This window comes from Arachis hypogaea, chromosome 7, assembly GCF_003086295.3.
Source record: "Arachis hypogaea cultivar Tifrunner chromosome 7, arahy.Tifrunner.gnm2.J5K5, whole genome shotgun sequence".
NCBI lineage: Eukaryota > Viridiplantae > Streptophyta > Magnoliopsida > Fabales > Fabaceae > Arachis > Arachis hypogaea.
Window position 1 is genome coordinate 59,625,284 of NC_092042.1, and position 72,089 is coordinate 59,697,372.

The window sequence follows — 72,089 nt, forward strand, 5'->3', positions numbered from 1 at the left end:
TAGGTAGTTTCTAGTATGTTTTAGTTACTTTTTAATATATTTTTATTAGTTTTATGCAAAAATCACATTTTTGGACTTTACTATGAGTTTGTATGTTTTTCTGTGATTTCAGGTATTTTCTGGCTGAAATTGAGGGACCTGAGCAAAAATCTGATTCAGAGGCTGAGAAAGGACTGCAGATGCTGTTGGATTATGACCTCCCTACACTCGAAGTAGATTTTTTGAAGCTACAGAAACCCAATTGCCGCGCTCTCAATTGCGTTGTAAAGTATACATCTTGGGCTTTCTAGCAATATTTAATAGTCCATACTTTGCTCGAGATTTGATGGCCCAAACTGGCGTCCAAACACCAATGAGAAACCCTTTTCTGGAGTAAAACGCCAGAACTGGCACCAAAGCTGGCATTTAACTCCAAGGATGGCCTATGCACGTGAAAGATTCAAGACTCAGCCCAAACACACACCAAGTGGGCCCCGGAAGTGGATTTCTACACTATCTACTCATTTTCTGTAAACCTAGTTTACTAGTTTAGTATAAATAGCACTTTTTACTATTGTATTCGAAGTCTTTGACCTTTTGGGAGTTCTTCGAACCCTTTTTGGAGGCTGGCCATTCGGCCATGCCTAGACCTTTTGTTTTTATGTATTTTCAATAGTAGAGTTTCTATACCTCATAGATTAAGGTGAAGGGCTCTGCTGTTCCTCATGAATTAATGCAAGTACTATTGTTTTTCTTTCAATTCACGCATACTTCTTCTCCAAGATATACTCTCGTACTTAATTCAGTTAAGTCAGACTGTAGGGGTGACCCTTGACAATCACCCACTATCTTCAATACTCGCTTAGCCATGATCCGCGTGCCTGACAACCACAAGCGGTCTATATGATGTTCAACGTAGTCATTGAATGCCAGCTGGAGTATATTCTCTTGGGTCTCTGATCATGCATTTGACTAGAATCTCCTGACAACAGAGCATTCAAATCAGTGAGATTAGAACCTTCGTGGTATAGGCTAGAAACGATTGGCAGCATTCTTGAGATCCGAAAAGTCTAAACCTTGTCTTTGGTATTCCGAGTAGGATTTGGGAGGGGATGATTGTGACGAGCTTCAAACTCGCGACTGTTGGGTGCAGTGACAGTGTACAAAGGATCAATGGATCTTATTCCGACACAAGTGAGAACTGACAGATGATTAGCTCTGCGGTGAGAATCGTAGCCGGACCATTTTCACTGAGAGGATGGATGGTAGCCATTGACAACGGTGATCCACCAACTTACAGCTTGCCATGGAAGGGACCTTATTCTCTTTCATTCTATTTTACATACTGCATTTGCATACTTTCCTTCATTGCATTTTAATATTATTCAGATTTTTATCTCCTTTTCTGATTTCCAATTTTACCATTGGTGTTACATGTTCTTATTCAACTGTGCATCTTTTCTTGCATTATTTTGGTACTTAATGACTTGTTTTATATTGTTGGGTGATATTATTTATAAGTCAATGCTAATCTTTTATAATACTTGTATTCCTTTTGCATTGATATGAACTTATACTGTCTTTCATTACCCACTCTCTCTTCTCCATTGTTTCAATTTTTGCACTATTGATATGTCATTTGCATGTTGTAGCTACCATGTAATTGAGACCCTCATTATTTGGCATTAACCCACCCATACTTTATTTGTTTTCTTATCTTTATTTCTGGGTTACTTTTCTTCTTTTTCCGCTTCTTTCAAGATGGCCATCAAGAAGGAAAATAGAAAACTCTAAATGGGGTGGACAGACAAGTCCATATGCACAATCCTTGGGGAAAAACATCAGTTGGAGCAATCCGTCCACTTGCACCTCTTTGCATGCACCGAGGACGGTGCAATTTTTAAGTGTGGAAAGGTCGATACCGATCTCCGTGGGTTAGTTACTTCCTTTTTCAACACCAATGTTTAATTTGTTAGTTGTTGCATTTGCACGTTTGATTGCATGTTTGTTTGATTTTGTGCATATTCTACCACTGCTTGGTTGAAGTAATATTTTTTTTTCAAGAAACCTTTTATAGCATTTCACTAATTTGAATTAAAGTTTTTGTTAAACTTGTTTGAAGAAATTTTATTTTGGAACATGGTTTAGAGATCGAACACACAAAACCAGTGAGATTTTGAGCCTATTCGATTGGTTGCATTTTATCAACGAATATTCTGTTTTGGTGTGTGTTGTTCTCTCTATAATTGTAATCTTTGTCTTGTTTAATTCTATATTTCCATTATTTGATGTATGCATGCACTTATATGATTGAGGCATTTCTTTCACTTAGCCTACATACCCATATGGCCTTAACATTTCCCTATCCTTTGCAAACCAATGTTGAGCCTATTTTACCCATTTGTTCTTTACTTTAGCACATCATTAACTCTAAGCGAAAAACAATAATGTCCTTAATTTGAATCCTTGGTTAGCTTAGACTAGTGAGAGTGCTCATGATTTAAGTGTGGGGAAATCGGTTTGGGAGAATTTGGTTTGAAGATTGGGTATATTGTATATTTTTGGTGAAAATGTGAAAAAACAATAGTAGATCATATATTCTTGCATTCAATACCTTAATCATATGCATTGAGAAAAATAAAAAGAAAAAGAAAAAAAAGGAAAAAGGAAAGAAAAAGATAAAATAATAAAAAGGGGATAAAATGCCCCAAAGTATATGGTGATAGCAATGCATATGTACTGTACTGTACTCAAAATTGGAATGCATGAATATGTGGAAAATATAGTTAATGGGTAGTTAGATTTTATATTGTGATTACATGGACTGTCGCAAGTTAGGTGGAAAGTTTGGGTTAATCAATGATTCAGATTTTAGTCCACTTAACCAAATACATTCCTACCTTGACCCTAACCCCATTACAACCCTTGAAAAGACCTCTTGATATGTGTATTTGTGAATTAAATTTTTGTTAATTGGTAGAAGAAAAGCAAGTCTTAGAAAGAAAGATTACTAGAGAATTGAGAGAATTGAATCTTAAACACCTGAGCGATTAAAGTGTATACACTTCTGGTGAGGGTTCGATGCTCGATTCTTTGTTTCCGGCTTTCATGAGCTATTTTCTTCTGCAAGTCTATTTGTACTTCATTTTTATGATTTGAATTAGTGAAATCCAGTTCATATTTGTTCTTGAAAGGTTTATTTACTTTACACCAAGTAAGTAAAAGCATTTGCATTTAGCTGCATTCATACAGATAGGTTGCATTTCATACATCCTACCATTTTGCCTTCACTCTTCTAATTTCGTTGAGCTTAGCATGAGGACATGCTAATGTTTAAGTGTGGGAAGATTGATAAACCGCTATTTTACGGTTTTTCTTGTGCTTAATTCAGTAGATTTTACCCTTATTCTCACACTTATTCATAGAATTCGCATGTTTTACATTTTCCTTCCTAATTTTGTGCTTGATGAGCGGATATTTTATACGCTTTTTGGGGGTAATTTCATGTAGATTTTAGTATGTTTTAATTAGTTTTTAGTAGAATATTATTAGTTTTTAGGCAAAAATCATATTTCTGGACTTTACTATGAGTTTGTGTGTTTTTCTGTGATTTCAGGTATTTTCTGGCTGAAATTGAGGGAGCTGGGAAAAATCTGAGTTTGGTTGAAAAAGGACTGCTGATGTTGTTGGATTCTGACCTCCCTGCACTTGGAATGGATTTTTTGGAGCTACAGGAGTCCAATTGGCGCACTCTCAATTGGGTTGGAAAGTAGACATCCAGGGCTTTCCAGCAATATATAATAATAGTCCATACTTTGCGCGAAGATAGATGATGTAAACTGGCGTTCAACGCCAGTTCCATGTTGCAGTCTGGCGTTCAGCGCCAGAAACAGGTTACAAGTTGGAGTTCAACGCCCAAAACACGTTACAACCTGGCGTTCAACTCCAGAAACAGCCCAGGCACGTGAGAAGCTTAAGTCTCAGCCCCAGCACACACCAAGTGGGCCCCAGAAGTGGATTTCTGCACCAATTATCTTAGTTTACTCATTTTCTGTAAACCTAGGTTACTAGTTTAGTATTTAAACAACTTTTAGAAACTTATTTTATATCTCATGACATTTTAGATCTAAAATTTGTACCTTTTGGCATCATGAGTCTCTAAACTCCATTGTTGGAGGTGAGGAGCTCTGCAGCGTCTTGATGAATTAATGCAATTATTTCTGTTTTCCTTTCAAACACGCGTGTTCCTATCTAAGATGTTCATTCGCGCTTAATTATGGAGAAGGTGATGATCCGTGACACTCATCACCTTCCTCAATCCATGAACGTGTGCCTGACAACCACTTCCGTTCTACATTAGATTGAATGAGTATCTCTTAGATTCCTTAATCAGAATCTTCGTGGTATAAGCTAGATTGATGGCGGCATTCATGAGAATCCGGAAAGTCTAAACCTTGTCTGTGGTATTCCGAGTAGGATTCTGGGATTGGATGGCTGTGACGAGCTTCAAACTCGCGAGTGTTGGGCATGATGGCAAACGCAAAGGGATCAATGGATCTTATTCCGACATGATCGAGAACCAACAGATGATTAGCCGTGCTGTGACAGAGCATTTGGACCATTTTCACTGAGAGGATGGGAAGTAGCCATTGACAACGGTGATTCCCTACATACAGCTTGCCATGGAAGGAGCCTTGTATTTATGAAAGTGAGTAAGCATTATGTTGCAAGGATTCAGAGGACAAAGCATCTCCAAAACCCCAACATATTCTCCATTACTGCACAACAAGTAATTATTTCATGCTCTTCTACTTTTTACAGTTAAAACTAAGAATTATTATTAATATTATATCCTGACTAAGAGTTACAAGATAACCATAGCTTGCTTCAAACCAACAATCTCCGTGGGATCGACCCTTACTCACGTAAGGTATTACTTGGATGACCCAGTGCACTTGCTGGTTAGTGGTACGAGTTATGAAAAGTGTGATTTACAATTTCGTGCACCAGTGCTACGAGTGAAAACATGCTTCTTTGGCCTTAAATTTGATATTTTTAATCCTCTCTTATTACCATTCGATGCCGTGATATGTGTGTTCAGTATTTTCAGAGATCACATGGCAGGACTGGCATAGAGGATGCAAAGGAAGCATGCAAAAGTAGAAGGAATACAAGAAAATGAAGGAATTGCAAAGCTGTCAAGCCTGACCTCTTCGTACTGAATTAGACCTAACTTGAGCTACAAAAGTCCAAATGAGGCGGTTCTAATTGCGTTAGAAAGCTAACATCCGAGGCTTCAAAATGATATGTAATTTGTCATAGTTTCCTTGCTGTTAGGCGATGAGTACTCGTGGATGACACGTAGGCGTGGATAGTGCGGCAGAAAAGCGATGCGTACGCATGGGCGACGCGTACGCATGACGGAGCCCATGCTGTACGTATCAGAAATCGCTGGGGGCAATTTTTGGGCTGTTTTTTTGCCTAGTTTCAAGCCTGAAAACATAGATTAGAGGCTGGGAGTGGAGCAGAATCAAGGATACACTTATCATTTATTCACTTTTGACATTAGTTAGGGTTTTAGATTTAGTTTTCTAGAGAGAGAGGCTCTCTCATCTCTCTAGGTTTTAAGGTTTTTCTTAGTTTTAGGTCTCATCAAATTCAGGTTTTCATATTGCTTTAATTTAGTTTCTCTTCTTCATTTTATTATTCTAGCATCTTAGTTTATCTTCTCTTGTTGGTTTGTTTATTTCCCCAATTTAGTTTATGAACTCTTCATGTTAGATTCAATTTCTTATTATTGCAAGTTGAGGTATTTTATGTTTATTGCTTCTTCCTGGGCATTTTTAAAGCTGTTCCAACTTTTGTGCCAGTTTTTGGGTGTCCCTCCCTCTATTTCTCTTTTTTCCTATTTGTTTGTGTTGACGAAGCCGGGTTCGGGTGGGGGGAAGGTGTCTTGGGTCTCTTTTAGGGCAAACCAGGGGAGGAAGTTCTGTACCCTGTATGATGAGTCTTTTCACGATTTTAAGAACTATTATTTCAAGGTCCGGGCTACTGGGGACGTCCGACCTTTCTTTCTAGATGAGAGTGGGGAGCCTTCTTTTCCTCTTTATTGGCAGGAGAGTGTAGTGTCTGTTAAGTATACGTTTGAGAGTCTAGATGAGGTGGAGCAGGCTTTTGTGGGTGTGGTAAGCAGTTTATGGGGTCGGGCACCTCACTTGGACACGAAGAAAATGTTGGGAGATCCAAGCCTTCTCCGTTCCGAGTTAGGTAGTTCCCGACCTCTTTGAGATTCCGACCTTTCCTTTGCGTTTTGCTTTATTTTTGGTGGAATTTCTGTTGTGGTAATCCCTTTTATTTCTTGCAGAGATGTCTTCTCAGGCGGATTCCATGAAATTTCTTCGTCGGACGAAGAAGTCGGTGGCTGCTCGAAATCTCGAGGCCGGGGATGCTTCTGTCCGATCCTCTCCGCAGAAGACTACCGTGGGTGTTCAGACTCGGTCGAAGACTATTCCGACTCCTCAGTTCCGAGCTGTAAGCCAGGATCCTCCGACCTCTGCTACTTCTTCTCCTCCTCCGTTCTCGGGTCCTCCTCCTAAGAAGCAGAAGACCTCTCAGGAGCTTGCCAGTTTCAATGATAAGGACTTTGATGCTCTAGGTTGGATTGAGCAGCATATCCTTCCTCAGACCTTTATTTCTACTGATGATGCGTCTATGGAGCATCATTTTCAGTATATGGCGCGGAGCTGTGTCCGGATGGCCAGTCTTCATGCCGCTATTGCCCGGGAGTTCAAGAAGTCCCCCATTGGTGCGACCAGCTCCCGACTTGAGAAGGCTCAGTCCGAGCTTGATAAGATTAGTCAACTGAAGGCTGCCCGGATTGCTGAGCTGGAGGCCTCCTTGGAGAAAGAGAAAACTAAAGCTACCGCGGCTATGGCGACAGCGAAGACATCTGAGGAGATGGCGAAGGTGGCTACGGAGAATTATACCAAGCTATATACCGAGCTTGTGGAGACAAGGGAGGAGTTGCAATCCGCGCAGGACAAGTTTTACGAGCTGGAAGGTCATGTGGCCAAGGGCATGGATGCCATGTTCGAGAATTTGAAGGCTCAGGTCCGAGTTCTTGCTCCCGACCTAGATTTGAGCTTGTTCAGTACGGATAACGTCGTTGTGGGTGGCCAGATTGTTCCTGCTCCTACTGAGGATGAGGTCCCGATGTCCGACCCCAAAGTTCCGGTTGAGAACCCGACTTCCCCTTTGGTCGGGAATAGATCTGGTGTGGAAGCTTCATATCGGGATGACGTTGCTGTCGATGCGGTCCCGATATCTATGTTTCCTCCGGAGCCTGCTGTTGATGTGGAGTCTGGAAAGGACCTTGATCCCCTGTAGTCTTTTTAGTGGTTTGCCCGGCCTGTGGGCTTTTTGTTGGATGATTTCTGTGAACGCTTTTTGGACACCTTTCGCTTTGCAGTAACTTTATTATGCGGTGTTTTTGTTTTTTTTTTTTTTTTTTTTTGTTTCTGCATTTGTGCTTTTTAGTTGTTTTCGGGTAACAACTTTTTAGCCAGCGTTTTGACCTTTTGTTTCCGCTTTTGTGCTTTTTAGTTGTTTTCGGGTAACAACTTTTTAGCCAGCGTTTTGACCTTTTGTTTCCGCTTTTGTGCTTTTTAGTTGTTTTCGGGTAACAACTTTTTAGCCAGCGTTTTGACCTTTTGTTTCCGCTTTTGTGCTTTTTAGTTGTTTTCGGGTAACAACTTTTTAGCCAGCGTTTTCCTTCGATTTCGTTCTTTCGCTTTGTACTTTTTAGTTGCTTTTGTAAAGCAACTTTTTAGTAAGCGTTTTTCGAAATCTTGGTTCTTGCCGTTTTAAGGCTTCTTTCTTGGGTCCGAGCTTCTTCTCGGGCGTCGGGTGCTCGAGTACCTCCTTTTTGTTAGGTCCGACTTTGTCGTTGGTCGGTTCTTTTGAGTTATTTCTGTAATCTCTTTGGCTTTTCGAGCCATTTCAGAGTTACTTTATAACTTTCCCTTTGTTGGGTCCGACTTCGTCGTTTGGTCGGCCTTTTTAAGTTATTTTTGTAACCTCTTTTTTATTTGGCCTTTCGAGCCATTTCAGAGTTACTTTATAACTTCTCACATTAATTTGAACCTCGTCGCTTTATCTTTGCCGACCTTGTATGCTCTCTTGGCAAATGATTTTTTGCGTTTTGCCGAGCATAAATTAATGCGCCTTGGTGGGGTACTTTCTAGGATTTGCTTCATCATGAGGAAGAGAAAATAGAGAAATTTGATTAGTATTAAAAAAGAAAGAATATTTACAAAGTGTTTACCCTTTAGGTCGGGTATCCTACTTAACCGGGTGTCTCATTAAAAAACCCTTGTAGGGAAAAAGAGTACACCTCGGGTTAAGTTTTTCTAGCTGTAGTACCGTCTTAGATTACAGGTGTGCCAGGCCCTAGGCAGTTCATTGCCTTCTAGGTCGGATATTTTGTAGTAGCCTGTCCCTAAGACTTCTGTTACCTTGTAGGGCCCTTTCCAATTTGCGGCTAGCTTTCCTTCTCCTGACTTTTGTGTTCCGATGTCATTTCGGATTAGAATCAGGTCGTGAATGGAGAAACTTCGCTTTATTACCTTTTGATTGTATCTGAGGGCCGTTCGCCGTTTTAAGGCTTCCTCGCGGATTCGGGCTCTTTCTCGGACCTCGGGGAGGAGGTCGAGTTCTTCCCTTTGTGCCTGAGGGTTGCCTCCTTCGTTGTAGAAGATGACTCTGGGCGACCCTTCATCTATTTCGATAGGAATCATTGCCTCCATCCCGTAAGCTAGTCGGAATGGGGATTCTCCCGTTGTGGAGTGCGGGGTTGTCCGATATGCCCATAGTACCTGGGGGAGTTCTTCGGCCCATGCCCCTTTGGCCTCTTGGAGTCTTCTTTTTAACCCGGCCAAGATGACTTTATTTGCAGCCTCTGCTTGTCCATTGGCTTGTGGGTGCTCGACCGATGTGAATTGCTGTTTGATTTTTAGTTCGGCCACCAAGTTCTGAAAACTTGTGTCCGTGAACTGTGTTCCATTGTCTGTTGTGATGGAGTAGGGGACTCCGAACCTCATGACAATGTTTTTGTATAGGAATTTACGGCTTTTCTGAGCCGTAATAGTGGCTAAGGGTTCAGCTTCGATCCACTTTGTGAAGTAGTCGACCCCTATAATGAGGTATTTGACTTGCCCCGGCCCTTGTGGAAACGGGCCGAGTAGGTCGAGTCCCCATTTTGCGAAGGGCCATGGCGCAGTGATGCTGATAAGGTCTTCGGGCGGTGCCTTGTGAAAATTGGCGTGTTTTTGGCAGGGGGGCATATTTTCACAAACTCCGCTGCGTCTCTTTGCAAGGTCGGCCAGTAGAACCCGGCTCTGACTACTTTTTTGGATAGTGCCCGAGCTTCGAGATGGTTCCCACACATGCCTTCGTGGACTTCTTCGAGGACGCTCTTTGTTTCTGAGGTCGGAACGCTCCTAAGGAGGGGGTTTGAGAATCCTCTTCTGTATAATACGTCGTGGATTAATGTATAATTCTGGGCGTCCTTTGTAAGCCTTTTAGCTTCTTTTCTTTCGGCGGGGAGAGTTCCCGACTTCAGGTAGTTGAGTATGGAGGTCATCCATCCTTGTTGTTGGTCGGATATATTTAGTATTTCTTCCTCTCTTAACACGGAGGGAGATTGTAAGGTTTCTTGGAGGAGACTTCTGTTGTTGCCTCCGGGCTTGGTGCTAGCAAGTTTTGAGAGGGCGTCAGCCCGGGCATTTTGCTCCCGAGGTATGTGCTGGATTTGTATTTCTGAAAAGTGGCGTAATTGTGCCTGTGTTTGATCCAGGTATTTTTTCATAGTTGGGTCTTTGGCCTGGTAGCTTCCATTTACTTGAGATGTGACGACCTGGGAGTCGCTGAAGATCGTGATTCTCTGGGCTCCGACCTCTTCGGCTAGCTTTAGACCTGCTAGTAGGGCCTCGTATTCGGCTTGGTTGTTCGAGGCCTGGAACTCGAATTTTAGGGATAGTTCTATCCGTGTTCCTTGGTCGCTTTCGAGTATAACCCCGGCTCCGCTTCCTGTTTTGTTTGAGGACCCGTCGACATACAGACTCCACGAGAGTGGGGTTCCAGGGGTCTCAGTATATTCTGCGATGAAGTCGGCTAGGTACTGAGATTTTATGGCAGTCCGGGCTTCATAGTGGAGGTCGAACTCGGACAGTTCCACCGCCCATTGTAGTATTCGTCCTGCCAGGTCTGTTTTTTGCAGGATGTGTCTCATGGGTTGGTTTGTCCGGACTTTGATGGTGTGGGCTTGAAAGTAGGGACGGAGCCTCCGAGCTGTGAATATTAGGGCGTAGGCGAATTTTTCTATTTTCTGATAGTTTAATTCGGCCCCTTGCAGTGCCTTGCTCACAAAGTATACGGGGTGTTGTCCTTGGTCATTTTCCCGTATTAATGCTGAAGCGACTGCCCGATGTCCGACCGAGAGGTATAATACGAGCTCTTCCCCTTTTAAAGGTCGGGTTAGGATTGGTGGCTGCCCGAGGAATTCCTTGAATTCTTGAAAGGCTTTTTCGCACTCCGGGGTCCATGAGAAGGGTTTCCCTTTCTTTAGGAGTGAGTAGAGAGGTAGTGATTTTATCGCTGATCCTGCCAAAAATCTTGATAGGGCGGCCAGCCTTCCATTCAGCTGTTGTACTTCTTTGACACAGGTCGGGCTTTTCATATTGAGTATCGCTTGGCATTTGTCCGGGTTTGCTTCGATGCCCCTTTGAGTCAACATGAAGCCTAAGAATTTTCCGGCTTCTGCGGCGAAGGTGCACTTTGTCGGGTTGAGTCTCATGTTGTGTTTTCTGAGGGTGCCGAAGACACTGGTGAGGTCGGTCAGCACGTTTCCGTCTTCTTGTGTCTTTACCAGCATGTCGTCGACGTACACCTCTAGTTGTAGTCCGATGTGCTCTGAGAACACTTTGTTCATTAGCCTCTGGTAGGTTGCCCCTGCGTTCTTCAGCCCGAAGGGCATTACTACGTAGCAGTAGTTTGCCCTTGGGGTTATGAACGAGGTCTTTTCTTGGTCGGGTCCGTACATCGGGATTTGATTGTATCCCGAGTATGCGTCCATGAAGGAGAGATATCTATAGCCTGAGGCTGCGTCTACTAAGGCGTTGATGTTTGGTAGTGGATATGGGTCCTTGGGGCAGGCTTTGTTGAGATCCGTGTAATCGACGCACATCCTCCATTTTCCGTTGGGCTTTTTTACCAGGACCACGTTTGCGAGCCATAGGGGGTATTTTACTTCTCGAATGAACCCTGCATCTAGTAATGCTTGTACTTGTTCTTCTATTGCTTGCATGCGCTCAGGCCCGAGTTTCCGGCGTCTTTGTTGGACAGGTCTGGACCCCGGGTATACTGATAGCTTATGGCACATCAGGTCGGGGCTTATGCCTGGCATGTCGGAGGCTTTCCAGGCGAAGAGGTCGGAATTCTCTTTTAAGAGGGTTATGAGTTCCTCTTTTAGGCCTGCTTCGAGGTTCGCTCCTACGTTTGTTATTTTTTCAGGTGTGTTCCCGATTTGGATTTTTTCGGTTTCTCCCTCTGGTTGTGGCCGGAGGTCTTCTCGGGTTTGAACTCGTCCGAGTTCTATTGTATTGACCTCTTTCCCTTTTAGGCTCAGGTTTTCGTTGTAGCATCGCCGTGCTAGTTTTTGGTCGCCTTTTAGGGTAGCGATTCCCTTTGTGGTAGGGAACTTCATACAGAGGTGTGGGGTTGAGACTATAGCTGCTAGTCTGTTTAGGGTTGGTCGCCCAATGAGGGCATTGTATGCTGAAGTGACGTCGACTATAATGTAGTCGATGCTTAATGTTCTAGACTGTTCGCCTCTTCCAAAGGTAGTATGTAGCGAGATGTATCCTAAGGGATGGATCGGGGTGTCCCCTAGTCCAAATAAGTCGGTGGGATAGGCCTTTAGCTCTTTTTCTTCAAGTCCGAGTTTGTCGAAGGCTATTTTGAACAGGATATCTGCTGAGCTTCCCTGGTCAACCAGGGTTCGATGTAGGTTGGCGTTTGCTAGGATGATGGTGATCACCATTGGATCGTCGTGCCCGGGTATTATTCCAAGAGCATCTTCTCGGGTAAATGAGATAGTAGGTAACTCGGGCAAGGGACTGTCTTCTCGGACATGGTAGACTTCTTTGAGGTGTCTTTTTCGTGAGGATCTGGATGTCCCTCCGCCTGCAAAACCTCCGTTTATCATGTGTACGTGCCTTTCAGGGGTTCGCGGGGTTTGTTCGGCCCGATCTTCGTTATCTCCCCGCCTTCTCTTCCTGGTCTCTTCTCCTTTCTCTGCTATGTATCTGTCGAGTTTTCCTTCTCTGGCTAGCTTTTCTATAACATTCTTTAGGTCGTGGCAGTCGTTAGTAGAATGACCGTAGAGTTTGTGATATTCACAGTATTCGGACCGATCTCTTCCTGCTCTTTTGTGTTTTAGAGGTCGGGGTGGTGGGATCTTTTCGGTGTGGCATACTTCTCTGTAGACGTCTACCAGGGAGACTCGGAGGGGGGTGTAGCTGTGGTACTTCCGTGGCTTGTCCGAGTTGGATTCTTCTTTCTTTTTCTGTTCCCGATCTCGATCTCGGAGTGGGTAGGTTGATTCCTTCCTAGAAGAGTCTCTTAGCTGGGAGGTTTCCTCCATGTTAATGTATTTTTCTGCTCGCTCCTGCACCTCGTATAGGGAGGTCGGGTATCGTTTGGATAGGGATTGGCTAAATGGTCCTTCTTTTAGGCCGTTTGCCAGTCCCATGATGGCCGCTTCTGTGGGCAAGTGTTGTATGTCCAGGCAGGCTTTGTTGAATCGCTCCATGTATTCTCGGAGAGTTTCTTGGTTGCCTTGTTTGATCCCGAGTAGACTGGGGGCATGTTTTGCCTTATCCTTTTGAATAGAGAACCTTGTTAGGAATTTTTTGGTTAGGTCCTCAAAGCTGGAGATTGATCCTGGTGGCAGGTTGTCGAACCACTTCATGGCTGATTTGGTGAGAGTGGTGGGGAAGGCTTTGCACCGAATTGCGTCGGAGGCGTCAACTAGGTACATTCTGCTTCTGAAGTTGCTGAGGTGGTGACTTGGATCGGTGGTGCCGTCGTAGAGATCCATATCTGGTGGTTTGAAGTTTCGCGGTACCCTTTCCTTCATGATCTCTTGTGTGAAGGGATCATGATTGTTTTCGGAGGTGGTGCCGTGTTCCGTCCGGTCTTTCAGGTTGGCCTCTATTTTCCGCAGTTTTTCTTCTAATTCTCTGCGCTTGCGAGCCTCCCTTCTCAGATCTTGTTCAGTTTCCTTCTGTTTTTTTATGTCCTCTTCGAGTTGTTTCAGCCGGTTTTGCTGTGCCCGAACTGCTTCTAGAATTTCCGAGTTCTTTTCCTTCTCGGGATTTGGTGGATCTTTGTTTGGGAGTGATGTCTTTGGGCGATTCTGTTTGTTTCCTCCTGGAGTGCGTGGTGATAGAGGGCTGTCCGGTCGTTCGCCGGTGTCAACTTCCTCTTCTTGTTCTGATGTAGCGTGGTTATTGTTGGGAGGGTCGTCCGCCATGGCAAAGGGATGACTTCCAGGTCCCCGGCAACGGCGCCAATGTTCCGGGGGTTACCTGAAACGAGTAGCTCGGACGTCTTGGTGAGGCCCGAGGTGGGGGTCAGGGACCCGAGCTTGATATGTGGAGTGGTTGGTAGTTGTACCTGCAATGACACTCCGATGCTTAAGTTAGCATGGGTCCAAGCAGATATTGAGTAGAATTAGAGTATGAGTTATACCTGGGTGCTCCAGTGTATTTATAGTAGTCGGTCGTGATCTTCCCTGGATAAGATATTCTTATCTTATCTTATCTTTTGGGAGTTTTATCCCTATCTTTGTGGAACCGCCTTTCCTAGGCCTTTTCGGCCTTTAGGTTTTGGGCTTCGTTCCTTTTTGATGGGCCTTCTTAGCTTATTTGTCCGAGGTCCGACCTCAGGCGTGGGCCTTGGGACGAGGTCGGACCTTCTATGATCTTACCGAGTTTGGGGAGCTCGGTCAGGGTATGAACAAGATTTTTCATTCTTTTATTACTTTTCTATGCTTTTATTTTATGCCTTCCAAGTGTTTGATTAAATGCTTGGAAGGATGCTAGAATAGATTTCTCTCCTCTTGGCTTTGGTTGAGTAATTAGTGACACTTGAGTTATCAAACTCTTTTGTTGATTAACAATTAGAAGTTGCTAGTCGATTTGAATTCCACTAAAGCTAGTCTTTCCTTAGGAGTTGACTAGGACTTGAGGAATTAAATTGATTCATCCACTTGACTTTCCTCCATGGTTAGAGGTTGACTAAGTGGGAGCAATGAACAATTGTTGTCACAATTGAGGAAGATAATCAGGATGAGACTTCTAGTTCTCATACCTAGTTAAGGGGTTTCTTAGTTATTAATTTAATTTCTTGCCATTTTATTTCCTTGTTCCTTATTTCAAAAACCCAAAAAGATACTTTTCCATAACCAATAGTAAAAACACTTCCCTGCATATCCTTGAGACACAACCCGAGGTTTGAATACTTTGGTTTATTTTTATAGGGTTTGTTACTTGTGATAACCAAACGTTTGTATGAAAGGATTCTTGTTGGATTAGAAGCTATACTTTCAATGAGAACTTATTATGAAATTCTTTACCACACAAAAATCCAATCATCAGATATCCTCAAGGATGCTAGGGACACCATAGCTACTACCGAGGAAGTGATCCATGCCCATGTCTCTTTTCTTGCTCCTGACTTCGATACTTCTATTGTTGCTGCCTTTAAGATTATTCATGATTGCAAGATCGTAGATCCGCCGAGGAAATGACATGTTTTTGAATTATAATTTCTAATCGATTCACTTTTGTTATCGGGCTTATGTGATGCCCTTTTGAATCCCCAGTTTCAGTGTTTTAAAACTTGTGAATTTTGTATTCTTGAAAATTCTAGTATGATTGCTTGCTATTACATTGTTCCTTTATTTGGCCGTTTAGCCGTATTATAATGGATATCCATGTTTTTTTGTGTAAAGGCTCCCAGGGTGATCAATCCCGAGAAGCTAATTAGATGACGGTAGCACGAATCCCCACACCTTTGTATTGTTGTACCAGCAAGTGCACTGGGTCGTCCAAGTAATACCTGAGCGAGTCAGGGTCGATCCGATGAGGATTGTGGTATGAAGCAACCTATGGTCATCTTGCAGGTCTTAGTTAGGCAGATCAAAAGGTTATTGGTTTGAATTTGGTTAAACCATAAAAGGAATAAAGCAAAAGGGGTAGAAAATATTAATAGGAATAGGGTTAAGGATTGGAGTTGCTTTATCTTTGTGAATTAACTCTGGTATTACTGTCTTCTTTGCTTGTGAATGATCTTCTTCTATGGCAGGCTGTATGTGATCAAAGCCATTGCCCGTGGTCATTGATCTCCTCTGCTATAGATCAAACGCCATTGCCTGTGGTCATTCAATTTGACGGAGGGTGAAGCTCTAGCAGTTCATTCTCTTGGTGATCCTACTCAAAATGCCACAGATAAGGTCGAATCTTCCAAATTAGAGAATGCTACTTCTTATGGATTCTAGCCTATACCACGGAGGCCCTAATCTCCCTGGAAATCAGCTGAACTAGTATCTGGAGAAGTCCCTAACGAAGTCATGAATTTACCGTCTGAGAGATGTATAAATATAGCTATTGGCTCGTGCTTTTCGGCCATGTATTCACACGAACCCAAGTAGACACGGGTGTTTTTCAGGCACGTTCGTCTTAATGTGATGAATAGAGCTAATTTCTCATATCATCCTATTCACCACGATGAAGATCGGATATACATCTTACAAGTAAATCAAACACTGATCGAAGAAGAAACAGTAATACTTTTATTAATTCATAGGACTCAGCAGGGCTTCTCCCCTCAACCTAGGAGGTTTAGAAACTCATATTGAAGTAAAACAAAGTGATACACAAAAATATACTAAATAATGGTAAAAAAGTGTCTAAATAACATGGATCTAATCCCTTAAATACTAAACAAATAACTAGTAAGGGTAAAACAGTCTATTTAGGGCTAAAATTCACTTCTGGGACCCACTTGGTGAGTGTTTGGGATGAGCTTTGATGAGATCCACGTGCTATGAAGTCTCTTGGGCATGGAATGCCAGCTAGGGGGTCCTCATTGGGAGTTTGGATGCTAGTCTCTGCTTTATGGCACTGGACGCCTGGAAGGGGGCAGGAAGCTGGCGTTGGACGCCAGTTTTAGGTCTTCTAATCCGAAGCAAAGTATGGAATATTATATATTGCTAGAAAGCTCTAGAAGTCTATTTCCATATCCTTTGAGATCGCTTTATTTGGACCTCTGTAGCTCTAGAAAAGCTCTTCCAAATGCAAGGAGGTAAGATCCGGAGAGTATCTGCAGTGCTTTCTCTGTCTCTTAATCAAACTTCTGCTTCAGCTCCTTAATTTTAGCCAGAAATTACCTGAAATTGTACAAAAACACAAAAAAAATCATAGTAGAATCCAAAAATGTGAATTTAACACTAAAACCTATAAACACTTAATAAAAACTAAATAAAAACTACTAAAAACTATATGAAAATGATGTCAAAAAATGTATAAAATATCCGCTCATCAGATGACTTGGTAACAATTAATAAATCTCAAAACAGAACACAAATGTTTTTAAAAAATAGGCCACGTGAAATCCCTTTGCTGCTGTCATGTTCTGACGACAAGGGGAAAGAGTACTCCTTCTTTTACAAAGTCATTACAATACAAGTAGACTTTGCGAAAAGTAAAACAAGGTAAATAAAAATGGAAACATCTAAACAAACTTATGAGAAAGAAAAAGATAATCGTGCAGATGGGAGATTGTCAGACCACTAGGAGTAAAATCTCCTAAGGTTCATTGCATACCAGGTTCTCAATACCTCCATCCCGTCTAACCGCTCCATCTTGTAAGTGCCTTTTCCATGCACTTCCTTTACTCTGAAGCGTCTTTCCTAGTTGGGGGAGAGCTTCCCTTCTCCCGGAGTTGGTGGGCGGATATCGTTGCGTCGTAACACTAAGTCTGCCTCTTCAAACCTTCTGTTAAGAACTTTGCAGTTGTACCTTAGTGCTACCCTTTGCTTTAATGTTGCTTCCGAAAAGTTGGCCATCGCCTTGGTTTCATCTGTCAACTCTTTTTCAGTTGCCTCGCTGCCACCTCCCAACAACATTCTTGGAATTGGATCCCCTATTTCAATGGAAATCACAGCATCCACTCCATAGGTAAGCTGGAAGGGCGTCTCCCCAGTGGAGGATTACAATGTCGTTCTATAAGACCACAAAACTAAGGCTAACTCATCTACCCAGGAACCCTTCCTTTGATCCAAGTGCTTCTTTAGTCCATTCAGAAGAGAACTTTTGCTTGATGCCAAGGAATGACAAGAACTCTTCAAACTTTTTGTCGGAGAATTGTGTTTCGTTATCCAACACTATGACCTTGGAAATTCCAAATCTTGCGATCACCTGTCTCTGTAGGAATTTTTGGGAATTCACGACTGACATGCTTGGTAAGGGCTCTGCTTCTACCCACTTGGTATAATAATCTATGGCCATAATTAAATACTTGACTTGTCCTTAAAGAACGAAACTCTCGCGCAATCTAGAATTTCCACAAATAAATTCCCGTTGTAAGTATAGCTTCTAGACCGACAAGAATTCCTTTCTTACAAACGTTTTGTTTGTCACTTAAGCAAACCCAATAAAATTGATAACCGAAGTATTCAAACCTTGGGTCGTCTTCTCAAGGAATTACAGGGAGGTGTGTTTTATTATTGGTTATTGATGAGCGGATATTTTATACGCTTTTTGGGGGTAATTTCATGTAGATTTTAGTATGTTTTAATTAGTTTTTAGTAGAATATTATTAGTTTTTAGGCAAAAATCATATTTCTAGACGTTACTATGAGTTTGTGTGTTTTTCTGTGATTTCAGGTATTTTCTGGCTGAAATTGAGGGAGCTGAGCAAAAATCTGAGTTAGGCTGAAAAAGGACTGCTGATGTTGTTGGATCCTGAACTCCCTGCACTCGGAATAAATTTTCTGGAGATACAAGAGTTCAATTGACGCGCTCTCAATTGGGTTGGAAAGTAGACATCCAGGGCTTTCCAGCAATATATAATAGTCCATACTTTGCGCAAAGATAGACGATGTAAACTGGCGTTCAACGCCAGTTTCATGCTGCTGTCTGGCGTCCAGCGCCAGAAACAGGTTACAAGTTGGAGTTCAGCGCCCAAAACACGTCACAACCTGGCGTTCAACTCCAGAAACAGCCCAAGCATGTGAGAAGCTTTAGTCTCAGCCCCAGCACACACCAAGTGGGCCTCAGAAGTGGATTTCTGCACCAATTATCTTAGTTTACTCATATTCTGTAAACCTAGGTTACTAGTTTACTATTTAAACAACTTTTAGAGATTAACTCTGTACCTCATGACATTTTTCAGATCTGAATTTTATACACCTTGACGGCATGAGTCTCTAAACTCCATTGTTGGGGGTGAGGAGCTCTGCAGCGTCTCGATGAATTAATACAATTATTTCTGTTTCTCCTTTCAAACATGCGTGTTCCTATCTAAGATATTCATTTATGCTTAATTATGGAGAAGGTGATGATCCGTGACACTCATCACCTTCCTCAATCCATGAACGTGTGCCTGACAAACACCTCCGTTCTACATCAGATTGAATGAGTATCTCTTAGCTTCCTTAATCAGAATCTTCGTGGTATAAGCTAGAACTGATGGCGGCCACTCTTGAAGATCTGGAAAGTCTAAACCTTGTCTGTGGTATTCCGAGTAGGATTCAAGGATTGAATGGCTGTGACGAGCTTCAAACTCGCGATTGCTGGGCGTGATGACAAACGCAAAAGGATCAATGGATCCTATTCCAACATGATCGAGAACCAACAGCTGATTAGTCGTGCTGTGACAGAGCATCTGGACCGTTTTCACTGAGAGGATGGGAGGTAGCCACTGACAATGGTGATTCCCTACATACAGCTTGCCATGGAAGGAGCCTTGCATTTATGAAAGTGAGTAAGCATTATGTTGCAGGGATTCAGAGGATAAAGCATCTCCAAAAACCCCAACATATTCTCCATTACTGCACAACAAGTAACTATTTCACACTCTTTTATTTTTCTAATAATTCCAACTGATAATTTTAATTAATATCCTGACTAAGAATAATAAAATAAACATAGCTTGCTTCAAACCAATAATCTCCGTGGGATCGACCCTTACTCACGTAAGGTATTACTTGGATGACCCAGTGCACTTGCTGGTTAGTTGTACGGATTACAAATTCGTGCACCAGTTATGGAAAACAGTGTTTTTGGGTTTTAAGAAGGTTTGAGCAAGAGAAATAAATTGCAGGAATTAATAAATCAATAACTGTAAATCTCTTGGCAAGGTATGAAAATTGGAATTCCTATCCTAGTTATCCTTATCAGGTGTGCTGAGAATTGGGTTTTAATCACACTTAATTATCCCTTATTAAATAAAGAAAAGTTAAGTAGACTAATTAAATTGATCATCGAGTTTCAGTCAACTTTTAGAGCGATCCAAATTAATTAGCAATTGCCAATTTCAACCACTACTGAGTTTGATAACTCAAGTATTACCAATTAATTAACCAAAGCCAAAAAGGAAGAAAATCTACTCGAATGAAAATAATTTAGATAAAGCAAAAGCATCAATAACATAAATTAGAGAAAGCAATCATAAGTCTGAAATACCTCACTGTGTATTAATTAAGAAAATCAATCCCAACATGGAAAAGTTCATAAACAAATAAAAGAGAAAATAACTAAAAGGAACGTTGAACCTGTAAAGAAGAGAAGTAGTCCGAACATAACAAAAAATCCTAAATCCTAATCCTAATTCCTAAGAGAGAGGAGAGAACCTCTCTCTAAAAACTACATCTAAATCCTAAAACTATGTATGAATGTATGTTCTGATGATGTCCTAATTAATGGATGGATTCCCCAATTTATAGCCTTTAGTCTGTGTTCTCTGGGATTGGATCTGGATTAAAATACGGCCCAAAATCATCTTCAGTGCATTCTGTAATTTCTGCAGATCGCGCAAGTCACGCGTCTGCGTAGGTCACACGGTCATGTCGTCTGGAGTTTTGCTCTTCCACGCGGTCGCGTCAGTCACGCGTCCGCATCAATTGTGTTTTACGCGAGTCACGCGATTGCGTCATCCACGCGCTCGCATCGATGCTCTTTGTGCTAAGCACGCGTCCGCGTCGTCCACGCGTTCACATTGCTGCCAGTTTCTTCAAAAACTCCATTTTGTGCTTTCCTTCCATTTTTTGTATGTTTCCTTTCCATCCTCTAAGTCATTCATGCCCTATAAAACCTGAAAGTACTTAACACACAAATCACGGCATCGAATGGTAATAAAGGATAATTAAATTTAATATTTTTAAAGTATAGGAAACATGTTTTCTCATATGTCATATCAGAAGGAAGGAATTATAAAACCATGCAAATTCATATGAATAAGTGGGTGAAGAGTTGATAAAAACACTCAATTTAAGCACAAGATGAATCATAAAATAGGAGTTTATCAACCTTCCCACATTTAAACATTAGCATGTTCTCATGCTAAATCCAAGAGAAAAGAGTAAAGGTAGAATGGTGGAATCTTATGCAATGTAATCTATTCTAAATGCAAGCTACCTAAATGAGTCATACAATTCTAGTTATTATTCACTTGTATATAAGGCTTACATGTAGTTAAATTAATTCATATCTTCAAGGAATCATATATGTAAAATTAGGGCCATAAAGCACAGTCACAATTGAGTTGAGTTAAGATAGTTCATAACTTGCAAGACAATTAATAATTACATATGGATATATGAGAATGAGCTATTGAACCCTCACTGGATTTTGCGTTTACTCTCTAATCACTCAGTGTTTGGGGTTAATCACTCTCTTCTTTTCTAGTCATGTTTTCTAAAACTTAATTTTTCATCTAACCAATCAACAAATATGGAATATAAACATACAAAAATCATGAGGTCTTTTCCTAGGTTGTAATGGGGTTAAGGTAAGGGTAATGGTGTACATATAAGGCTTAAGTGAGCTAACAAAGTGAATCCTTGATTAGTCTAAGATCTCACTTAGCATACATACTTTATAATTTTCAAAGTTCTTTACCTAGCTACCCAAATTTTTCCACTTTTTGTATTGCATGCTCATGCACCAAATTTATTTTTGAATTTTGTCCCATGTGTATTTATTCTTTTTATTTTGCGTTGGGGAAATTTTTTGTATCCCCTTATTTAATTACTAAAAATATATTTTTTTAATGCACATGGTAATTTAATTATTTTGATTTTACATGAGCATGCTTCCCAAATTTTTCAAATAACTTATTCAATTTAATTCCCTACTTTTTCTATCATCCCATGTTCCCATAAAATTCTCCACACTTAAATTATACATAATATCTATCTTAAGCTAACCAAGGATTCAACTTAGGATTTTTAATTTATTTTTCTGCTTAAGGCTAGTAATGTGGTTATAAAATAGAAGAGGGTTAAAAGGCTCAAGGGGGCTAACAAGGATGGCATAAAAGGTAGGTTTATTTGGGACAAGTGAGCACAAATACAAATAATGGCCTCAATCATCTCTTGGTATGTATCTATATTCTATAATTGGACATATAGATTAAAACAAAGTAAAGATTGCAAGCATTAAAAAGAAGCGCGAAACACACAGGAATGAAATTTATGGTTTGATGTAACCATACAATTAGGCTCAAAACTCACAGGCTGTGTGTTCTCTAGCTCAGAAATCATGTATCAGTTATGTATGTCATGCAAGTAGAAATCAAGAGTTTCCATTCAACTCAATGTAAATCTTAGGGTGGCCCTTAAAATCTTAGTGTTCCTCCTTGAAGAAATATTGTTAACTAACTAACATGTAATGCTATATATACAAGGTGTGTAGATTGTTTTGATTTACTAAAGTTCCTAGTTTACTCTTTTATTTTCAATTAAACCAACTTATCATATGCTAAAAGGGCAAACTATACTAATTAATCCACTTAATATATAACTAGTAGTCTAAAAATGCAAATTAAGCTAAAATATCTAAGATATATACAGCACAAAGTGTAAAATGCAAAAATAAAAATAAAATAAAAATATGCAAGTAAAATACAGAAAATGAACAAAATAAGATAAAAGAGTCTCATAGTGGTTCACCAAAAAAAATATGCCAGAGATGGCAACCTCCCCACACTTAAAATATAGCATCGTCCTCGATGCTCACTCAAGTTGGGTGTGAAGAAGTGTCATCTCCGGAAGGATGGGCTGCCAGTGTCTCTGTGAGTGGAAGGGGGTCTATCTGCTGAAGAGGAGGCTCAGTCTGTAGAGGGATCTCTGGGTCAGCTGGCTGTATCGGATCGGGCTCCTCATGGCATGGTACAGCCTGCTCAGGTGCTGCTTGCACAGCCTGAGTATGTGCCTCCTCCTCATGATCGCTCGCCTCCTCCTCAGATGTCTCTGATGGTGTGTCGGGCACGGAGGGAATGTCGCCACCGGATCAGATCATCAACTTTAGGTGCTCATAGCGTCGCTTGTGGCGACGCTCAGACCTCTCATTACGTCGCTGATAAACCACTATTTTATGGTTTATCTTGTACTCAATTGAGTGGTTTTTATCAACTCTTTACCCACTTATTCATACTATTTGCATGAGTTTACGTTTTTCTTCCTGGTTTTGTTCTATGATTGAAACTTGCTTCCTAGAGTATTTAATTTGTGTATTTTAATCATCTCTTATTACCATTCGATGCCTTGATATGTGTGTTAAGTGTTTCAGGCTTTATAGGGCAGGAATGGCTTAGAGAATGGAGAGGAAGCTTGCAAAAAGGGAAGGAGCACAACAAATTTCCTATTTTGATTTTGCTATTTGATGAGCGGATAATTTATACGCTTTTTGGCATTGTTTTTGTAATGTTTTTAGTATGATCTAGTTAGTTTTTAGTATATTTTTATTAGTTTTTAGTTAAAATTCACTTTTCTGGACTTTACTATGAGTTTGTGTGTTTTTCTGTGATTTCAGGTATTTTCTGGCTGAAATTGAGGGTCCTGAGCAAAAATCTGATTCAGAGACCGAAAAGGACTGCAGATGCTTTTGGATTCTGACCTCCCTGCACTCGAAGTGGATTTTCTGGAGCTACAGAAGCCCAATTGGTGCGCTATCAACGGCATTGGAAAGTAGACATCCTGGGCTTTCCAGCAATGTATAATAGTCCATACTTTGCCCGAGATTTGATGGCCCAAACCGGCGTTGCAAATCAGCCTCAGAATTTCCAGCGTTTAACGCTGGAACTGGCATAAAATCTGGAGTTAAACGCCCAAACTGGCATGAAAGCTGGCGTTTAACTCCAGAAAAAGTCTCTACACGAAAAGTATCAATGCTCAGCCCAAGCACACACCAAGTGGACCCCGGAAGTGGATTTTTACGTCATTTACTCATCTCTGTATACCCTAGGTTACTAGTTCACTATTAATAGGATCTTTTGACATTGTATCTGTACCTCATGACACTTTACACGTTTCTTTGTATACCTTCCACGGCATGAGTCTCTAAACCCCATGGTTGGGGGTGAGGAGCTCTGCTGTGTCTTGATGGATTAATGCAATTACTACTGTTTTTCATTTAATCATGCTTGCTTCCATTCTAAGATATTACTTGTTCTTAAACCGGATGAATGTGATGATCCGTGACACTCATCATCATTCTCAATTATGAACGTGTGCCTGACAACCACCTCCGTTCGACCTTAGATTAAGTAGATATCTCTTGGATTCTTTAATCAGAGTCTTCGTGGTATAAGCTAGAACTGATGGCGGTATTCAAGAGAATCCGGAAGGTCTAAACTTTGTCTGTGGTATTCTGAGTAGGATTCAATGATTGAATGACTATGACGTGCTTCTAACTCCTGAAGGCGGGGCGTTAGTGACAGACGCAAAAGAATCACTGGATTCTATTCCGGCCTGATTGAGAACCGACAGATGGATAGCCGTGCCGTGACAGGGTGCGTTGAACATTTCCACTGAGAGGATGGGAGGTAGCCACTGACAACGGTGAAACCCTTGCATACAGCTTGCCATGGAAGGAGCCTTGCGTGCTTGAAGAAGAAGACAGTGGGAAAGCAGAGATTCAGAAGATGGAGCATCTCCAAAACCTCAACCTGTTCTCCATTACTGCAAAACAAGTACTTATTTCATGTTCTTTTACTTTTCACAATCAACCCTGATAATTATTGATATCCTGACTAAGATTTACAAGATAACCATAGCTTGCTTCAAGCCGACAATCTCCGTGGGATCGACCCTTACTCACGTAAGGTATTACTTGGACGACCCAGTGCACTTGCTGGTTAGTTGTGCGGAATTGCAAAAGTGCGATTGCAATTTCGTGCACCAAGTTTTTGGCGCCGTTGCCGGGGATTGTTGAGTTTGGACAACTGACGGCTTATCTTGTTGCTTAGATTAGGACTGTTTTATTTTTGTTGGTTAGGAGTCTTTTAGTTGAGTCTAGTTTCATATTTTAAGTTTGGTGTCAATTGCATGCTTTTGTTTTTCTTTTAATTTTCGAATTTGCATGTCTTTAGTGCCTTCTTGATCCGTAAAAATTCTAAGTTTGGTGTCCTCTTTGTGTTTTTCCCTCAAAATTTTCGAAAATTAGTGTTTGATTTTCTAAAAATTTTAAATTTGGTGTCATTTTGTTGTTTTTCTCTTTCCTCTTTTCAAAAATCAAATATTTTTCATAAAAACTTTTCAATCATATCTTTCTAATTGCTAATCTCAAAACCTTTTTAATTAACTAATTGATTCAGTTTTCAATTTGCTTTGATCTTATTCTCTCTTAATTTTCGATTTTTTTTATTTTTTTCCCCTTTTGTTTTTATTTCATTTTTCGGTCAATTTAAAAAAAAAATAAATAAATAAATAAATAAATAAATAAATAATCTACTTGCAATCCATATCATTTCCCTTTCTCCATCATGGACCTAAGTGGAATTGAGCAGTCCAGAAGAACTCTGGGGTCATATGCTAACCCCATTACAGCTGCATATGGGAGTAGCATCTGTATACCTCCCATTAAAGCAAGCAGCTTTGAGCTAAATCCTCAACTCATTATCATAGTGCAGCAAAATTGCCAGTATTCCGGTCTTCCACAGGAAGAACCTACTGAGTTTCTGGCACAATTCTTACAAATTGCTGACACAGTACGTGATAAAGAGGTGGATCAGGATGTCTACAGACTATTACTGTTTCCATTTGCTGTAAAAGATCAAGCTAAGAGGTGGTTGAATAACCAACCTACAGCAAGCATAAAGACATGGAAACAATTGTCAGACAAATTCCTGAATCACTTTTACCCTCCAAAGAGGATGACACAGCTAAGGCTGGACATCCAAGGCTTTAAACAAGAGGATAATGAATCCATTTATAATGCCTAGGAGAGGTATAGAGGTATGCTAAGAAAATGCCCCTCTGAAATGTTTTCAGAGTGGGTACAATTAGACATCTTCTACTATGGGCTTACAGAAAAAGCTCAGATGTCTTTAGACCACTCAGCTGGTGGATCTATACACATGAGGAAGACAATTGAAGAGGCTCAAGAGCTCATAGACACTGTTGCTAGAAATCAATATTTGTACTCTGGAAATGAGTTCTCCCTAAAAGAGGAAGTCATGGCAGTAGCCACTGATCCTAATCCTCAAGAACAGATGATTGAGCTTAATCAACAATTGCTCCTGATGACAGAACAGTTAGCAGAATTTAAAGAGATGCTCCATGAAACTAAAGTTGCTAACAAGAACATAGAACTGCAGTTGAGTCAAGCAAAACAGCAGATATCTAAACAGATAACAGAAGAATGTCAAGCAGTTCAACTGAGGAGTGGAAATACATTGAACAACACTACTCAAAAGAGCAAAAAGCCAAATAAGGAACAATTGACAGAGGATAACCAAACCACTATCCAAAATCCCTCTGAGGACAGTAAGAGCCCAGAGAGGAATGCTATTGGCATTCAAACGCCAGAAAAGGAGGGAAAGCTGGCGTTAAACGCCCATTCCCTGCCCAGTTCTGGTGTTCAAACGCCAGAAAAGGGGGAAAAGTTGGCGTTAAACGCCCATTTTCCACCCAATCCTGGCGTTCAAACACAAAAGGGGAACCAGACACCTGAGAGTGCTGATAGTAACCCCTCTAAAAAGACTTCTCCAACCACTTCTGTAAGGAATAAACCTGCAGCAATTAAGGTTGAAGAATACAAAGCCAAGATGCCTTATCCTCAGAAACTCCGCCAAGCGGAACAGGATAAGCAATTTGCCCGCTTTGCAGACTATCTAAGGACTCTTGAAATAAAGATTCCGTTTGTAGAGGCACTTGAGCAAATACCTTCTTATGCTAAGTTCATGAAAGAGATCTTAAGTCATAAGAAGGATTGGAGAGAAACTGAAAAAATATTTCTCACTGAAGAATGCAGTGCAGTCATTCTGAAAAGCTTACCAGAAAAGCTTCAAGATCCAGGAAGCTTTATGATACCATGCACATTAGAAGGTGCTTGCACCAAGACAGCCCTGTGTGATCTTGGAGCAAGCATCAATCTAATACCTGCATCCACTATCAGAAAGCTTGGGTTGACTGAAGAAGTCAAACCAACCCGGATATGCCTCCAACTTGCTGATGGCTCCATTAAATATCCATCAGGCATAATGGAGGACATGATTGTCAAGGTTGGGCCATTCGCCTTTCCAACTGACTTTGTGGTGCTGGAAATGGAGGAGCACAAGAGTGCAACTCTCATTCTAGGAAGACCTTTCCTAGCAACTGGACGAACTCTTATTGATGTACAAAAAGGGGAAGTCACCTTGAGAGTCAATGAGGATGAGTTCAAGTTGAATGCTGTAAAAGCTATGCAGCATCCAGACATACCAAATGACTGCATGGGCGCTGACATTATTGACTCTCTGGTAGAAGAGATCAATATGACTGAAAGTCTAGAATCAGAGCTTGAGGACATCTTCAAGGATGCTCAACCTGATCAAGCAGAACCAGAGGAAACAAAGGAATTTTCGAAAATTCCTCAGGAGGAGGATAAGCCTCCCAAACCTGAACTCAAACCACTACCACCATCCCTGAAATATGCATTTCTGGGAGAGGGTGACACTTTTCCAGTGATTATAAGCTCTGCTTTAAATCCACAGGAAGAGGAAGCACTGATTCAAGTGCTAAGGACACACAAGACAGCTCTTGGGTGGTCCATTAGTGATCTTAAGGGCATTAGCCCAGCCAGATGCATGCACAAGATCCTGTTGGAGGATAATGCCAAACCAGTGGTCCAACCACAAAGGAGGCTAAATCCAGCCATGAAGGAAGTGGTGCAGAAAGAGGTCACTAAATTACTAGAGGCTGGGATTATTTATCCTATTTCTGATAGCCCCTGGGTGAGCCCTGTCCAAGTTGTCCCCAAAAAGGGAGGCATGACAGTGGTTCATAATGAAAAAAATGAACTGGTTCCTACAAGAACAGTCACAGGGTGGCACATGTGTATTGACTACAGAAGGCTCAATACAGCCACCAGAAAGGATCATTTTCCTTTACCATTCATAGACCAAATGCTAGAAAGACTAGCTGGTCATGATTATTACTGCTTTTTGGATGGCTATTCAGGCTACAACCAAATTGCAGTAGATCCTCAGGACCAAGAGAAAACAGCATTTACTTGCCCTTCTGGCGTGTTTGCCTATAGGAGGATGCCTTTTGGTCTGTGTAATGCTCCTGCAACCTTTCAAAGATGCATGTTATCCATCTTCTCTGATATGGTGGAGAAATTCCTGGAAGTCTTCATGGATGACCTCTCAGTATATGGAGACTCATTCAGCTCCTGTCTTAATCACCTAGCACTTGTCCTGAAAAGGTGCCAAGAGACTAACCTGGTTTTAAACTGGGAGAAATGTCACTTTATGGTGACTGAAGGAATTGTCCTTGGGCACAAAATTTCAAGCAGGGGAATAGAGGTGGATAAGGCAAAGGTAGAGGTAATTGAAAAATTACCACCACCTGCCAATGTTAAGGCAATCAAAAGCTTTCTGGGGCATGCAGGATTCTACAGAAGGTTCATAAAGGATTTTTCGAAAATTGCAAAACCTTTGAGTAACTTGCTAGCTGCTGACACACCATTTGTGTTTGACACACAGTGTCTGCAGGCATTTGAGACCCTGAAAGCTAAGCTGGTCACAGCACCAGTCATCTCTGCACCAGATTGGACATTGCCATTTGAACTAATGTGTGATGCCAGTGACCATGCCATTGGTGCAGTGTTGGGACAAAGGCATAACAAGCTTCTGCACGTCATTTATTATGCCAGCCGTGTTCTAAATGATGCACAGAAGAATTACACAACCACAGAAAAAGAGTTACTTGCAGTGGTCTATGCCATTGACAAGTTCAGATACTATCTAGTAGGATCCAAAGTGGTTGTGTACACTGACCATGCTGCCCTTAAATACTTACTCACAAAGCAAGATTCAAAACCCAGGCTTATAAGATGGGTGTTGCTTCTGCAAGAGTTTGATATAGAAATAAGAGACAGAAAAGGGACAGAGAACCAAGTAGCTGATCATCTGTCCCGAATAGAACCAGTAGCTAGGGCGTCCCTCCCTTCTACTGAGATTTTTGAGACTTTCCCAGATGAGCAACTCTTTGCCATTCAGGAAGCTCCATGGTTTGCAGATATTGCAAACTATAAAGCTGTGAGGTTCATACCCCAGGAGTACAGCAGAGTGCAAAGAAAGAAATTAATTTCAGATGCCAAGTACTACCTATGGGATGAGCCATATCTCTTTAAGAGATGTGCAGACGGAATGATCCACAGATGTGTACCCAGAGAAGAAGCACAAAGGATCCTATGGCACTGCCATGGATCACAGTATGGAGGACATTTTAGAAGTGAGCGAACAGCCACTAAAGTCCTCCAATGTGGCTTCTACTGGCCTACTCTCTATAAAGATGCCCGAGAGTTTGTGCGTAACTGTGACAGTTGCCAAAGAGCTGGTAACTTGCCTCACGGATATGCCATGCCTCAACAAGGGATATTAGAGATAGAATTGTTTGATGTATGGGGAATTGACTTCATGGGTCCATTCCCACCATCATACTCAAACACTTACATTCTGATGGCAGTGGACTATGTATCTAAGTAGGTGGAAGCAATTGCTACACCCACTAATGATACCAAGACCATGCTGAAATTCCTCCAGAAACACATCTTCAGCAGGTTTGGTGTTCCCAGAGTACTAATCAGTGACGGGGGCACTCATTTCTGCAATAAACAGCTATACTCTGCTATGGTAAGATATGGAATTAGCCACAAAGTGGCAACTCCGTATCATCCATAGACAAATGGGCAAGTTGAAGTCTCTAACAGAGAGCTAAAAAGAATCCTAGAACGGACTGTGATAGCCCGAAGAAAGGATTGGGCAAAGAGTTTGGATGATGCTCTATGGGCATACAGAACAGCATTCAAGACTCCTATAGGAACCTCTCCATACCAACTGGTGTATGGGAAGGCCTGTCATCTGCCCGTGGAACTGGAACATAAAGCCTACTGGGCAACCAGGTTCCTAAACATGGATGCTCAGTTAGCTGGTGAAAAAAGATTACTCCAGCTAAATGAGCTAGAGGAGTTCAGACTCAATGCCTTTGAAAATGCAAAAATTTATAAGGAAAAGGAAAAGAAGTGGCATGACAAGAAGTTGTCATCCAGAGTCTTTGAGCCAGGACAAAAAGTTCTGCTCTTCAACTCTAGGCTCAGATTGTTTCCAGGAAAACTTAAATCCCGATGGAGGGGTCCATATGTGATTACAGGAGTATCACCATATGGATATGTTGAGCTTCAGGATATTGATTCTGACAAAAAGTTCATTGTTAATGGACAGAGAATCAAGCATTATCTTGAAAGCAATTTTGAGCAGGAATGCTCAAAACTGAGACTTGAGTGATTCTCAGTAAAGGCCCAGCTAAAGACAGTAAAGAAGCGCTTGCTGGGAGGCAACCCAGTCATTAGCAGGTCATATGTTTTGTTTTTACAAAGGCAAGTATCAAAAATGAAGGAATTCACAGAGTTACAGAAGGATTCAGTGCAAAAAGCAGAGAAAAAGAGCTTACTGGCGAAAAAACGCCAGTAAGGGGCATTTTGGGCGTTAAACGCCAGAATGGGCACCATTCTGGGCGTTTAACGCCAGTAAAGGTGCCATTTTGGGCGTTAAACGCCAGAATGGGCACCATTCTGGGCGTTTAACGCCAGGTGTGCAGCATCTTGGGCGTTTAGCAAAACGCCCAGTGATAAAGGGAATTCTGGCGTTTAACGCCAGCCAGGGCACCTGGCTGGGCGTTAAATGCCCACAATGGGCAGCAAATGGGCGTTAAACGCCAGAATGGATGCCATTCTGGGCGTTTAACGCCAGAAAGGTGGGGGACCAAGATTTTGCTTTCCGATCAAATTTTTTTTAAACTTTCCTTTTCTTACCCATACTTTTCTACATAAACACATCTCAACCTTTCATCATTCACTTTCAAATCTTCAAAAATCAAAATCATTCTTCAAATCTCTCTCAAATCAATCCTAAATCTTTTTCAAAAACTCACCCTTCTCTCAAATTCTCTCCATATCTTCTCAAATCTCCTTTCAATATTTTTCGAAATCTCCTTTCCCCCCTTATAAAAACACGTTTGGCCTCCTCATTCCCCCACACCATTTGAATTTGCTCCTCTCCTCTCTCTCTTCTTTCCTTTCTTTTGCTTGAGGACAAGCAAACCTCTAGGTTTGGTGTGCTTTTCCGTGATCACTAAGCCAAGATTCATCAAGATCATGGCTCCTAAGGGAAAACAAACCAATTTAAGAGGAAAGAAAGAGAATAATCCAAAGAATCTTTGGAATCAAGAGAAGTTCTTAACCAAAGAACATGAAGACCATTATCACAAAATAATGGGTCTGAGGTCAGTGATCCCGGAAGTTAAATTTGATCTAAAAGAAGATGAATATGGTTGGAAGTTCTAACCAATCCTGAGATAAAGGTTGGAAGGAATATGGTTCAGGAATTCTACACAAATCTGTGGCTAACAGATAAGCAGATAATGACTGGAACTGCTTACCATACTTACAGAACCATGGTCAGAGGGAAAGTTATGTACTTCCATCTGGACAAAATAAGAGAAATCTTCAAATTGCCTCAACTGCAGGATGATCCTGAATCCTTTAATAGGAGAATGGTGAGAGCAGATAAAGGGTTGGATCAAGTTCTAGAGGACATATGCCTCCCTGGAACTAAGTGGATAACCAATTCAAAGGGTGTCCCAAACCAACTCAAGAGGGGAGACCTCAAACCAATTGCAAGAGGTTGGCTAGACTTTATTGGGCGTTCCATACTGCCCACTAGCAACCGTTCTGAGGTCACTATCAAGAGAGCAGTGATGATTCATTGCATTATGCTTGGAAAAGAAGTGGAGGTTCATCATGTGATTGCTTGTGAGATCTACACAATTGCAGATAAGAATTCCACTGAAGCCAAATTGGCTTACCCAAGCTTGATCTCCTTGCTCTGTAAAGAGGCTGGGGTAAAGATGGGAGTAGATGAATTCATACCCATTGAACATCCAATCACCAAGAAGTCAATGGAAGGACAAATGCAAGACAACTCTATCAAAAGGAGGGCGCAGGAGTTCCCCCCTGAATTTCCTGAAATTGGCTACTGGGCCAGCCTAGAAGCATCTATCACCAAGTTGCAAGAGACTATGGAGCAACTTAAGGAAGAACAGCAGAATCAGAACTGCATGCTCTGCAAATTGCTGAAGGAACAAGAGAAGCAGGGGCGTGAACTCCAAGAGCTGAAACGCCAGAAATTCTCCCCTCAATTTGAGGGAGCATGCACTTCTCAAAATCAAGGTTGTTGAGTCCTAACTCTGTGAAAACCTCTATCATTAGGAGCCTGTTTAAATTTTTGGTTTTCTATTTTTAGTCTCATCTTATATCTATTTTTGAGTCTTGTTCTTAATTCATAATTAATAAAATTTAAAATTCATGTCTTAAAGCTATGAATGTCCTATGAATCCATCACCTCTCTTAAATGAAAAATGCTTTAAACACAAAAGAACAAGAAGTACAGGATTTCGAATTTATCCTTGAAACTAGTTGAATTAGTTTGATGTGGTGACAATACTTTTTGTTTTCTGAATGAATGCTTGAACAGTGCATATGTCTTTTGAATTTGTTGTTTTGAGAATGTTAAAATTGTTGGCTCTTGAAAGAATGAAGGAAAAAGAGAACTGTTATTGAGGATCTAAAAAAATCATCAGATTGATTCTTGAAGCAAGAAAAAGCAGTGAATTCAAAAAAAAAATTTCGAAAAAAAAGAAAGAAAAAGAAAGAAATAAAGTTGTGATCCAAGGCAAAAAGAGTGTGCTTAAGAACCCTGGACACCTCTAATTGGGGACTCTAGCAAAGTTGAGTTACAATCTGAAAAGGTTCACCCAATTATGTGTCTGTGGCATGTATGTATCCGGTGGTAATACTGGAAAACAGAGTGCTTTGGGCCACAGCCAAGACTCATACACTAGCTATGTTCAAGAATCATTATACTTAACTAGGAGAATCAATAACACTATCTGAGTTCTGAGTTCCTATAGATGCCAATCATTCTGAACTTCAAAGGATAAAGTGAGATGTCAAAACTGTTCGGAAGCAAAAAGCTACTAGTCCCGCTCATCTAATTGGAGCTAAGTTTCCTTGATATTTTGGAGTCTATAGTATATTCTCTTCTTTTCATCCTACTTTGATTTTCAGTTGCTTGGGGACAAGCAACAATTTAAGTTTGGTGTTGTGATGAGCGGATAATTTATACGCTTTTTGGCATTGTTTTTGGTATGTTTTTAGTATGATCTAGTTAGTTTTTAGTATATTTTTATTAGTTTTTAGTTAAAATTCACTTTTCTGGACTTTACTATGAGATTGTGTGTTTTTCTGTGATTTCAGGTATTTTCTGGCTGAAATTGAGGGTCCTGAGCAAAAATCTGATTCAGAGACCGAAAAGGACTGCAGATGCTGTTGGATTCTGACCTCCCTGCACTCGAAGTGGATTTTCTGGAGCTACAGAAGCTCAATTGGCGCGCTCTCAACGGCATTGGAAAGTAGACATCCTGAGCTTTCCAGCAATGTATAATAGTCCATACTTTGCCCGAAATTTGATGGCCCAAACCGGCGTTGCAAATCAGCCTCAGAATTTCCAGCGTTTAACGCTGGAACTGGCATAAAATCTGGAGTTAAACGCCCAAACTGGCATGAAAGCTGGCGTTTAACTCCAGAAAAAGTCTCTACACGAAAAGTATCAATGCTCAGCCCAAGCACACACCAAGTGGACCCCGGAAGTGGATTTTTACGTCATTTACTCATCTCTGTATACCCTAGGTTACTAGTTCACTATTAATAGGATCTTTTGACATTGTATCTGTACCTCATGACACTTTACACGTTTCTTTGTATACCTTCCACGGCATGAGTCTCTAAACCCCATGGTTGGGGGTGAGGAGCTTTGCTGTGTCTTGATGGATTAATGCAATTACTACTATTTTTCATTCAATCATGCTTGCTTCCATTCTAAGATATTACTTGTTCTTAAACCGGATGAATGTGATGATCTGTGACACTCATCATCATTCTCAATTATAAATGTGTGCCTGACAACCACCTCCGTTCGACCTTAGATTAAGTAGATATCTCTTGGATTCTTTAATCAGAGTCTTCGTGGTATAAGCTAGAACTGATGGCGGTATTCAAGAGAATCCGGAAGGTCTAAACCTTGTCTGTGGTATTCTGAGTAGGATTCAATGATTGAATGACTGTGACGTGCTTCAAACTCCTGAAGGCGGGGCGTTAGTGACAGACGCAAAAGAATCACTAGATTCTATTCCGGCCTGATTGAGAACCGACAGATGGATAGCCGTGCCGTGACAGGGTGCGTTGAACATTTCCACTGAGAGGATGGGAGGTAGCCACTGACAACGGTGAAACCCTTGCATACAGCTTGCCATGGAAGGAGCCTTGCGTGCTTGAAGAAGAAGATAGTGGGAAAGCAGAGATTCAGAAGATGGAGCATCTCCAAAACCTCAACCTGTTCTCCATTACTGCAAAACAAGTACTTATTTCATGTTCTTTTACTTTTCACAATCAACCCTGATAATTATTGATATCCTGACTAAGATTTACAAGATAACCATAGCTTGCTTCAAGCCGACAATCTCCATGGGATCGACCCTTACTCACGTAAGGTATTACTTGGACGACCCAGTGCACTTGCTGGTTAGTTGTGCGGAATTGCAAAAGTGTGATTGCAATTTCGTGCACCACTATTCTTCCTTTAGTTGGCCCATAGCTTCTTGCAACTTGGTAACAGATGCTTTAAGACGCTCCCATTATTCAATTTGAGGGATTTCCGGGAGGAACTCCTGTGCTTTCCTCTTGATGGGGTCGTCCTGCCCTTGTTGTCCTTCCATTGACTTTTTGGTGATTGGTTGCTCAACTGAGATATACTCATTTACTCCCATCTTTACCCCAGCATCTTTACACAACATAGAGATTAAGCTTGGATAAGCCAATTTGGCATCATTGGAGTTCTTGTTTGCAATTGTGTAAAGTTCACAAGAAATCAGCTGATGAACTTCCACTTCTTTTCCCAACAAAATGCAATGGATCATTACTGCTCTTTTGATGGTGACTTTAGAGCGGTTGCTAGTGGGCAGTATAGAACGCCCAATGAAGTCCAGCCAGCCTCTGGCGACTGGTTTGAGATCTCCTCTCTTGAGTTGGTTTGGGACACCCTTTGTGTTGGTTGTCCACTTGGTTTCAAGGAGGCATATGTCCTCTAGAATTTTGTCCAAGCTCTTATTTGTTCTCATCATTCTCCTACTAAAGGAGTCTGGGTCATCTTGCAGTTGAGGCATCTTGAAGATCTCTCTTATTTTGTCAGGGTGGAGGTGAACAATCTTCCCTCTGACTAGAGTTCGAAAGTCATAGAAGGTGGTTCCAGCTATTCTCCGCCTGTCTATTTGCCACAGATTAGAGTAAAATTCCTGAACCATGTTTCTTCCCACCTTTGTTTCAGGATTAGCTAGGTTTTCCCAGCTCCTATTTTGAATTTGCTCTTAGATCTACGAATATTCGTCTTCTTTCAGATCGAATTTAACTTTTGGGATCACTGACCTTAGACCCATTATTTTGTAGTAATGGTCTGAATGTTCTTTGGTTAAGAACTTCTTTTGATTCCAAAGTGGTTTTAGAATATTCTCTTTCTTGCCTCTTGCAGTGGTTTGTTTTCCCTTAGGAGCCATGATCTTAGTGGTTATTGGCTTAGTGATCACGGATAAATACACCAAACTTAGAGGTTTGCTTGTCCTCAAGCAAAAGAAAGGAAAAGAGAGGGATAGAGGGAGATTCAAGATCGAATTATGGAGGAGAGGAGGGAGGCCGAACGCGGATTTAAAGGGAAGGGGTTTTTTTTCGAAAATTTTTGAAGAGGATAGGATAGAAGATATGATTTGTAAAAGATAAGTATGATAGAAAAAAGATGTAATTTAAAATTGAAAAGATATGAAATATATTTGAAAAAGATAAATTTAAATTTTGAAAAGAAGATATGATGAGTTTAAAAAGATTTGAGAAGAATTTAAAAAGATTTGAAAAGAATTCAAAAAGATAAATGAGTTTTGAAAAAGGTTTGAAAAGATATTGAAGAAAAATTAGGAAATATGTTTAGGATTAAAAATTTTTCGAAATTGAAGTTGAAATATGAGAGTTTATAACATGTTTATGCAAGAAATCATGAATTGAAACATGAAAAATGGAAAAAATTTGAAGTGAAAACGAAGTAACCTTCTCCCCACAATCCTGGCGTTAAACGCCCAACTGCTGCATGTTTTGGGCGTTTAACGCCCATCTGTAGCTTCTCCTGGGCGTTTAACGCCCAGCTATAGCTTCTGGCTAGCATTAAACGCCCGAAAATCCTTTATCACTGGGCATTTTTCTGAACGCCCAGGATGCTGCAAATCTGGTGTTAAACGCCCAAAATGGTATCCATTCTGGCGTTTGACACCCAAATGGCTATCCCTACTGGCGTTAAATGCCCAGTAGATGCTTATTTTGAGCGTTTAATGCCCAAAACAGCTTTTACTGGCGTTTTTGCATCAGTGAGCTTCTTTTTGCTGTTTTATCCTCTGAATCCTTTTGTAACTCTGTGAACTCATGCAATTGATACTTTACCTTGAAGATAATTAATATGAACCCATAAAATTATCATTTAATTAACAAATAAGCTTTGTTAATGGCTGGGTTGCCTCCCAGCAAGCGCTTCTTTATTGTCTTTAGCTGGACTATTACTGAGCATTAATCAAGTCTCAGTTTTGAGCATTCTTGCTCAAAATTGCTTTCAAGATAATGTTTGACTCTCTGTCCATTAACAATGAATTTTTTGTTAGAGTCATTATCCTGAAGCTCTACATATCCATATGGTGACACACCTATAATCACATATGGTCCTCTCCACCGGGATTTTAACTTTTCGGGAAATAATTTGAGCCTAGAGTTAAACAGTAGAACTTTTTGCCCTGGCTTAAAGACTCTGGATGACAGCTTCTTATCATGCCATCTTTTTTCTTTCTCTTTGTAAATTTTTGCATTTTTGAAAGCATTGAGTCTGAATTCCTCTAGCTCATTTAACTGGAGCAATCGTTTTTCTCCAGCTAACTTGGCATCAAGGTTTATGAATCTGGTTGCCCAGTAGGCCTTGTGTTCCAGTTCCACTGGCAAGTGACAGGCTTTTCCATACACAAGCTGGTATGGAGAGGTCCCTATAGGAGTCTTGATGCTGTTCTGTATGCCCACAGAGCATTATCCAAGCTTCTTGCCCAATCCCTTCTACGGTTAATCACATTTCGTTCCAGGATTCTTTTACGTTCTCTATTAGAGACTTCAGCTTGCCAATTTGTCTGTGGATGATATGAAGTTGCCACCCTGTGGCTAACTCCATATCGAACCATAGCAGAGTAAAGCTGTTTATTACAGAAATGAGCGCCCCATCACAGATTAGTACTCTAGGGACACCAAATCTGCTAAAGATATATTTCTAGAGAAATTTTAGCACTGTCTTAGTATCATTAGTGAGTGTTGCAATAGCCTCCACCCATTTGGATACATAATCCACTGCCACCAGAATATAAGTGTTTGAGTATGATGGTGGGAAAGGCCCCATGAAGTCAATACCCCATACATCAAACAACTTAATCTCCAATATGCCTTGTTGAGGCATGGAATAATCGTGAGGCAGATTGCCAGATCTTTGGCAACTATCTCAATTACGTACAAACTCTCGGGAGTCTTTATAGAGAGTAGGCCAGTAGAAGCCACATTGGAAGACTCTTGTGGCTGTTCGCTCACTTCTAAAATATCCTCCATACTGGGATCCATGGCAATGCCAGAGGATCTTCTGTGCTTCTTCTTTAGGAACACATCTACGGATTATTCCGTCTGCACATCTCTTGAAGAGATATGGTTCATCCCACAGATAGTACTTTGTATCCGAGATCAATTTCTTTGATTGCTGCTTACTATACTCTTTGGGTATGAATCTCATAGCCTTGTAGTTTGCAATGTCTGCAAACCATGGTACTTCCTGGATGGCAAAGAGTTGCTCATCCAGAAAGGTTTCAGAGATTTCAGTAAGAGGGAGGGACGCCCCTTCTACTGGTTCTATTCGGGATAGGTGATCTGCTAGTTGGTTCTCTGTCCCTTTTCTGTCTCTTATTTCTATATCAAACTCTTGCAGAAGCAACACCCATCTTATGAGTCTGGGTTTTGAATCCTGCTTTGTGAGTAGATATTTAAGAGCAGCATGGTCAGTGTACACAATCACTTTTGATCCTACTAAATAAGATCTGAACTTGTCAATGGCGTAAACCACTGCAAGTAACTCCTTTTCTGTGGTCGTGTAGTTCTTCTGTGCGTCATTTAAAACACGACTAGCATAATAAATAACGTGCAGAAGCTTATCATGCCTTTGTCCCAACACTGCACCAATGGCATGGTCACTGGCATCACACATTAGTTCAAATGGTAATGTCCAGTCTGGTGCAGACATGACTAGTGCTGTGATCAACTTAGCTTTCAGAGTCTCAAATGCCTACAGACACTCCTTATCAAAGATAAATGGTGTGTCAGCAGCTAGCAGATTACTCAGAGGTTTTGCAATTTTTGAAAAATCTTTTATAAACCTCCTATAGAATCCTGCATGCCCCAAAAAGCTTCTGATTGCTTTAATATTGGTAGGTGGTGGTAATTTTTCAATTACCTCCACCTTAGCTTGATTCACCTCTATTCATTTGTTCAAAATTTTATGCCCAAGGACGATTCCTTCAGTCACCATAAAGTGACATTTTTCCTAGTTTAAAACCAGGTTAGTCTTTTGGCACCTTTTCAGAACAAGTGCTAGATGGTCAAGACAAGAGCTGAATGAGTCTCCAAATACTGAGAAGTCGTCCATGAAGACTACTAGAAACTTTTCCACCATATCAGAAAAAATAGAGAGCATGCACCTCTGAAAGATTGCAGGTGCATTACACAGACCAAATGGCATCCTTCTGTAAGCAAACACTCCAGATGGACATGTGAATGCTGTTTTCTCTTGATCTTGGGGATCTACTACAATCTGGTTGTAACCTGAATAGCTGATGAGCGGATAATTTGTACGCTTTTTGGCATTGTTTTTAGTATGTTTTTAGTATGATCTAGTTAGTTTTTAGTATATTTTTATTAGTTTTTAGTTAAAATTCACTTTTCTGGACTTTACTATGATTTTGTGTGTTTTTCTGTGATTTCAGGTATTTTCTGGCTGAAATTGAGGGACCTGAGCAAAAATCTAATTCAGAGACTGAAAAGGACTGCAGATGCTGTTGGATTCTGACCTCCCTGCACTTGAAGTGGATTTTCTGGAGCTACAGAAGCCCAATTGGCGCGCTCTCAACGGCGTTGGAAAGTAGACATCCTGGGCTTTCCAGAAATATATGATAGTTCATACTTTGCCCAAGATTTGGTGGCCCAAACCGGCGTTCAAAGTCACCCTCAGGAATTCCAGCGTTAAACGCCGGAACTGGCACAAAAATGGGAGTTAAACGCCCAAACTGGCACCAAAGCTGGCGTTTAACTCCAAGAAGAGTCTCTACACGAAAATGCTTCAATGCTCAGCCCAAGCACACACCAAGTGGGCCCGGAAGTGGATTTTTATGTCATTTACTCATCTCTGTAAACCCTAGGCTACTAGTTCTCTATAAGTGGGACCTTTTACTATTGTATTTTCATCTTTGGATCATTTTAGAGCTTTTGATCATGTTTTTATGATTGAACCCTCTTTGGGAGGCTGGCCATTCGGCCATGCCTAGACCTTGTTCTTATGTATTTTCAACGGTGGAGTTTCTACACACCATAGATTAAGGTGTGGAGCTCTGCTGTACCTCGAGTATTAATGCAATTACTATTGTTCTTCTATTCAATTCCGCTTGTTCTTGTTCTAAGATATCACTTGTTCTTCAACTTGATGAATGTGATGATCCGTGACACTCATCATCATTCTCACCTATGAACGTGTGATTGACAACCACCTCCGTTCTACCTTAGATTGGGTGAATATCTCTTGGATTCCTGATACACGATGCATGGTTGATCGCCTGACAACCGAGCGCTCGCCTGACAACCGAGCCAGCCATTCCGTGAGATCAGAGTCTTCGTGGTATAGGCTAGAACTGATGGCGGCATTCAAGAGAATCCGGAAGGTCTAACCTTGTCTGTGGTATTCTGAGTAGGATTCAATGATTGAATGACTGTGACAAGCTCACTACAAGAAAAAAGGCCTGTCGGCACCCTTTTTTCTTGCTACGCTTTTAAAGCGTACCCAAAAGTGGTCTATGGGCACGCGTTTGGGAGGGTGGCCACTGATTTATGATTTGGCCACGCTTTTTTTTGCCATGCTTGAAAAGCGTGGCCATAGAGAGAAATCGGCACGCTTTTATGAGGGTAGCCACTTATTTGAAATTTGGCCACGCTTTTTTATCGTCACGCTTAAAAAGCGTGGCCATAGAGAAAAATTGGCACGCTTTTGAAGCGTGGCAAAATAGTTTCATTATCCTTACATTTTTAAAGCGTGGCCGTTTCCTCTAAATCTTTCGGCACGCTTTATAAGTGTGGCCACAAAATTCCACAAAAAAAAAATCCACCCCTCTTAATTCGAAACAAACAGTTTACACAACAACCCCCTAACAACACTTCTTCCGTTCTTCGAAACACACCCTCCTCTTCTTTGAAACAATGCCTTAAAAGCGACAACCCTAACACAGAGCTCATCACCCTAACAGCGGCGGCGCTCTTCACCTAACATAGAGCTCATCGCCGGTGCTCTCACTCTCTCCCCCAATAACATTCGTTGGTCAACCTCGTTCCAACCCTCTCTAGCAACCCCTACATAGGTGCCATCTCTGCCGGTGTTCCCTGCGTCGGTGCTCCTTCCGTCTCTCCTGTAAACACCTATCCCTCCTTCGGCGGTGACTCACTCTGGTAAGGCCTCCCTCGGCGCTCACTCTCTATCGCAAACCCCCGGTCGACGCTCACTCTCTCTCGCAAACCCTCAATCGTCACTCCTCCTTCCATGGTTCAGCACTCGCCGCGTTGTCGTCACCCTCTCTGAAGTCGTCGCGCCGCCGTCTCCATCTCCTTCACTCGTCGCACCTCCGTTAGCCACGTTCAGCGTTCGCAGCACAGTGGTAAATTATCTGTTCAAAATTTTTCTTGATCTGATTATTTGTTTTTGAAATTGATTTTTTGTTTTGATTTTCTTGGTTCTTCATTTTTTCCTGATTTTTCTAAATTTATATTTTTTGTTCTAATCTGATATTTGGTTTAGGGTTTTTTTTTCCCTAAACTTCTTGACATTTGGTTCTGTTCTGCTACAGCTGTGGTAGTGCTCAGCTGCTACTATGTGATGCTGAATTGCTACTGCTTTGCCTGTTCTGTTATTCTAGTTTTTCTACATTAACTAGCAGTAGGTTAATCTTTTCATACTTTAAGCATTCACGGTTAGGATTTTGATTTGTTTAATTTCGTTGATTGATATTGATGGTTTGAGTTAATTGTTCCTTTACTATGTGTGTGGTTTAAGATCCGAGTTGTTGTATGTTTTTATGAAAGAGGATTGAAACTTGTTAAATGAATTAAACTTTGTGTTTAGATTTGTTCTTGCCCCAAGAAACTCTGCTTGTGATAAGTCGTTTTAATTAATAACTCTGCTTGGCGACAATGTGTTTTGAAAGAGCAGGGGACTCCTACTGGAGAAAAAGTCTAAGGCTGCTGGTCTTAGGGAAACTGCAAACCATTTGCGTGATTTGAATCTTGAGGATGCGCACGAAATTCTTAGGCAAGCTGCTGAAATTTTTGAAGGAATAGGAATAATTAATATTGCAGCTCAATGTTTTTCAGATTTGGGGGATCATGAAAAAGCTGGTATAAATTTGAAGTTTAGCTTCTATATCTATGCTTGTCATCTGTTATTAGTTACTTCTCCACATTTTTTCCTCTTCTCTTATCGAAGTCCGACGAAGAAATCAATGTAAATAGAAAACTAGCAAAGGAACTGGTTGACAAATGGGTAAGTAATATGTGAAACTCTTGCTTCAGCATGTATCATTTATCTTTCCTTAAAAATTATACTGATTCTTGAAGACATTATAATGGTATGCATTTTCTTTTTTTTACAAGCTATCCATTTTCATCCAGGAGTAGTTTTCTTTTTTGGGGACAGATACTTCAAAAAGTACATCATTTTTGCTTTGTAATTGCAGAGCCGACCCATATTTAATAAGAGTACACGGTTTGAGGACATGAGAAATGCTGAGGACGACAGGATTCCTTTCAGGAGGCCAACTGTTAAAAAGTGCTCAACCATTCTGATTTAAATTGCTTGTCTTAAGCAATATTTGTCTTATGTATTGCAATATGCTGAATTTCTACAGGCTGGCAAATAAAGCAGCAGGGATAGAATGTAGAGATGGTGATCTTGATTTGGAATTTTCACAGTAAGTCTTGGGCATTAAGATATTACTGGTGGAGCAGTGCGAACTAAGTTGTCACTGATTTGTGTTATAGATGCTAATTGTTCTGAATGTATAATGCAGGCCTAGGTCTGGACAGTCTTCTTCAAGGCAACATGCATCAAGGCCAGAAGCAACACCTTTGGATTTTGTGATCCGTCCCCAGTCTAAAATTCATCCAGAAGAAGTTAGAGTGCGAGCAAAAGCTGCTGCACAAGATCAGCAGAGAATGAAGGTTTGTGCTTTACCTCGGGTTGGGAGTATTGTTTTTTTTAAAGCTTTTTATGATTCCCTGAAATTCTTTAAGTTTTCAAGTGTTTGGAGAGTATCTTACAAATGTAGAATACTGAGGAAGTGAATATGTAAAAATAAAAATTGGAAGTAGAGAGATGTAGTTTTTCTCAATATTTACTAAGAGGGAATAAAACTGATCTGCGTAAATGATATTTGGACTGGTATATAGGAAGGGTTGAAATAAGTTGTCATGTCATTGTCTACATGTGATCATAAATCTTTTTTCCTGTAAATTACTTGATGTACAAAGCTCTGACATAGCTCTTCGAAAACATTTCAGCCTTTCCCAGTTGAGCAAGCGAAAATTCTATCACTTTCGCATATACCAGGTAATAAGTGATTGCCATTTATTTGTTTACTGTTCTGCACTTCAGTTTCCTTGACATATATAAATCGTCCTGAAAAAACAAGAGCCGAGTACAATGAGAGGCCTATACAGAGTGCTCCCTGTATCTTCCTGTGGAAATTTTCTATTTGTTGCAATTGTTTGGATAATAAATGTGATTTTAGATCATCGGTTCGATAATGTTGGGGATGCGAATAGAAATATTTTACCAAAAATATGTTTTTGTCCATCAAATGGAAAGTTCTTAACAGAGTATGCTAGCAATTCTATATTTTAGAAAAATATCTCCTCTCTCTCTCAAAAGAAATCAAAATATGTAATTACATGCTCTTTAATGGTTTTTTATGTCGGACAAATATTTTCCTCATTTCCGTTTTCATTTATTTATTTATTTGTCCTTCAAGCCAATGGAACTTGAAGAAGTTCTATCAGAAGGAGATAGTGAGGATGAAGTTGACGATGAAGTTGCTGATTTTGAAGAGCTAAGGGTATGCATGATTATATATATGATCCTTGTTTCAAAATTTATAATCTCTTTTACCTTTTTAAATGTAACTCTTGTGATACAAGAACGGTCTGATAAAGCTTTTGGGTAAAACTTGCATGGCCCTGTGGCTATGAGGCTCAGTAGTTCTTTGTTACTTTTATTATTAACTTCTTGAAACACAAGTGTCTCAAAGGGAGAAAGAAAGAACATAGAAAAGCTGTAAGGAAATATTTTGCCGTTTACCCAAAAACCTACTTAATAGTGTTTACATGTTAGCGGTGTCACTAATTACTTAACCCATAAGAGTCTGCTAATTACTTTATATGCCGTTTCTTAACAAATTGTTGTTTGGATTTACATCAACTGCACTTAAAGGATAAAATATACTCTTTCGTCCCTGAAGTTTTCGAGAAATTTTAAAATGACCCTTAACGTTTCAATTTTGTTCCTCTAATTTCAAATATGTTTCAATTATACCCTTCGGGGTTAAGAGACATATTTGAAACAATAGCGACACAATTGAAACAAATTAAACGTCGATATTTTTTATACTTTTCGAAAACTTCAGGAACAAAAAAAATGTACTTTACCAACACTTAAATTGGATGGTTTAATCGAATTTTAGACCTTGTTAGGAGAGCTTAATTACCATTTGTGATTCTAATTTGACAATTAAATTTCTGATTGATCATTGTATAGGTTTAGTTTGAGCCTTTGGGATGGGAATATGAAATCTATTGCACCTTTTAGTATTTCTTCATACTATACGTTTTGAAGATTCATTGAAACATTTTGATACCTTGCAGAGGCTTGGTAATTTTGACAATGTGACCAATGCTGAGAAGAAATTCATGCATATGTGGAACTCGTTTATTCGAAAGCAACAGTAAGTTCTTTTCATGACTCTATTCGCTCTCTGTTCATTGCATCTTCCTTGTTTTGATAAAGGGACAAAACATATAAAAGATGTAATCAATTTCAAAACTGAGACTTTCATAAATTGTGAGCATAATAACCAGCAACATACATCAGCCATGTATCTTGTGTTTACAGGGCTGTTTTAGCTTGGCTTTCTATTATTGCGCACCACAACAAAGACAAGAAGGCATGAGAGAAACTGATCTCCGTGGTTGATGTTGTGAAGGAACACTGGGCAACTTATGGAAGAAATTTTTTTCTAGATATGATTATGAGGTAGGTGTCATCATGGCTGCAATTGAAGTTTCATTTGTAACATGATCTTGGCATTTCAGTTTTATCTTTTGATTTTCTTAGTAAAATGAGCATGGTTAAGTGTAATGGTTTATTTTATAAATCCATCTCCTTCATGTAGGAATGTGAATCTGAAGGTGCCAATAAAATGGTAGCATACCTACGAGAGACTGCATCAAAGAGCAAGACTGGTGATAAGTTCTAATGATAATTTTGATAGTTCTAATGATCTCCTAAGTTCTAATGATGAACTTATTTTGTCCTAATTCAATTATTAGTTTTGTTAAAGTATTGTAATTTTTTAATTACAATTTTAGCATGTAAATAATTCATGTAAATCAATAAAAAATCAATTTTTTATACCTTCTAATTTTCTCTTTTTTTTTTTAATTCGACAAAGGAAAAGGCCACGCTTTGAAAGCGTGGCAAAAGATTTTAGCTGGCAAGCCACGCTTTTGAAGTGTGATTGTATGTGAAAGCGTACCGAAAACCAACCTAATCGGCACACTTTAAAAGCGTGGCGATATGTACACTTTTTGGTACGCTTTTAAAGCGTAGCTATAGGTTAATAGATATGGCCACGCTTTTTAAGCATGGCGAGACATGAAAACGTGCCAACAGAAAAAGCGTGCCGATAGATCCACAAAAGCGTGGCGATAGAGCTATCGGCACGCTCGCAGATGTGACCCTTTCAAAAGCGTGCCGATATCTCAAAAAGCGTGGCGAAAAGCTATCGGCACACGTTTTTGCACTTTTCGGCACGCTTTTAAAGCGTGGCAGAAAGCTTATTTTCTTGTAGTGGCTTCAAACTCTTGAGGGCGGGGCGTTAGTGACAGACGCAAAAGAATCACTGGATTCTATTCCGGCCTGATTGAGAACCGACAGATGGATAGTCGTGCCGTGACAGGATGCGTTGAACATTTCCACTGAGAGGATGGGAGGTAGCCACTGACAACGGTGAAACCCTTGCATAAGCTTGCCATGGAAAGGAGTAAGAAGGATTGGATGAAGACAGTAGGAAAGCAGAGAGACGGAAGGGACAAGCATCTTCATACGCTTATCTGAAATTCCAACCAATGAATTGCATAAGTATCTCTATCTTTATCTTTATGTTTTATTCGTATATCACCCATATCCATTTGAGTTTGCCTGACTAAGATTTACAAGGTGACCATAGCTTGCTTCATACCAACAATCTCTGTGGGATCGACCCTTACTCGCGTAAGGTTTATTACTTGGACGACCCAGTACACTTGCTGGTTAGTTGTGCGAAGTTGTGTTTATGCCATGGTATTGAACACCAAGTTTTTGGATTCATTACCGGGGATTATTTGAGTTGTGAAAAGTATTGATCACAATTTCGCGCACCAAGTTTTTGGCGCCGTTGCCGGGGATTGTTGAGTTTGGACAACTGAAGGTTCATCTTGTTGCTTAGATTAGGTATTTTTTTCTTCAGAATTATTAAGAATGAATTCTAGTGTTTCATGATGATCTGTTGAAGTCTGGCTGGCTGTGAAGCCATGTCTAATTTCATTGGACCGAGGTTTCAACTTATCATCACAAGAGCATGTTGATTTCTATCAATCTTGCTGTTGGAGCAGTGATCTGCTAAGGCTTGGCTGGCCATTGGCCATGTCTAGTGTTTTGGACCGAAGCTTTCTTTGAAAGCTTGGCTGGCTGTGAAGCCATGTCTAATTCCTGGACCGGAGTCTTAGACTAAACATTGCATGATTCCTGGAATTCTCATTAAGAATTTTGATACCTTTATTTTCTTTTCTTTTCCACTTAATTTTCGAAAAAGCACAAAAAAATTACAAAATTATAAAAACCAAAAATATTTTTCCTATTGAGACTTTATTCTCATGTTAAGTTTGGTGTCAATTGCATGTTTCTGTTCTTCTTGCATTCATTCATATGTCTTAAGTGATCTTCAAGATGTTCTTGATGATTTCATTACTCTGATCTTCAAATTCTCTTGATTTGAGTGTTTATGTGTCTCATACGCATTCTCATTAGTGTCAGTAGTATACAAACTGCTAAGTTTGGTGTCTTGCATGCATTGTTATTTGATTTTAGTTGCATTTTGATTTTTCCTCATTATTAAAAATCCAAAAATATTTTTAATTTGTGTTTTCTCAAGTCAATAATACAGAGAATTGAAGATTCAGAACATTCAGCAGAGTAATTGCACAGAAAAAGCTGGGCGTTCAAAACACCCAGTGAAGAAGGACAGACTGGCGTTTAAACGCCAGCCAGGGTGCCTGGCTGGGCGTTTAACGCCCAAAAGGGTAGAGTTTTGGGCGTTAAACGCCAGAATGTGCACCATTCTGGGCGTTTAACGCCAGGATGGCACAAGAGGAAAGATTTTGTTTTTAATGCAAATTTTTTTCAAGTTTTCAAAGTTTTTCAAAATCAAATCTTTTTCAAATCATATCTTTTCAATCAAATCTTTTTCAAATCAATTTCTTTCTATTTTCAAAAATACTTGCTATCAATTAATGATTTGATTCAACAACTCAAGTATGTTGCCTTTTCTGTTGAGAAAGGTTTAATGTTTGAATCATATCTTTTCTTGATAGCCAAGTCATTAATTTTCAAAATCAAATCTTTTTAAAAAATGTTTTTCAAAACATATCTTCTCAATCACATCTTTTTAAAACCAATCATATCTTTTTAATCACATCTTTTTCAAAATAGTTTTCAATCAAATCTTTTTAATTTCTAATTTCAAAATCTTTTTCAAAAATCACTTGATTTCTTTCCCACTCTTATTTTCGAAAATCAAGTAGTGTTTTTCAAAATGTTTTCAAAATCTTCTACTCAATTTTCGAAAATTACTTCCCTTCTTCTCACATCCTTCTATTTATGGACTAACACTATTCCTCAATGAACAATTCGAACTCCATCTCTCTTGATAAGTTCGAATTCTTCTACTTCTGCCTTCTATTTTTCTTTTCCTCTGACACCTCAAGGAATCTCTATACTGTGACATAGAGGATTCCATATTTTCTTGTTCTCTTCTCTTTCATATGAGCAGGAGCAAAGACAAAAGCATTCTTGTTGAGGCTGACCCTGAACCTGAAAGGACCTTGAAGCAAAAACTAAGAGAAGCTAAGGCACAACTCTCTGTAGAGGACCTAACAGAAATCTTCAAAGAAAAAGAACCCATGGCAGCTGAAAACAACAACAATGCCAACAATGCAAGGAAGGTGTTGGGTGACTTTACTGCACCTACTCCCGATTTCTATGGGAGAAGCATCTCTATCCCTGCCATTGGAGCAAACAACTTTGAGCTTAAGCCTCAATTAGTTTCTCTAATGCAACAGAATTGCAAGTTTCATGGACTTCCATTGGAAGATCCTCATCAGTTTTTAGCTGAATTCTTGCAAATCTGTGACACTGTCAAGACTAATGGGGTTGACCCTGAGGTCTACAGACTTATGCTATTCCCTTTTGCTGTGAGAGACAGAGCTAGGACATGGTTGGACTCACAACCTAAAGAAAGCCTGAACTCTTGGGAAAAGCTAGTCAATGCCTTCTTGGCAAAGTTCTTTCCACCTCAAAAATTGAGTAAGCTTAGAATGGAAGTCTAAACCTTCAGACAGAAGGAAGGAGAATCCCTCTATGAAAGCTTGGGAAAGATACAAACAATTAATCAGGAAGTGTCCCTCTGACATGCTTTCTGAATGGAGCATCATAGGAATTTTCTATGATGGTCTGTCTGAACTGTCCAAGATGTCTTTGGACAGCTCTGCTGGAGGATCTCTTCATCTGAAGAAGATGCCTACTGAAGCTCAAGAGCTCATTGAAATGGTTGCGAATAATCAATTCATGTACACTTCTGAAAGAAATCCTGTGAACAATGGGACTAGTCAGAAGAAAGGAGTTCTTGAGATTGACACTCTGAATGCCATATTGGCTCAGAACAAAATATTGACTCAACAAGTCAATATGATTTCTCAAAGTCTGTCTGGAATGCAAAATGCACCAAGCAGTACTAAGGAGGCTTCATCTGAGGAAGAAGCTTATGATCCTGAGAACCCTTCAATGGAAGAGGTGAATTACATGGGAGAACCCTATGGAAACACCTATAATCCTTCATGGAGAAATCATCCAAATTTCTCATGGAAGGATCAACAGAGACCTCAACAAGGTTTCAACAATAGTAATGGTGGAAGAAACAGGTTTAGCAAGGGCAAACCTTTTCCATCATCTTCTCAGCAACAGACAGAGAGTTCTAAGCAGAACACCTCTGACTTAGCAACCATGGTCTCTGATCTAATCAAAACTACTCAAAGTTTCATGACTGAAACAAGGTCCTCCATTAGAAATTTGGAGGCACAAGTGGGACAACTGAGCAAGAAAATTACTAAACTCCCTCCTAGTACTCTTCCAAGCAATACAGAAGAAAATCCAAAAAGAGAGTGCAAAGCCATCAACATGGCCGAATTTGGAGAGGAGGGAGAGGCAGTGAACGCCACTGAGGAAGACCTCAATGGACGTCCACTAGCTTCCAATGAGTTCCCCAATGAGGAACCATGGGAATCTAAGGCTCAAAATGAGACCATAGAGATTCCATTGGACCTACTTCTGCCATTCATGAGCTCTGATGAGTATTCTTCCTCTGAAGAGGATGAGTATGTCACTGAAGAGCAAGTTGCTAAGTACCTTGGAGCAATCATGAAGCTAAATGACAAGTTATTTGGAAATGAGACTTGGGAAGATGAACCCCCTTTGCTCACCAAAGAACTGGATGACTTGTCTAGGCAGAAGCTGCCTCAAAAGAGACAGGACCCTGGGAAGTTTTAAATACCTTGTACCATAGGCACCATGACCTTCAAGAAGGCCTTGTGTGACTTAGGGTCAAGTGTAAACCTCATGCCTCTCTCTGTAATGGAGAAGTTAGGGATCCTTGAGGTGCAAGCTGCAAAAATCTCACTAGAGATGGCAGACAATTCAAGAAAACAAGCCTATGGACTTGTAGAGGATGTTCTGGTAAAAGTTGAAGACCATTACATCCCTGCTGATTTCATAGTCCTAGAGACTGGGAAGTGCATGGATGAATCCATCATCCTTGGCAGACCCTTCCTAGCCACAGCAAGGGCTGTGATTGATGTTGATAGAGGAGAATTGATCATTCAAGTGAATGAAGAATCCTTGGTGTTTAAGGCTCAAGGATATCCCTCTGTCATCATGGAGAGGAAGCATGAAGAGCCCCTCTCAAAACAGAGCCACACAGAGCTCCCACAGTCAAACTCTAAGTTTGGTGTTGGGAGGCCACAACCAACTTCTAAGTTTGGTGTTGAACCCCCACATTCAAACTCTAAGTTTGGTGTTGGGAGGTTCCAACATTGCTCTGAGCATTTCTGAGCCTCCATGAGAGCCCACTGTCAAACTACTGACATTAAAGAAGCGCTTGTTGGGAAGCAACCCAATGTTATATTTTATCTATTTTCCTTTGTTATTTTATGTTCTTTTATAGGTTGATGATCATGAGAAGTCACAAATTCAATGAAAAAAGCAAAAATAGAATGAAAAACAGAAAGAAAAATAGCACACCCTGGAGGAGAGCGTGCTGGCGTTTAAACGCCAGTAAGGCTAGCTGTTGGGCGTTTAACGCCCAGTCTGGCACCATTCTGGGCGTTTAACGCCAGAAAGGGGCACCAGACTGGCGTTAAATGCCAGCAAAGGGCAAGCACTTGGCGTTAAATGCCAGAAATGGGCACCAGCCCGGCGTTTAACGTCAGATTTGGCTAAAAATGCATTTTTGCATGCCATTTGGTGCAGGGATGACTTTTCCTTGACACCTCAGGATCTGTGGACCCCACAGGATCCCCACCTACCCTACCACTCTCTCTCTTCTTCACCCATTCACCAATCACCTCATCACCTCTTCCCCAAAAACCCTTCACCTATCAAATCCCATCTTTCTCTTCACCACTCACATCCATCCTTCATAAAACCCCACCTACCTCACCATTCAAATTCAAACCACTTTCCCTCCCAAACCCACCCATACATGACCAAACCATAACCCTCCCCCCTCCTATATAAACCCTTCTTCACTCCTTCATTTTCCCACAACCTAAACACTACTTCTCCCCCTTTTGGCCGAACCACAAAGCCATTCCCTTTCCCTTCATTTCTTCTTCTTCTACTCTCTTCTTTCTTCTTTTGCTCGAGGATGAGCAAACCTTTTAAGTTTGGTGTGGTAAAAGCATTGCTTTTTGTTTTTCCATAACCATTTATGGCATCCAAGGCCGGAGAAACCTCTAGAAAGAGGAAAGGGAAGGCAAAAGCTTCCACCTCCGAGTCATGGGAGATGGAGAGATTCATCTCAAGGGTGCATCAAGACCACTTCTATGAAGTTGTGGCCTTGAAGAAGGTGATCCCCGAGATCCCTTTCAAACTCAAAAAGGGTCAACTTTGATCAAAGGTTGGACCAAGTTCTCACAGTCATTTGTGAAGAGGGCGCTCAATGGAAGAGAAACTCAAGAAGGAAGCCAGTTCAACTAAGAAGGCATGACCTCAAGCCCATTACTAAGAAAAGGATGGAGCAAACAAAAGATCCCACTCATCATGAAATCCCTAAGATATCTCAAGGGATGCACTTTCCTCCACAAAACTATTGGGAGCAAATCAACACCTCCCTAGGAGAATTGAGTTCCAACATGGGACAACTAAGGGTGGAGCATCAAGAACATTCCATCCTCCTCCATGAAATTAAAGAAGATCAAAGAATCATGAGAGAGGAGCATCAAAGGCAAGGAAGAGACATTGAGGAGCTCAAGCACTCCATAAGATCTTCAAGAGGAAGAACAAGCCGCCATCACTAAGGTGGACCCGTTCTTTAATTTCCTTGTTCCTTATTTTCCTGTTTTTCGAAAATTTTCATGCTTATGTTTATCCATGTTTGTGTCTTATGATCATTAGTGTCTTAGTGTCTATGCCTTAAAGTTATGAATGTCCTATGAATCCATCACCTTTCTTAAATGAAAACTGCTTTTATTACAAAAGAACAAGAAGTACAGGATTTCGAATTCATCTTTAAAACTAGCTTAATTAGTTTGATGTGGTGACAATACTTTTTGTTTTCTGAATGTATGCTTGAACAGTGCATATGTCTTTTGAATTTGTTGTTCATGAATGTTAAAAATGTTGGCTCTTGAAAGAATGATGAAAAAGGAGACATGTTACTGAGGATCTGAAAAATTACAAAAGTGATTCTTGAAGCAAGAAAAAGCAGTGAATTCAAAAAAAAACGAAAAAAAGGGAGAAAAAGGAAAAGAAAGAAATAAAGTTGTGATCCAAGGCAAAAAGAGTGTGCTTAAGAACCCTAGACACCTCTAATTGGGGACTCTAGCAAAGTTGAGTCACAATCTGAAAAGGTTCACCCAGTTATGTGTCTGTGGCATGTATGTATCCGGTGGTAATACTGGAAGACAGAGTGCTTTGGGCCAAGGCCAAGACTCATAAAGTAGCTGTGTTCAAGAATCATCATACTTAACTAGGAGAATCAATAACACTATCTAGATTTTGAGTTCCTAAAGAAGCCAATCATTCTGAATTTCAAAGGATAAAGTGAGATGCCAAAACTGTTCGGAGGCAAAAAGCTACTAGTCCCGCTCATCTAATTGGAGCTAAGTTTCATTGATAATTTGGAGTCTATAGTATATTCTCTTCTTTTTATCTTATTTGATTTTCAGTTGCTTGAGGACAAGCAACAATTTAAGTTTGGTGTTGTGATGAGCGGATAATTTGTACGCTTTTTGGCATTGTTTTTAGTATGTTTTTAGTATGATCTAGTTAGTTTTTAGTATATTTTTATTAGTTTTTAGTTAAAATTCACTTTTCTGGACTTTACTATGAGTTTGTGTGTTTTTCTGTGATTTCAGGTATTTTCTGGCTGAAATGGAGGGACCTGAGCAAAAATCTGATTCAGAGACTGAAAAGGACTGCAGATGCTGTTGGATTCTGACCTCTCTGCACTCGAAGTGAATTTTCTGGAGCTACAGAAGCCCAATTGGCGCGCTCTCAACGGCGTTAGAAAGTAGACATCCTGGGCTTTCCAGCAATATATGATAGTCCATACTTTGCCCAAGCTTTGATGGCCCAAACCGGCGTTCAAAATCACCCTCAGGAATTCCAGCGTTAAACGCCGGAACTGGCACAAGAATGGGAGTTAAACGCCCAAACTGGCACCAAAGCTGGCGTTTAACTCCAAGAAGAGTCTCTACACGAAAATGCTTCAATGCTCAGCCCAAGCACACACCAAGTGGGCCCGGAAGTGGATTTTTATGTCATTTACTCATCTCTGTAAACCCTAGGCTACTAGTTCTCTATAAGTAGGACCTTTTACTATTGTATTTTCATCTTTGGATCATTTTAGAGCTTTTGATCATGTTTTTATGATTGAACCCTCTTTGGGAGGCTGGCCATTCGGCCATGCCTAGACCTTGTTCTTATGTATTTTCAACTGTGGAGTTTCTACACACCATAGATTAAGGTGTGGAGCTCTGCTGTACCTCGAGTATTAATGCAATTACTATTGTTCTTCTATTCAATTCTGCTTGTTCTTGTTCTAAGATATCACTTGTTCTTCAACTTGATGAATGTGATGATCCGTGACACTCATCATCATTCTCACCTATGAACGTGTGATTGACAACCACCTCCGTTCTACCTTAGATTGGGTGAATATCTCTTGGATTCCTGATACACGATGCATGGTTGATCGCCTGACAACCGAGCGCTCGCCTGACAACCGAGCCAGCCATTCCGTGAGATCAGAGTCTTCGTGGTATAGGCTAGAACTGATGGCGGCATTCAAGAGAATCCGGAAGGTCTAACCTTGTCTGTGGTATTCTGAGTAGGATTCAATGATTGAATGACTGTGACGTGCTTCAAACTTTTGAGGGCGGGGCGTTAGTGACAGTCGCAAAAGAATCACTGGATTCTATTCCGGCCTGATTGAGAACCTACAGATGGATAGCCGTGCCGTGACAGGGTGCGTTGAACATTTCCACTGAGAGGATGGGAGGTAGCCACTGACAACGGTGAACATAAGCTTGCCATGGAAAGGAGTAAGAAGGATTGGATGAAGACAGTAGGAAAGCAGAGAGACGGAAGGGACAAGCATCTTCATACGCTTATCTGAAATTCCAACCAATGAATTGCATAAGTATCTCTATCTTTATCTTTATGTTTTATTCGTATATCACCCATATCCATTTGAGTTTGCCTGACTAAGATTTACAAGGTGACCATAGCTTGCTTCATACCAACAATCTCTGTGGGATCGACCCTTACTCATGTAAGGTTTATTACTTGGACGACCCAGTACACTTGCTAGTTAGTTGTGCGAAGTTGTGTTTATGCCATGGTATTGAACACCAAGTTTTTGGATTCATTACCGGGGATTATTTGAGTTGTGAAAAGTATTGATCACAATTTCGCGCACCAATAGCCATCCAGAAAGCAGTAGTAATTATGACCTGCTAGTCTTTCTAGTATCTGGTCTATGAATGGTAAAGGAAAATGATCCTTTCTGGTGGCTGTATCGAGTCTTCTGTAGTCAATACACATGCGCCAACCTGTAACTATTCTTGTAGGAACCAGTTCATTCTTTTCATTATGAACCACTATCATGTCTCCCTTCTTGGGGACAACTTGGATAGGGCTCACCCAGGGGCTATTAGAAATAGGATAAATAATCCCAGCCTCTAGTAATTTAGTGACCTCCTTTTGCACCAGCTCCTTCATAGCCGGATTCAGTCGCCTCTGTGGTTGAACCACTGGCTTAGCATCATCCTCCAATAGGATCTTGTGCATGCATCTGGCTGGGCTAATGCCCTTAAGATCACTGATGGACCACCCAAGAGCTATCTTGTGTGTCCTTAGCACTTGAATTAATGCTTCCTCTTCCTGTGGCTCTAAACCAGAGCTTATGATTACAGGAAAAGTGTCACCTTCTCCCAGAAATGCATATTTCAGGAATGGTGGCAATGGTTTGAGCTCGGGTTTAGGAGGTTTCTCTTCTTCCTGAGGGGTTTTTAGAGGTTCTATTATTCTCTCTGATTCTTCCAGATCAGGCTAAACATCTTTAAAGATACTCTCTAGCTCTGACTCAAGACTCTCAGCCATATTGATCTCCTCCACCAGGGAGTCAATAACATTAATGCTCATGCAGTCATTTGATGTGTCTGGATGCTTCATTGCTTCAACAGCATTCAGCCTGAACTCATCCTCATTGACTCTCAGGGTCACTTCCCCTTTTCGACATCAATGAGGGTTCGTCCAGTTGCTAGGAAAGCTCTTCCTAGGATGAGAGTTGCACTCTTGTGCTCCTCTATCTCCAGCACTACAAAATCAGTGGGGAATGCAAATGGCCCAACTGTGACAATCACATCCTCAATCATGCCTGATTGGTATTTAATGGAGCCATCAGCAAGTTGAAGACAGATCCTAGTTGGTTTGATTTCTTCTGCCAAGCCAAGCTTTCTGATAGCGGATGCAGGTACTAGGTTAATACTTGCCCCAAGATCTCATAGAGCTGTCTTGGTACAAGTGCATGCCCTCTAATGTGCATAGTATCATAAAGCTTCCAGGATCCTTAAGCTTCTCTGGTAAGCTTTTTAGAATGACTGCACTGTATTCTTCAGTGAGGTAAACTTTTCAGTTTCTCTCCAATCCTTCTTATGACTTAAGATCTCTTTCATGAACTTAGCATAAGAGGGTATTTGCTCAAGTGCCTTTGCAAATAGAATCTTTATTTCAAGAGTCCTGAGATAGTCTGCAAAGCGGGCAAATTGCTTATCCTGTTCCGCTTGGCGGAGTTTCTGAGAATAAGGCATTTTGGCTTTGTATTCCTCAACCTTAGTTGCTGTAGGTTTATTTCCTACAGATGTGGTTGGAGAAGCCTTTTTAGAGGGGTTGCTATCAGCACTTGTATGTGTCTAATCCCTCTCTGGCGTTTGAATGCCATGGTTGGAAGCTGGATTGGCATTGGACGCCAACTCCTTACCTGTTTCTGGCGTTTGAATGCCAGAACTGAGCTTCCCTTGGGTGTTTAACGCCAACTCCTTCCCTGTTTGTGGCATTTGAACACCAGAACTGAGCATGGGTTGGGTGTTTAACGCCAGCTCTCCACCCTTTTCTGGCGTTTGAGCACCAGAATTATTCCTCTCTGAGCTCTTACTATCCTCAGAGGGATTTTGGGTAGCAGTTTGTTCATTTCTTGGCTTCCTGCTGCTTTGAAGTGAGGTCTTTAATATTTTCCCACTTCTTAATTGAACTGCTTGGCACTCTTCTGTTATTTGTTTTGATAACTGCTGTTTTGTTTGCTTCAATTGTACTTCCATATTCATATTAGCCATTCTTATGTCTTGTAGTATCTCATTGAATTCGGCTACCTATTTTGTAAGAAAATTTAATTGCTGATTGAATTCAGTAACTTGTTCTGCAGGACTGAGTTCAGCAGTTACTATTTTAACCTTTTCTTTCATGAAAGATTCACTACTGAGTTACAGATGCTGATTTCTGGCAACTGTATCAATGAGCTCTTGAGCTTCTTCAATTGTCTTTCTCATGTGTATAGATCCACCAGCTGAGTGGTCCAAAGACATCTGAGCTTTCTCTATAAGCCCATAATAGAAGATGTTTAACTGCACCCACTCTGAAAATATTTCAGAGGGGCATTTTCTTAGCATCTCTCTATATCTCTCCCAAGCATCATAAAGAGATTCATTATCTCCTTGTTTAAAACCTTGGTTGTTCAGCCTTAGCTGTGTCATCCGTTTTAGAGGGAAATATTGATTCAGGAATTTTTCTGACACTTGTTTCCTTGTCCTTATGCTAGCCTTAGGTTGATTATTTAACCACCTCTTAGCTTGGTCTTTTACAGCAAATGGAAACAGTAATAATCTATAGACATCCTGATCTACCTCCTTATCATGTATTGCGTCAGTAATTTGTAAAAATTGTGCCAGAAACTCTGTAGGTTCTTCCTGTGGAAGACCAGAATACTGGCAACTTTGCTGCACCATGATAATAAGCTGAGGATTCAACTCAAAACTACTAACTCCGATAGAGGGTATACAGATACTACTCTCATATGAAGCAGTAGTGGGGTTAGCATATGACCCCAGAGTCCTTCTGGACTATTCATTTCCACATTGGTCCATGATAGAGAAAGGGAGATGTTGTGAATTGGAGATTCAAATAGTATTAAAATATTTTTTTTGAAAATGGAAATTAAATTAAAAAGAATAAAATAAAATAAAATGAAAAATGGGTGAGGATTTTCAAAAAATGAAGAAAGAGAAAAAGTGGTTAGGAGATTTTGAAAAAGATTTTATCTTTGAAAAAGATATGATTGAAAAAGACATGATTTTTTTAAAATTGATGACTAATTTAATGCTAAATTTTCGAAAATTATGAGTGGAATGAGGAAAAGATATATATTTTTTATTTTTGAATTTTAATGAAAAGAGAAAAACAATAAAAAGACACAAGACTCAAAATTTTTAGATCTAATACTCCTTATTTTCAAAAATTTGGAGAGAAAAACACCAAGGAACACCAAACTTGAAAATTTTAAGATCAAAACACAAGAAAGACTCAAGAACACTTTGAAGATTCACAAGAACAACAAGAACATAAAAAGAACACCAAGAACACTTTTTGAAAAATTTTTAAGAAAATAAGAACACAGAAGACACCAAACTTAAAAATTTTTATACCTTGGACACTAATAATTCAAAAATGTATAAGAAAAACATGGAAAAACACAAAAATAAGAAAAACTAAAGATCAAACAAGGGAAATAGACAAGAACAACTTGAAGATCAAGGATGAACAAAGAACATGCAATTCGAAAATTGAAAGACAACGAAGAACACGCAATTGACACCAAACTTAAAACATGACACTAAACTTCACAGAAAAACTAAAATTAATAAAAAATTTTTGAAAAGTATATAAAAGACTCTGACCCAAAAGACAAAATTTTCCTAATCTAAGCAACAAGATTCACCGTCAGTTGTTCAAACTCAAACAATCCCCGGCAACGGCACCAAAAACATGGTGCACGAAATTGTAAATCACACTTTTCACAACTCGTACCACTAACCAGCAAGTGCACTAGGTCGTCCAAGTAATACCTTACGTGAGTAAGGGTCGAAACCAACGGAGATTGTTGGCTTGAAGCAAGCTATGGTTATCTTGTAACTCTTAGTCAGAATATCAATAATAATTATCAGTTTGAATTGCGAAAAATAAAAGAGCATGAAATAAATACTTGTTATGCAGTAATGAAAAATATGTTGGAGTTTTGGAGATGCTTTGTCTTCTGAATCTCTGCTTTCCCCCTGTCTTCTTCTTCACGCACGCAAGGTTCCTTCTATGGCAAGCTGTATGTTGGTGGATCACTATTGTCAATGGCTACCATCCGTCCTCTTAGTGAAAATGGTCCAGGTGCGCTGTCACTGCACGGCTAATCATCTGTTAGTTCTCACTCATGTTGGAATAGGATCCATTGATCCTTTTGCATCTATCACTATGCCCAACCTTTGTGAGTTTGAAGCTCGACACAGTCATCCAATCCCTGAATCATACTCGAAATACCACAAACAAGGTTTAGACTTTCCGGATTCTCAAGAATGCTGCCAATGAATTCTAGCTTATACCACGAAGACTCTGATTAAGGAATCAAAGAGATACTCATTCAATCGAAGGTAGAACAGAGGTGGTTGTCAGGCATGCGTTCATAGGTTGAGAATGGTGATGAGTGTCACGGATCATCACATTCATCATATTGAAGTGCGAATGAATATCTTAGGTAGAAACAAGCGTGTTTGAATGGAAAACAGAAATAATTTCATTAATCCATCGAGACACAGCAGAGCTCCTCACCCCCAATAATGGAGTTTAGATACTCATGCCGTCAAAGATACAAAGTTTAGATCTAAAATGTCATGAGGTGCAAAATAAATCTCTAAAAGTTGTTTAAATACTAAACTAGTAACCTAGGTTTACAAAAAATGAGTAAACTGAGATAGATAGTGCAGAAATCCACTTTTGAGGCTCACTTGGTGTGTGCTGGAGCTGAGCTTTGAGCTTTACACGTGCATAGGCTGTTTCTGGAGTTAAACGCCAGGTTGTAACCTGTTTCTGGCATTTAACGCCAGAATGGAACATGGAATTGGCGTCAAACGCCAGTTTACGTCATTTATCTTCGAGCAAAGTATAGAATATTATATATTATTGGAAAGCCCTGGATGTCTACTTTCCAACGCATTTGAGAGAGCACCAATTGGACTCTTGTAGCTCCAAAAAATCCATTCCGAGTGCAGGGAGGTCAGAATCCAACAGCATCAGCAGTCCTTTTTTCAGCCTGAATCAGATTTTTCTCAGATCCTTCAATTTCAGCCAGAAAATATCTAAAATCATAGAAAAACACACAAACTCATAGTAAAGTCCAGAAATATGAATTTTGCCTAAAAACTAATAAAAATATACTAAAAACTAACTAAAACATACTAAAAACTACATGAAATTACCTCCCAAAAAGCATATAAAATATCCGCTCATCAGGGGCTTGTTGGTAACTACAAGGGGATCCACCATATCTATCAGTTTGGTATGCATTGTAGAATGGTTCTTGTCCATGATATCTAGGAGGGTGTTGTTTCCTAAAGGGTTGATCATATCCTTTTGGCTCCATCCATCTTTGATTGCTTAGACCGTGATGCATAGTCCTGTTATAGCTTCCATTCCTTTCAACAAAATTAGAGCCAAACTCAAAGCGAAAGGGGTGAGAACTCATAGTACCTAATAGAAATAAGAAGGGAAAACAAAAACAAATAAACAAGTAAAAGAAAAATATTTACAATAACCAATAATAAGGCACACGTTTATAAATCCCCGGCAACGGCGCCATTTTGAAGAACAAAACTCTCGCGCGATCTAGAATTTTCACAAATAAATTCCCGTTGTAAGTATAGCTTCTAGACCGACAAGAATTCCTTTCTTACAAACGTTTTGTTTGTCACTTAAGCAAACCTAATAAAATTGATAACTGAAGTATTCAAACCTTGGGTCGTCTTCTCAAGGAATTGCAGGGAGGTGTGTTTTATTATTGGTTATGGAAAACAATGTTTTTGGGTTTTAAGAAGGTTTGAGCTAGAGAAATAAATTGCAGGAATTAATAAATCAATAACTGTAAATCTCTTGGCAAGGTATGAAAATTGGAATTCCTATCCTAGTTATCCTTATCAGGTGTGCTGAGAATTGGGTTTTAATCCCACTTAATTATCCCTTATTAAATAAGGAAAGTCAAGTAGACTAATTAAATTGATCCTCAAGTTTTACTCAACTTTTAGAGCGATCCAAATTAATTAGCAATTGCCAATTTCAACCACTGTTGAGTTTGATAACTCAAGTATTACCAATTAATTAACCAAAGCCAAAAGGGAAGAAAATCTACTTGAATGAAAATAATTTAGATAAAGCGAAAGCATCAATAACATAAATTAGAGAAAGCAATCATAAGTCTGAAATACTTCACTATGTATTAATTAAGAAAATCAATCCCAACATAGAAAAGTTCATAAACAAATAAAAGAGAAAATAAATAAAAGGAACGTTGAACCTGTAATGAACAGAAGTAGTCCTAACATAATAAAAATCCTAAATCTTAATCCTAATTCCTAAGAGAGAGGAGAGAATCTCTCTCTCTAAAAACTACATCTAAATCCTAAAACTATGTATCAATGTATGTTCTGATGATGTCATGATTAATGGATGGATTCCCCAATTTATAGCCTTTAGTCTGTGTTCTCTGGGCTTGGATTTGGATTAAAATGCAGCCCAAAATCATCTTCAGCACATTCTGTAATTTCTGCAGATCGCGCAAGTCACGCGTTCGCGTGGGTCACGCGGTCGCGTCATTTAGAGTTTTGCTCTTCCACGCGGTCGCGTCAGTCACGCGTCCGCGTAAGTTGTGTTTCGCGCGAGCCATGCGTTTGCGTCATCCACGCGCTCGTGTCGATGCTCTTTGCGCTAAGCACGTGTTTGCGTCGTCCATGCATTCGTGTCGCTGCCAGTTTCTTCAAAAACTCCATTTTGTGCTTTCCTTCCATTTTTTGTATGTTTCCTTTCCATCCTCTAAGTCATTCATGCCCTATAAAACCTGAAAGTACTTAACACACAAATCACGGCATCGAATGGTAATAAAGGATAATTAAATTTAATATTTTTAAAGCATAGGAAACATGTTTTCTCATATGTCATATCATAAGGAAGGAATTGTAAAACCATGCAAATTCATATGAATAAGTGGGTGAAGAGTTGATAAAAACACTCAATTTAAGCACAAGATGAATCATAAAATAGGAGTTTATCAGTCTCGAAACTGTCGGAAAGGGCCCAACAGGTCGACTTTCTATTGAGAAAAAGACCGTGAGGTCAGGATGGAGCTTAGCTCTTCCGCTAGTGCCTTGTGAAAATTTGTATTTTCTTGGCACTTACTACACTTCTTAATGAAATCATTGGCATCAGTCATCATGGAGTGCCAATAATAGAGCTCTGACGAGCTTCCAGGCCAAGGATTTTCCCATTGTATGTTACCGTTATATTCCAAACCTTTGTATTGTTAGGCATAAATAAATATATAAAACTTAAGTAGAAGAGTTGTTACGGGGGAACGAGAGGACGATGAGGGAACGAGAGGACGAGAGGGGGGAAACACTATGAGGGATAGAAGTAGGAAGGATCCTAGAATTTGGAATCATGAAGCATATCAACGCTTGGAATATGACTCTTTCTCTGTGTTCGTAGATAATCTTCCAGAGGATATCTCAAAGAGAGAATTGTATCACTTGTTTTGCTGGACTGGAAGAATTAACAACATCTACTTATGCAGAAAATGGAAGAGTGGAATAATTTATCTGTTTGCCTTTGCCCGGTACACAACAAAAGGGGGTGCCCTGAAGGCAATTGCAGAGATGAACCAGTGGAGACTACGAGGGAAGGTGATTACCGTCAGAGAAGCTAAGTTTAGAAGGCAAGTAGGAAAGAGGGATCAACAGGTGAATATCAAACGAAGCTGCAAACAGGGGGAGGGCCAGCGGAAGCTCATCGTGGGAAAGAGGTGGCTACTGACCCAGGAGCCGTGAAAATGCCGGTGCAAGAACTAACGGCAATCAATCAGGGTAGGGCTGCCTTGAAGAGACTAGAGGTGGCCATCGTCGAAGCAAATATGGAATGGTTGGGGAGAAGTTTGGTGGGGAAAACTTTCAAACCTTTGGACCCAAAATCGCTGAAGAAAACAGTGAGGAAAAATATCCCTCACATTGTGGATGTCAGGGATATCGGGTGTCGAAAGTGCTGCTAACCTTTGATACTGTTCAACATACAGACGAAGCTTTTGCTATCAAACTGGATACTCTATTGCGTATATTCCATAGGGTATGGCGCTGGGGGGAGGCAGACCGATGTGACACTCGAACAGTGTGGCTCGAATGCTATGGCATCCCTCTACATGTATAGTCACCGGATACTGTTAAATCAATAAGAGGACAGTGGGGTGATGTGATTCTGTGTGATGTGCCGACCGAGGAAGGTGCTTCTTTCATCACGGGAAGGGTCTAAGTGGAGACGGGGGTGTTTGATATTATCCGAGAGTGGGTTCAAATCTCTGTTGGAAATTCTATTTTTGGAGTTTTTGTGAAGGAGGTGGGCTTGGAGGGTTCTGGGGCAGACAATGTGGGGGAGAGCTCCCTAGCCTGTGATGGGAATGGTATTGAAGGCGACTCGGGAAATTTCCTGACAACGGTGGCGGTGCCGTGGGATCCAGCGGCGGCCCTGGTTGAAGGGGAGGGCAAAGGTGGTTGAGGAGACCAAAGACAGAATAGTAATTCAAGATGTGTTTTTGAATGATATGAACGTTGAGTATTTGAATTTCAAAAGTGGCTTGAAAGTACCAAATTCAGTTAGTAGCACCAAGGAAGAAGGAGGAGCAAATTCTAAGGGGTTGGAGGGGAATAATGAGGTGGAGTCTGAGAGAACCGTTACACACGTCTATGGTACTAGGGAAGGAGGGTTTCTGGGAGGATATGCTTGGCATGACAAATATGGGCAGTATGGCTTATCTCATATGGGCCAACCTTTGTTTCACCATGATAAGAGAAGAGATGTAGTGGGGGCTAAGTTGGGCTTGGCATGCAGTGGCCCAATGATGAGCGGATAATTTATATGCTTTTTGGCATTGTTTTTAGATAGTTTTTAGTAAGTTTGAGCTACTTTTAGGGATGTTTTCATTAGTTTTTATATTAAATTCACATTTCTGGACTTTACTATGAGTTTGTGTGTTTTTCTGTGATTTCAGGTAATTTCTGGCTGAAATTGAGGGACTTGAGCAAAACTCTGAAAAAGGCTGACAAAAGGACTGCTAATGCTGTTGGAATCTGACCTCCCTGCACTCGAAATGGATTTTCTAGAGCTACAGAACTCCAATTGGCGCGCTCTCAACGGCGTTGGAAAGTAGACATCTAGAGCTTTCCAGCAACATATAATAGTCCATGCTTTATTCGAAGATTGACGACGTAACTTGGCGTTGAACGCCAAGTTCATGCTGCTGTCTGGAGTTAAACGCCAGAAAAACGTCATGATCCGGAGTTGAACGCCCAAAACACGTCATAACTCGGAGTTCAACTCCAAGAGAAGTCTCAGCTCGTGGATTAATCAAGCTCAGCCCAAACATACACCAAGTGGGCCCCGGAAGTGGATTTATGCATCAATTACTTACTCATGTAAACCCTAGGAGCTAGTTTATTATAAATAGAACATTTAACTATTGTATTAGATGTCTTTTGACCACGTTTCATCTTTGGTCTCAGTTTTGTATTATTCTTCATCTTAGGAGGCCATTGAGCACGTTTTAGGGGGCTGGCCATTCGGCCATGCCTGAACCTCTTTCACTTATGTATCTTCAACGGTGGAGTTTCTGCACACCATAGATTAAGGGTGTGGAGCTCTGCTATACCTCAAGTATTAATGCAATTCTATTGTCTTTTATTCAATTCTCTTTTATTCTTATTCCAAGATATTCATTCGTACCCAAGAACATGATGAATGTGATGATAAGTAACCCTCATTATCATTCTCACTCATGAACGCACGTGATTGACAACCACTTCCGTTCTACATGCAACCGAGCTTGAATGTGTATCTCTTAGATTCCCCAACAGAATCTTCATGGTATAAGTTAGATAGATGGCGGCATTCATGAGGATCCGGAAGGTCTAAACCTTGTCTGTGGTATTCCGAGTAGGACTCTATGATTGAATGACTGTGACGAGCTTCAAACTCCTGAAGGCTGGGCGTGATGACAAGCGCAAAAGAATCAAGGGATTCTATTCCAACCTGATTGAGAACCGACAGATGATTAGCCGTGCTGTGACAGAGTGGTGCACGAAATTGCAATCACACTTTTGCAATCCCGCACAACTAACCAGCAAGTGCACTGGGTCGTCCAAGTAATACCTTGCGTGAGCAAGGGTCGATCCCACGGAGATTGTCGGCTTGGAGCAAGCTATGGTTATCTTGTAAATCTTAGTCAGGATATTAGAAATTATCAGGATTGATTGTGAAAAGCAAAAGAACATGAAATGATTACTTGTTTTGCAGTAATGGAGAATAGGTTGAGGTTTGGAGATGCTCCATCTTCTGAATCTCTGCTTTCCTACTGCCTTCTTCTTCAAACACGCAAGTCTCCTTCCATGGCAAGCTGTATGTAGGGTTTCACCGTTGTCAATGGCTACCTCCCATCCTCTCAGTGAAAGCGATTGCATATGCTCTGTCACAGCATAGCGGAATTCATCTGTCGGTTCTCAATCAGGCCGGAATAGAATCCAGTGATTCTTTTGCGTCTGTCACTAACGCCCCGCCTTCAGGAGATTGAAGCACGTCACAGTCATTCAATCATCGAATCCTACTCAGAATACCACAGACAAGGTTTAGACCTTCCAGATTCTCTTGAATGCCGCCATCAGTCCTAGCTTATACCACGAAGATTCCGATTAAAGAATCCAAGAGATAACTACTTAATCTAAGGTAGAACGGAGGTGGTTGTCAGTCACACGTTCATGGTTGAGAATGATGATGATTGTCACAGATCATCACATTCATCCGGATTAAGAACAAGTATTATCTTAGAATGGAAGCAAGCATGATTGAATGAGAAACAGTAGTAATTGCATTAATCCATCAGGACACAGCAGAGCTCCTCACCCCCAACCATGGGGTTTAGAGACTCATGCCGTGGAAAGTACACAAAGAAAGGTGTAAAGTGTCATGAGGTCATAAGGTCCTCCGGTACAGATACAATGTCAAAAGATCCTATTAATAGTAAACTAGTAGCCTAGGGTGTACAGAAATGAGTAAATGACGTAAAAATCCACTTCTGGGTCCACTTGGTGTGTGCTTGGGCTGAGCAATGAAGCATTTTCGTGTAGAGACCTTTTCTGGAGTTAAACGCCAGTTCTCATGCCAGTTTGGGCGTTTAACTCCAAGTTTTATGCCAGTTCCGGCGTTTAACGCTGGAATTTCTGAGGGTGACTTTGAGCGCCGGTTTGGGCCATCAAATCTTGGGCAAAGTATGGACTATCATATATTGATGGAAAGCCCAGGATGTCTACCTTCCAATGCCGTTGAGAGCGAGCCAATTGGGCTTCTGTAGCTCCAGAAAATCCACTTCGAGTGCAGGGAGGTCAGAATCCAACAACATCTGCAGTCCTTTTTGGTCTCGGAATCAGATTTTTGCTCAGGACCCTCAATTTCAACCAGAAAATACCTGAAATCACAGAAAAACACACAAACTCATAGTAAAGTCCAGAAAAGTGAATTTTAGCTAAAAACTAATAAAAGTATACTAAAAACTAACTAAATTATACTAAAAACATACTAAAAACAATGCCAAAAAGCATACAAATTATCCGCTCATCACAACACCAAACTTAAATTGTTGCTTGTCCCCAAGCAACTGAAAATCAAAATAGGATAAAAAGAAGAGAATATACTATAGACTCCAAAATATCAAGGAAACATAGCTCCAATTAGATGAGCGGGACTAGTAGCTTTTTGCTTCCGAACAGTTTTGGCATCTCACTCTATCCCTTGAAGTTCAGAATGATTGGCATCTATAAGAACTCAGAACTCAGATAGTGTTATTGATTCTCTTAGTTGAGCATAATGATTCTTGAACATAGCTAGTGTATGAGTCTTGGCTGTGGCCCAAAGCATTCTGTCTTCCAGTATTACCACCGGATACATTCATGCCACAGACACATAATTGGGTGAACCTTTTCAGATTGTGACTCAGCTTTGCTAAAGTCCCCAATTAGAGGTGTCCAAGGTTCTTAAGCACACTCTTGTTGCCTTGAATCACAACTTTATTTCTTTCTTTTTCTTTTTCTTTCTTCTTCTCTTTTCTTTTTTTTTCGAAATTTTTTTTGTATCCACTGCTTTTTCTTACTTCAAGAATCAGTCTAATGATTTTTAGATCCTCAATAACAGTTCTCTTTTTCCTCCTTCTTTCAAGAGCCAACAAATTTTTTAACATTCTCAAAACAACAAATTCAAGAGACATATGCACTGTTCAAGCATTCATTCAGAAAGCAAAAAGTATTGTCACCACATCAAGCTAATTCAACTAGTTTCAATGATAAATTTCGAAATCCTGTACTTCTTGTTCTTTTGTGATTAAAGCATTTTTCATTTAAGAGAGGTGATGGATTCATAGGACATTCATATCTTTAAGGCATAAAATTTCAATTTTATTAATTATGAATTAAAACAAGACTCAAAAATAGATATAGAATGAGACTAGAAAAACAAAAAATAAGAACAAAATAAAGAAAAAAAAATGCAAACATAGGCTCCTAATGATAGGGGTTTTCACAGAGTTAGGACTCAACAACCTTGATTTTGAGAAGTGGATGCTCCCTCTGCTTGAGAGGAGAACTTTTGGCGTTTCAATTCTTGGATTTCACGCCCCTGCTTCTCTTGTTCCTTCAGCAATTTGCAGAGCATGCAGTTCTGATTCTGCTGTTCTTCCTTCAGTTGCTCCATAGTCTCTTGCAGCTTGGAGATAGATGCTTCTAGGCTGGTCCAGTAGTCAATTCTTGGGAATTCAGGGAGGAATTCCTGCGCCCTCCTCTTGATAGAGTTTTCTTGCACTTGTCCTTCCATTGACTTCTTGGTAATTGGGTGTTTAATGGGTATGAACTCATCTACTCCCATCTTCACCCCAGCCTCTTTACAGAGCAAGGAAATCAAGCTTGGGTAAGCCAGTTTGGCTTCAGTGGAATTCTTATTTGCAATTGTGTAGATCTCACAAGCAATCACATGATGGACCTCCACTTCTTTTCCAAGCATAATGCAATGAATCATCACTGCCCTCTTGATGGTGACCTCAGAACGGTTGCTAGTGGGCAATATGGAACGCCCAATAAAGTCTAGCCACCCTCTTGCAATTGGCTTGAGGTCTCCCCTCTTGAGTTGGTTTGGGACACCCTTTGAATTGGTTATCCACTTAGTCCCAGGGAGGCATATGTCCTCTAGAACTTGATCCAACCCTTTATCTACTCTCACCATCCTCCTATTGAAGGAGTCAGGATCATCTTGCAGTTGAGGTAGTTTGAAGATTTCTCTTATTTTGTCCAGATGGAAGTACATAACTTTCCCTCTGACCATGGTTCTGTAGGTATGGTAAGCAGTTCCAGTCATTCTCTGCTTATCTGTTAGCCACAGATTAGAGTAGAATTCCTGAACCATGTTCCTTCCAACCTTTATTTCAGGATTGGTCAGAACTTCCCATCCTCTGTTTCGAATTTGCTCTTGGATCTCCGGATATTCATCTTCTTTCAGATCAAATTTAACTTCCGGGATCACTGACCTCAGACCCATTATTTTGTGATAATGGTCTTCATGTTCTTTGGTTAAGAACTTCTCTTGATTCCAAAGATTCTTTGGATTAGTCTCTTTCTTTCCTCTTGAGTTGGTTTGTTTTCCCTTAGGAGCCATGATCTTGATGAATCTTGGCTTAGTGATCACGGAAAAGCACACCAAACTTAGAGGTTTTGCTTGTCCTCAAGCAAAAAGAGAAGAAAGAAGAGAAGAGAGAGAGAGAGGAAGAGGAAATTCGAATGGTGTGGTGGAATGAGGAAGCCAAACACGAATTTATAAGGTGAGGGGGAGAGCTTTTTTCGAAAAAAAAGAGAGATTTGAAAGGAGATTTGAGAAGATATGGAAAGAAATTGAGAAAAGGGTGAGTTTTTGAAGAAGATTTAGGATTAATTTGAAATAGATTTGAAGAATGGTTTTGATTTGTGAAGATTTGAAAGTGAATGATGAAAGGTTGAAGTGCATTTATGTAGAAGAGTATGGGTACAAAGAGGAAAGTTTGAAAAAATTTGAGTTGAAAACAAAAATGTGGTCCCCCCACCTTTCTGGCGTTAAACGCCCAGAATGGCACTCATTCTGGCGTTTAACGCCCATTTGGCACCCCTTTTGGGCTTTTAACGCCCAGCCAGGTGCCCTGGCTGGCGTTAAACGCCCGAAAGCCTTTATCACTGGGCGTTTTTTTCAAAACGCCCAGGATGCTGCACACCTGGCGTTAAACGCCCAGAATGGTGCCCATTCTGGCGTTTAACGCCCAAAATGGCACCATTCCTGGCGTTTAACGCCCAAAATGCCCCTTACTGGCGTTTTTTTGCCAGTAAGCTCATTTTCTCTGCTTTTTGAGCTGAATCCTTCTGTAACTCTGTGAATTCCTTCATTTTTGATACTTGCCTCTGTAAGAACTAATCATATAACCTCCTAATGACTGGGTTGCCTCCCAGCAAGCGCTTCTTTACTGTCTTTAGCTGGACCTTCACTGAGAATTACTCAAGTCTCAGTTTTGAGCATTCCTGCTCAAAATTTCCTTCAAGATAATGCTTGATTCTCTGTCCATTAACAATGAACTTCTTGTCAGAATCAATATCCTGAAGCTCAACATATCCATATGGTGACACTCCTGTAATCACATACGGACCCCTCCAACGGGATTTGAGTTTTCCTGGAAACAGTCTGAGCCTAGAGTTGAAGAGCAGAACTTTTTGTCCTGACTCAAAGACTCTGGTTGACAACTTCTTGTCATGTCATTTCTTTGCCTTTTCCTTATAAATTTTTGCATTTTCAAAGGCATTGAGTCTGAACTCCTCTAGCTCATTTAACTGGAGCAATCTTTTTTCACCAGCTAACTGTGCATCCATGTTTAGGAATCTGGTTGCCCAGTAGGCTTTATGTTCCAGTTCCACAGGCAAATGACAGGCCTTCCCATACACCAGTTGGTATGGAGAGGTTCCTATAGGAGTCTTGAATGCTGTTCTGTATGCCCACAGAGCATCATCCAAGCTCTTTGCCCAATCCTTTCTACGGGCTATCACAGTCCATTCTAGGATTCTTTTTAATTCTCTGTTAGAGACTTCAGCTTGCCCATTTGTCTGTGGATGATACGGAGTTGCCACTTTGTGGCTAATTCCATATCTAACCATAGCAAGGTGTAGCTGTTTATTGCAGAAATGAGTGCCCCCGTCACTGATTAGCACTCTGGGAACGCCAAACCTGCTGAAAATGGTTTTCTGGAGGAATTTCAGTACGGTCTTTGTATCATTAGTGGGTGTAGCAATTGCTTCTACCCACTTAGACACATAGTCCACTGCCACCAGAATGTAAGTGTTTGAGTATGATGGTGGGAATGGCCCCATGAAGTCAATTCCCCATACATCAAATAATTCTATCTCTAATATCCCTTGTTGAGGCATGGCATATCCATGAGGCAGGTTACCAGCTCTTTGGCAACTGTCACAGTTACGCACAAACTCTCGGGAATCTTTATAGAGAGTAGGCCAGTAGAAGCCACATTGGAGGACTTTAGTGGCTGTTTGCTCACTTCCAAAATGTCCTCCATACTGTGATCCATGGCAATGCCATAGGATCCTTTGTGCTTCTTCTCTGGGTACACACCTGCGGATCACTCCGTCAGCACATCTCTTAAAGAGATATGGTTCATCCCAGAGGTAGTACTTGGCATCTGAAATTAATTTCTTTCTCTGCACGTGGCTGTACTCCTTGGGAATGAACCTCACAGCTTTAAAATTTGCAATATCTGCAAACCATGGAGCTTCCTGAATGGCAAATAGTTGCTCATCTGGGAAAGTCTCAGAAATCTCAGTAGAAGGGAGGGACGCCCCTACTACTGGTTCTATTCGGGACAGATGATCAGCTACTTGGTTCTCTGTCCCTTTTCTGTCTCTTATTTCTATATCAAACTCTTGCAGAAGCAACACCCATCTGATGAGCCTGGGTTTTGAATCCTGCTTTGTGAGTAGATATTTAAGCGCAGCATGGTCAGTGTACACAACCACTTTGGACCCCACTAGATAGGATCTAAACTTGTCAATGGCATAGACCACTGCAAGTAACTCTTTTTCTGTGGTTGTGTAGTTCTTCTGTGCGTCATTTAGAACACGGCTGGCATAGTAAATGACGTGCAGAAGCTTGTTATGCCTCTGTCCCAACACTGCACCAATGGCATGGTCACTGGCATCACACATTAGTTCAAATGGCAATGTCCAATCTGGTGCAGAGATGACTGGTGCTATGACCAGCTTAGCTTTCAGGGTCTCAAACGCCTGCAGACACTGGTGTGTCAAACACAAATGGTGTGTCAGCAGCTAACAGGTTACTCAGAGGTTTTGCAATTTTTGAAAAATCCTTTATAAACCTTCTGTAGAACCCTGCATGCCCCAGAAAGCTTCTGATTGCCTTAACATTGGCAGGTGGTGGTAATTTTTCAATTACCTCTACCTTTGCCTTATCCATCTCTATTCCTTTGTTTGAAATTTTGTGCCCAAGAACAATTCCTTCAGTCACCATAAAGTGACATTTCTCCCAGTTTAAAACCAGGTTAGTCTCTTGGCATCTTTTCAAGACAAGTGCTAGGTGATTAAGACATGAGTTAAATGAGTCTCCATATACTAAAAAGTCATCCATGAAGACTTCCAGAAATTTCTCTACCATATCTGAAAAGATAGAGAGCATGCACCTCTGAAAGGTTGCAGGTGCATTGCACAGACCAAAAGGCATCCTCCTATAGGCAAACACACCAGAAGGGCAAGTGAATGCTGTTTTCTCTTGGTCCTGAGGATCTACTGCAATTTGGTTGTAGCCTGAATAGCCGTCCAAAAAGCAGTAATAATCATGGCCAGCTAGTCTTTCTAGCATTTGGTCTATGAATGGTAAAGGGAAATGATCCTTTCTGGTGGCTGTATTGAGCCTTCTGTAATCAATACACATGCGCCACCCTGTGACTGTCCTTGTAGGAACCAGTTCATTTTTTTCATTATGAACCACTGTCATGCCTCCCTTTTTGGGAACAACTTGGACAGGGCTCACCCAGGGGCTATCAGAAATAGGATAAATAATCCCAGCCTCTAGTAATTTAGTGACCTCTTTCTGCACCACCTCCTTCATGGCAGGATTCAGCCTCCTCTGTGGTTGGACCACTGGTTTGGCATTATCCTCCAATAGGATCTTGTGCATGCATCTAGCTGGGCTAATACCCTTGAGATCACTTATGGACCACCCAAGAGCTGTCTTGTGTGTCCTTAGCACTTGAATCAGTGCTTCCTCTTCCTGTGAATTTAAAGCAGAGCTTATAATCACTGGAAAGTGTCACCCTCTCCCAGAAATGCATATTTCAGGGATGGTGGTAGTGGTTTGAGTTCAGGCTTGGGAGGCTTATCCTCCTCCTGAGGAATTTTCGAAAATTCCTTTGCCTCCTCTAGTTCTTCTTGATCAGGTTGAGCATCTTTGAAGATGTCCTCAACCTCTGATTCTAGGCTTTCGGCCATATTGATCTCTTCTACCAAGGAGTCAATAATGTCAGCGCCCATGCAGTCATTTGGTGTATCTGGATACTGCATAGCTTTTACAGCATTCAACTTGAACTCATCCTCATTGACTCTCAGGGTTACTTCCCCTTTTTGTACATCAATGAGAGTTCGTCCAGTTGCTAGGAAAGGTCTTCCTAGAATGAGAGTTGCACTCTTGTGCTCCTCCATTTCCAGCACCACAAAGTCAGTTGGAAAGGCGAATGGCCCAACCTTGACAATCATGTCCTCAATTATGCCTGATGGGTGTTTAATGGAGCCATCAGCAAGTTGGAGGCATATCCGGGTTGGTTTGACTTCTCCAGTCAACCCAAGCTTTCTGATAGTGGATGCAGGTATTAGATTGATGCTTGCTCCAAGATCACATAGAGCTGTCTTGGTGCAAGCACCTTCTAATGTGCATGGTATCATAAAGCTTCCTGGATCTGAAGCTTTTCTGGTAAGCTTTTTAATATGACTGCACTGCATTCTTCAGTGAGAAATACT

The 72,089-nt window shown here is 40.6% G+C and overlaps 2 long non-coding RNA genes across 3 annotated transcripts; both read left to right on the top strand.

Annotated features, from left to right (window-relative positions):
• Positions 1-40,469: 40,469 nt before the first annotated feature.
• LOC140174238 (uncharacterized) lies at positions 40,470-42,503 on the top strand. Of its 2 annotated transcripts, XR_011863500.1 has the most exons (4): positions 40,470-40,945; positions 41,497-41,826; positions 42,020-42,253; positions 42,353-42,503. It is a non-coding gene; the product is annotated as an uncharacterized lncRNA (long non-coding RNA). The 2 variants fall into 2 exon arrangements; XR_011863499.1 differs by lacking the exon at positions 40,470-40,945 and having other exon boundaries at positions 41,141-41,826.
• An 809-nt stretch (positions 42,504-43,312) lies between these two features.
• LOC112703191 (uncharacterized) lies at positions 43,313-44,969 on the top strand. The gene is made up of 4 exons (XR_011863501.1): positions 43,313-43,396; positions 44,202-44,281; positions 44,449-44,589; positions 44,729-44,969. It is a non-coding gene; the product is annotated as an uncharacterized lncRNA (long non-coding RNA).
• Positions 44,970-72,089: the final 27,120 nt, after the last annotated feature.